The 72,089-nt window shown below is 30.4% G+C and overlaps 5 protein-coding genes across 7 annotated transcripts; 3 read left to right on the top strand and 2 right to left on the bottom strand.

Moving 5' to 3' along the window:
- Positions 1-7,954: 7,954 nt before the first annotated feature.
- LOC112795303 (zinc finger BED domain-containing protein RICESLEEPER 2) lies at positions 7,955-11,648 on the bottom strand. Its single transcript, XM_025837242.3, has 2 exons — positions 11,511-11,648; positions 7,955-10,303 (listed from the first exon to the last, which is right to left on the bottom strand). The coding sequence occupies exon 2, from the start codon at positions 10,292-10,294 to the stop codon at positions 8,306-8,308; it is 1,989 nt and encodes a 662-aa protein (XP_025693027.1). The 5' UTR covers positions 10,295-10,303; positions 11,511-11,648; the 3' UTR covers positions 7,955-8,305.
- An 89-nt stretch (positions 11,649-11,737) lies between these two features.
- On the top strand, positions 11,738-14,340 carry LOC112795310 (large ribosomal subunit protein uL14mz). Its single transcript, XM_025837250.3, has 3 exons — positions 11,738-11,942; positions 13,218-13,309; positions 13,788-14,340. The coding sequence occupies exons 1-3, from the start codon at positions 11,909-11,911 to the stop codon at positions 14,166-14,168; spliced, it is 507 nt and encodes a 168-aa protein (XP_025693035.1). The 5' UTR covers positions 11,738-11,908; the 3' UTR covers positions 14,169-14,340.
- Positions 14,341-21,508: 7,168 nt separating this feature from the next.
- On the top strand, positions 21,509-23,698 carry LOC112710311 (HVA22-like protein f). 2 transcript variants are annotated; one of them, XM_025763535.3, is made up of 5 exons: positions 21,509-21,653; positions 22,237-22,263; positions 22,459-22,581; positions 23,134-23,383; positions 23,492-23,698. In XM_025763535.3, exons 1-5 carry the CDS (start codon positions 21,607-21,609, stop codon positions 23,516-23,518), a joined length of 474 nt encoding a protein of 157 aa, XP_025619320.1. In that variant the 5' UTR covers positions 21,509-21,606; the 3' UTR covers positions 23,519-23,698. The 2 variants fall into 2 exon arrangements, with proteins under 2 accessions (XP_025619320.1, XP_025618613.1); XM_025762828.3 differs by having other exon boundaries at positions 21,513-21,653; positions 23,486-23,698.
- An 81-nt stretch (positions 23,699-23,779) lies between these two features.
- On the bottom strand, positions 23,780-33,793 carry LOC112800525 (uncharacterized). Of its 2 annotated transcripts, XM_029297400.2 has the most exons (4): positions 33,595-33,793; positions 32,022-33,426; positions 26,483-26,816; positions 23,780-26,404 (listed from the first exon to the last, which is right to left on the bottom strand). In XM_029297400.2, exons 1-4 carry the CDS (start codon positions 33,615-33,617, stop codon positions 23,979-23,981), a joined length of 4,188 nt encoding a protein of 1,395 aa, XP_029153233.1. In that variant the 5' UTR covers positions 33,618-33,793; the 3' UTR covers positions 23,780-23,978. The 2 variants fall into 2 exon arrangements, with proteins under 2 accessions (XP_029153233.1, XP_029153231.1); XM_029297398.2 differs by having other exon boundaries at positions 23,780-26,816.
- An 18,626-nt stretch (positions 33,794-52,419) lies between these two features.
- LOC112800614 (uncharacterized) lies at positions 52,420-55,755 on the top strand. The gene is made up of 4 exons (XM_025842993.1): positions 52,420-54,425; positions 54,504-54,815; positions 54,907-55,012; positions 55,081-55,755. Exons 1-4 carry the CDS (start codon positions 52,420-52,422, stop codon positions 55,753-55,755), a joined length of 3,099 nt encoding a protein of 1,032 aa, XP_025698778.1.
- The last annotated feature ends 16,334 nt before the right edge of the window (positions 55,756-72,089 follow it).

Genomic DNA, 72,089 nt, shown 5'->3' on the forward strand with positions numbered 1-72,089 from the left:
TTTGACCAAAAAAAATTATTAATATAATTTTTGCGCACATTATAAATCAAACAAAAATAATATGTAGTGTATGTTAAGTTAGTCTAATTATGAAGTAGAAATTCAGTTAGTTTTTTGAGTTAATTGATAATTTGGCGATTAAGTTGAGATTCAAGTGAAAATAGAAGAATAACTTTTATACTTAATTCTTAACTATCACACCAAGCTAAATTATATTAAATACAAAAAATATCAAATGATTTCAACCTTAAATTTTTTATAGAATAATCTCTAATAACTTTATTGTATAACATTATTCTTCTGAGGGTTACCTGAAACTGGTTTATTTTTGGGCCTGAACGTAAGGTCTAAACTCCTTTTGAGGCAATGTCTGACTTCTGCTGGTGTCGAGATGCCGCCATCCGAGTTCCTTGTGAGAAGGCAGGGGTGGTACCTGTAAGAAACTCCGATGCTTAAGTTAGCCAGAGTTTAAAGCAGGATTTTAGTAGATTGGGTTCTAAATATACCTGAGGGTGTCAGTGTATTTATAGTAGAATAGAAAATCACCTTTTAAAATAGTTCCACATTCAATGGTGGATACTGTTTTTTTTTTAGGAAAGTTATTGAGATTTCATTTTTAGATAAGTGAAAGATATTTTAGGAGTTAGTTACTTATTTAAATAAGTAAAGTTGGACTGCCGTCATCGCGCTCGACGTTAAATAAAATCGGGTAGATGTAGTTGTTAGATCTATTGAATGAACTTCTATTCATTTGGACCTAACTATATTTTTTGGATCAGGATATAAACACTTATTATTATTATTATTATTATTATTATTATTATTGTTATTATTATTATTGAGTGGCAATATATAATATATATTTATATTTTTTATGTAATTTTTTTTATATTATAAATACATATATAAAAATTTAATGAATAAATTTATTCTTATTTTTGTCTAAAAACATATAAAAATTATAGTTCAGTATTTTTGTACAATTGGTACATTTTTTATTGAATTCGAAATTGTGTGTAGCGTGGATAATTCAATAATATTTTAAAAAAAAACTATATTAGAGATCAAATAAATTTACTTTAACCTTAAAAAGTTAATTTGATTATAATATATATTAATATACTTTTTCTAGTAAATTCTTAAAAAATTTAGTGAATCACGTCGAAAAATAAATGGATCTGACAAAAAAATAGTTAGAATTGATTTATATATTAATTTTTTAAAGACTAAAATGTCAACTTTTAAAATTTTAGAAACTAATTTAAATAATTATTTTATCGAAAAATAAACTAAAGACTCCTTTATTTTTCAAAATAAGATCTTAAAAATATTTTTGTATTTTTTTAGAACTAAAATTATCTATTTTTAAAAATTTTAAAGACTAATTTAAATAATTATTCTAAAATTTAAATTTTTAATATTTATTTAAATAAACGAAAAAAATAATTATTTAACTATCCAAATTTTTAACATTATTGTATATCACTATATCCTACTGACCATACATCAGAAAGGGAAAATTGAATCCATGAAGTTTCTTATGTGGGGGCCACATTGTTACAACCTGGAAAGGGGTTTGATGATAATTAATAACCCTCTACGAAACTGCAATTATTCTTTGATATCTAACCCCTTATCATGGTGCCCGGATATTGGAATTAAAATAAGAACAAAAAGACTGCTAGAGGATCAGAATTTGTTATTTTTATTTAAAATATATTATTAATTTATTTGATTAACAAAATTAAATTAATTATTAAATAATAACAAAAATAATAAATTCTGATAACTTTCTAATATTTTTCTAAAAATGATGATATGAACTAACATTATATCAATCAATTTCAATAATATTACAGTAGATTATCAAATAAATTTATTATAAAACTTATTAAAAATAAGTTTTTGTTGAGTTTGCATCTCAATTTTTTTAATTAAAGAGTTTCAAATACTTTTATTTTTAAGAATTTTAAATATTTTTTTTGTTAAATATTAACTATAATATTAATTTTATTATGTTGGCTCCTAAGATATTTTCGTAAAATAATCAACATTCTTATCATTCTACAATTCATTGCATTTCACATGCAAACTCAAGTTGTTGAGATGGATAAATTAAATATTAATTAACAAATAATTATATTCATAATAAACTCTCAAGTAAAATTTAAAGAAATTGATGCGTGCATTAGTTTGGAGCTTATACGTTCTATATTTAATTATTTATAATCCAAGGTACCTTAGACATTAATATACTAATATAAGGATATGGTAATAATATTTTCATTAAAGATAATATTAATGGGAATATTATTAAGTGGACCATATCCTTTGACTTTTAATTTCATGTGTGGAACCAACATTATCTGATTCTTTGTATCCCAATCCAGAAAATAATAATATACCATGCTTGCAGTACTACTATATATGGCTTTGAATTGGGTGACTACTTTAATATGAATTCTTTGTGCAATCTCTCATGGTGTATGTGGATAGAATTATTGGAAAATTAGTTACATTATTAGATATATTCTAACTAATTTAAGTTATAAAATTCAACTAATGTTTATAGTTAAGCGAAATGCACTCACAATATCAAGTTTCAATTAGCTACGTTAAATTAATAACTACATTTGTTAATAACTTCCTAATCAAGTAATAACAAAGTCGAAAGCAATACTTATTATGTGGCTAAAATTCTGGTGGCGCAAAAACCATGCTGTTTAAGGCTTGGGATGCAATTTTATTTTGGAATTTGCTAAGACAATAGTTTTTGTGAACAATATGAATAATGAGTTCTAAAATTGATCTAATAAAATAAAAATACACTACATCCTTAAATTATTTATCTAAATTTTAATATTAAAATAATTATTTATACACTTAATAAATTGAAGATTTAATATATCAATTATTTACATTTTTTAATATTTTTATTATTTCTTTATATTTTTTATTTTATTATTGAGAGCGAATGTCGGTTAATATTTCAAGGAATCGGAGACATTAGTTTGACTTTGATAGATAAGATATCCACTTAATATTAAAAAATTTTGATAGTTACATTTGTTTCTACTAAAAAATTAATTATTATATATTAGACACACATAAAAAAAATCATTTTATTTTTACTCATAAAAAAATATTTTTTTTATATTTATGCAAATCTAAAATATGCATATACATATACGTGTGCGTGTGCATGACTGCACATGTATAAATAAATATTGTTATAAAAGTAAATTTTTTTATAATTTGAGTTTAAACTTGAGTAAATAGGTAATTAAAAAAGTGATTTGTCACTGCTTTAATTAATTTTATGATCGAATTTCCAATTAAAATATCTTAGTTAGAGATTATATCTCTGTTTTATTTTTTTAATACTTCGTAACTTTTTTTTTTTTTTTTTTACCAAACACCAAAATCTTAATTAAAATGCTAATTCGTTGTACGTGAACATTTACAGTTGTTACCAACAATTCAAAACCCTAATTAAGATGCTACTAGGCAAGGGACCACAACTAGCTATAGCCTGATGATGTTTATACTTTCTACTAAAAACTAACGTGGTAGAAAGTGACAACAACCATACAATGCAATAACAGGTTCTTCAAATGGCAAATTAATTAACCTCTAAAATTACACCGTCCTCATATATGAGATCTTCAATTCAATTGAAACAATATGGCAGATGAAAAATTCGGGTAATTTTTTATTTTGGTGGATATAAAATGGATGATATATTTTAATATTATAATTTTGAGTGTTTTTAAAATTGTCTAAGGTATATAAATTATTAAATTCGATTTTTGTATCTCAAATTTTTTAATTTATTTAAAGTAGAAATTGAAAGGTTTAACTTTTGTATCCATTTTAAAAAATTCTATTTTTGTACCCTAAATTAAACAGTTCCATATTTGAGATTATCATCTCAACAATCCATAATCAAAAAAAAAAAAAAATCATTATCAACTCAATATAAAAAATAAAAAGTGAAAATTTTCTTGTAAGAAGAAATTAAAGGTTAGTATATTTTATTTTCGATATTTTTAGAGTTTTATAAAAAAAATAAAAAGCTAAAATAACAAAATTATATTTTCTGATTTCACTTATGATTTTTATTTATTCTTTACAAATTCTAAAAATTAAAAGATAAAATGATTAAAAATAGAAAAAAAAAACAAATTCACCCTAATTCTTTTATTTTTTTTGGGTCTAATAAAAAAAAATATTCTTACTTCAAAGTCCAAGTATGAAAATAGAGAAGTTGAGCTGACTTCAAAATATTGACCCGGTCAACCCTTAATTAGTCCATACCAATTTTTCTTTTCTAACATGGCAAAAGAAATTAATGACTTTGATATTGGATTGAACATATCGATTATTTATATCGTTTTCTACATTTCCCACAAAAGTAATAAAGGAATTCTTATTCTCTAATCTCTTTAGAATTGTTAATTTCCATTCTAATTACTTACCTGATCAAACACGCCAAACTTTACTCTCCCATTTTCATTTTAATCCTGTATTAAGCATCATCTAAAAATAGCAGCAAATTGAACTTACCAAATCATTGTATGTTTGTTCCACAAAAAATTAACTATATGTTCATTGAAGTCAGAGTAAATAAAAAGCACATAACTTGCATTGTACAAATCAACATTATTATTCGAAAACCCAACTTTTATCTTTCTTCTTCTTCTTCTTTTTTTGTTTCTTTTTTTTCTTTTTATTTATTTATTTATTTATATTATCATCTGGTCCTTCGTGAAAAAGTAATGAGTTCCCCCACCCCACCAAATAATTTTCCTTTTTCTCAGAATATTTAGTGCTAACAATGATGACTAAAACTCTTTACATTAAAGACTTTCCAAAAAAAAAAAAAGCATAGGTAAAAACAATAGGTTTTCTGCCCTTATTTATTTCAGGTTCCAACTTTTACCTTCATATGTTTTAGGAAATAAAAGTTGATATATAAGAATATGGAGACAAGAAACGAAATACAATTCATCCGCAGTTTTATCAAGTGTCCCATTTATGATTTAATATTTTAAAATATTGATCCTATTTACATACTATATCTAAATAGCATTATTTTTACCCCATATTTTTACCCTTAATAGTAATGTAACTTTAAGAAAGCAACTTAGTATAATATTAATATTTGAAGATTTTCTCTTTTTTTTTAAGGACGATGAGAGTATCTTAAAGTAAATTAGAATAATATTAATATTTGAAGATTTTCTCTTTTTTTTTAGGTCGATGAGAGTAATATTCTCTAACTATACAATTTTATACCAGAATTTCTATTTTTCTTAACTTGTGTGTTCTTTGTTTGAATTGTGAAATAAAAGAGGAGTGATAGGCCAGTAATCAATGATGATTTTAATGGTGTGAGATCTCATCTAATGGTTAGGAATTACTCACTTTTTTTTATTAGTTACATGCTGACCAGAATTTAATAAAATTGATGCCCCGTAAATTTTTTCGAAACAAAATGTTAAGAATTAAGCCGAGCAGTGAGAGAACGGAAGCGGAATAATAAACAAAATTTGGCACAGAAAAATTACAGAAATTATTTTTAATATGAAAGTGGAAGTGGTATTTTATTTGAATATTAACATTTGAAGTGTATTACATTATTGTGGAAATACTCAACACGTTCTCTACGTGTTTCAACATGCTCCCTACGTGTTGGTTGGAATGTTACCACGTGTCCAACACGCCCCCCACTTGTTACAATACGCCCTCACGTGTTGACTTCTCACCTACAAAATTCACCAATCTGTAATTACACCCAATAATCCCATTTCTAACAAAAACATCAATATTTTTTCATATAAAAAAATTAGTCAAAAAATTAAACGTGATTTAACTTAAAAGCCTACTAGGAGTGTTCATGGGTCGGATAAAACCGGGTTTGATGTGACCCAAACCTAACCCGAAAGATATACCGGACCTATTTGTTAGATCCGATGAAACCTACACATTTTTGGGCCACGATTATACCGGATAAAAATCGGACCGTTAACATTACCTTCTTGTAAGCTAGCATGTGAAAATATCCAAATTTCCAAGACTCCAACTATTATTTGACATGGTAAAATTCACTTAGAAAAATATAACAAGAACCAATCATTTCCTAAAATTAAAGTATAACCACAATTAATACTAATATTGTCTAATAACACCAAATATTTAAATCAATACAAATAACACAATATTATGCATTTTAAACATAAAACATTAACTTATAGTCTTATAATGACTAATAACACAAAATATTAAAGTTTACAATACTTAAATTCCACATAAGAATAGCCATTATCCATCACTAATAACACAAAATATTAATTGTGTATAATGACCGGGCTACCGGGTCGAGCTCAGGTGACCCGAACAATGGCATGGACCCGACTCAAAATAATGACCGGATATATTTTTAAGACATTTATCTGACCCTAAACTCAATAAAATTATACCAAATTAGCCCCTAAAAAATTCGGGGCCAAAGCGAATCTTTAACCAGACCGGATCATAAACATGCCTAATGCCTGCGAACAAAAGACCTCAAACAAATATTTTATTATGAAATATGTTAAAAATATAAATAGGTGACAAGTGACAGCCCCATCTAAACCAAAATCTCTATTGAGATATTAAAGAACTGACCAAACACTCAAACAAACCCAAATTCCAAAATTTAACTTTTTACATTCACATCTAAATCCATCATGCATATTCAAATTTCTTAATCATTTGTTCAAACTTTGAACAAATTTGATCAATCTTTCTTCAAAATTATACTAGTGTAAACAACCACAATTTGGCCATCATGCATCAAGAATTGATTTTGATTATCCTCACAATCTCCACCTCAAAATTAATTTGTTAATAGCTTCAAATTTGACTTCACAAAACTCTACCAGAAACAAAAACTTCATATAAAATTAACCATATTGGTTAATACTTAATACTTAAAATCATCTCCAAAAATGTCATCATCCTGAATCCTTCAAATATCTTCAAAACAAATTTGCCCCAAAACTCAACATTGAACTCTGATGCCACTTGTTAAAAATTTAAGCATAGTAGTGAGAGAGCAGAGGCAAAATAAACAAAATTTGACACATTAGCATGGTTGGATAAAGCCTCCGTCCACGCACAAAGACTACCAACAAATATTTTACTATGAAATATGTCAAAAATACAAATAGGTAATAACTCCATCTAAACCAAAACCTCTACCGAGATACGAAAGAGATGACCGAACAGGCGAACACTCAAACAAACCTAAATTTCAAATTTCAACTTCTTGCATTCACATCCAAAACCACCATGCATGTTCAAACTTCTTAACCATTTACTCAAACTTTGAACAAATTTTATCAATCTTTCTTCAAAATTATACTAGTGTAAGTAGCACCAATTTGATTACTATACATCAAGAAGTGATTTGATTTTCCTCGCACAAAAGGAGTGTACCCTTTTTAATTATGATCGCTATTTCCAAGCAAGAGAGAACCTCATGCAGTTGTGCCTATTTGATTCCTATATTCGAATTCCCCAGTCTATAAGTGACTATGTTAATTGCTATAACCTTTTAGAAATGAGATCTTGTAAATATGATACAAGTCCTAAATTTATTTTAAGAGTACAAGACTTTTTCCTTTTTCACTTTAATTGTTAGCATATACAATTCTAAGTATAATTCAACAATTTAATTAAAAGAAAAGAAAAGATAGAATAGTTGCCTGTGCCATATCAGAACATTTAGAATAGAATACACTACAATTTATAATCACAAAAAAATTTAACAGACAATTATGATCAGAAACAAATAAACTGCCCATAAAAGATTGGGTTAGTTGGATAAACCTATCTATTTTGGATAGTTCGTCAGATAATTTTGTCGGATCCTAAATTCAAGCCTCATTTCCAAACAAAAAACAAATTCAACAAAAGGCATTCCAATACTCCAATGCATAAAACTCCCACCTCAATCCATCTGGAAAGGGTAGATATACATAGCCCTATCTTAGCAAGCAAATAGGTTAAGTTTCTTCTAAAAGGGACACGAGGTTTCAACAAACCAGAGGCACAGATTGCTAAAATAGTAAACAAAAATAATGTAAGCTAAATCATAAAAATCAACTTGCTTAAGTTGAATACGGCGGCGGACTAAACAAAAACCTGATATAGGATGAGGAGAATCAAAATGGGGAGTTAGAAGATCTAACTTACAATGGGGATACTTAAAGAGGGGATTTGGCATGTACATTTTTGAATGCAGGGAAAAGCAATTCTAATTTTCCAGTTCACTTTGTATCCAATCTTGTGAACAAACCAAAGCCTGGACTGTAGCAGGATTAAGCGAGCTCCAATCACGATCAAGGACTCTTCCGCTGTTGTTATATGCCAATTCTGGCACAACCTTCGACATTGGAATTCCCAGTATGTTTCGCGCCAACATGGATAAGACTGGATACCGGGGAGTGTGAACTTTCCACCAATTTAATATGTTGAATTCAACATTACGCGGAAAGAGTGGCTCTTCTAAGTACTTCTCTAGATCCGATTTTACACCTTCGCCCTGAGAAGTTTCATGGAGAAATTTGTCGAACCCCATCAGTCTATCCCGGGAGTCCTTAGTGGAACTTGGTAAGCAAAGTGTCCCACTGCCAACCTGCCAGGCCAAACCTTGATCATGAGAAGCTAATGGGGAGCCTATTGAATGTTCATCGTATAGAGCCTTCACACCCTCAAAGACCTCTTCGATGCGACCGGGAGACATGCTACCATAGATTTGTGGGTAGTAATAATCTAACAACTTCATCTTAAATCTAGGGTCTAACATGGCTGCTACTGCCAACCCTAAGCTACATTTCTCCCAATATTCATCAAACTTGCTTCTCAGTCTCAATGCCAAAGAACTGATACATTCATCCGAGTTCTTGCACCATTCATTCAAATTCAACTTAACATCACAGAGTTCAGGAAAATATATATTCGCTGTTGGAAACTTGCTCCTAGTGAAAATTTCAATGACATCAACAAAAAGCTTCAAGTAGCTATTAACTGTGCTGATCCTCTCCCACTCTACATCAGATAAACAGATTCTGTAGGATGTGTCATTTTCTTGCAGAAGAATGAAAACATCCTTGAATTCTAAGGCAGCTTCAAGCATTGAATAAGTCGTATTCCATTGCAAGGGATTATCTAGAAACAAGCACTTTTGACTCAGGATCCCAACTTCTTTAGCCATCTCGTTAAACTTTGCCTGCACAGTTTGTGAACTTTTAGTATAGCGAACAATTTCTCGAATCTTTTCCGCTATTTCACTCACAGCTCCCAAAGCATGTTGAGCCATGATATTAAGAACATTTATAACACACCGTATATCAAATAGTTGCCCATTACAGTAAAGAAACCTGTTTTGTGAAAGCCTCTCACTGATTCTAATCGCAATGTTATCAGAAGTAGAACAACTATCCAGTATCAAGGAGAACAACTTGCGGTCAATATCCCAATCCATCAGACAAGTCATGACAGCTTCTGAAAGCATGTCTTCAGTGTGAAAACGATCAACCCTTATAAAATTTAATATCTTCTTTCTTAACTGCCATGATTCATCAATGTAATTCGCTGTCAAACACAAATACTCAGCATTCCCGCCAGCAGTCCACTCATCAACGCTAAGGCTGATTTTCCCAGGTAGTTTGTCTAACATCTCATTCATCTTTTTTCTCTCTTTCTCATATATCTCAATACAATCAGCCTCAACCCTATTCAATGTCACAAGCTCAAACAACGGCTGTAGATTCTTTACAAAAACTCTGAAACCAACATGCTCCACCATATCCAATGGATACCCATGTAGGATGATCATGCGAGCAAGATCAAATCTACTCCGTCTTTGATCAAAGGTACTAGTTCCAGCATTGACAGATTCATCTTTCAACTGTGTCTGCTCAAATTTAATATTCACAAGGCTAAGGGTTTCATCTCTGTTCTGATCTTGACCCAAATTGAAATTTGCAATTGCAAGAGTCCCTTCCTTTCTCTTCTCTCTTGAAGTAATGAATTGTGCTACGCCATGATTAGATCTTCTCTGACACCTGATCAAATGGTTCCTTAGATGTGATGTCCCACTGGAACTTGACCCGCTCAATTTCTTTTTACAATGCCTACAGATAGCTACACAGGTATCTCCTTTTTTTATCCTATCAAAATCATTCCATACAACAGATTTCAGCCTACTAGATTTGACAATGACAGCATCTGACATATCCATCGCATGAACCTGGCAAAAAGGCAGCGCGTTAAATTCAAGTCAAACATTTTCCATTTCGGAGTGTAAAATATAATGAACAGGATAGCGTATTGGCACAATCCAGTCTGTGTAAACGCACGTGTGCTCAAACTGACAAAACCGCAATGAATATGATAGCTTATTAGCATATACGAATTATTATTTATGTTAAAATAAATAAATCAATATATTATTTTAACTCTACTATAAAGTATATATAATTTGAAATTGAATAAAACACGAAAATAAGATAATGCACATTCTACATTTCCAAAAGGAAATAGTGATGAAATGGATATGTTCATGTATCTTTGACTTCTACGTTATTATAAAGAGATAATCAAATATGGAAAGGAATGAATACAAAAAGTAATTCATTCATCAGCTTCTACAAAATATTGATAATAATACTGGAACTCAAGAATAGGATATTCGAATTTGCATTTCCCATAAGTATATGTAACTGAAACTCAAAAGCAAGCTTTAAGAGAACCTCTCTCCACTCAAAGTTAAATACGGGGATATTAAATTTTAATTTAGTTCCAAACTGATAGGAGCCAGTTGAAAAACAAGATTTATATGCGGAAAAATAGACAATTAATTACTTGTCTTCGCAGTTCGTAACACTATCCAATTGTCGCACAAAAGGAATAACTTACTATACTATTCAATAAGCCTAGGTAGTTGTTAATGTAACAACTCTTTCTTTCCAATGGTTAATACTGGCCAAGGAGGAACCCATTGGAATAATACCGCAACACTCTGTATTTTCTCGCCCTAATTTCAGTCCACTAGCTCAATGATATCATAAACTCTTATTCAGTGATTATATATTAAAATTTAAAGTTTCCTCAAAAACTAAGAAATGTCATAAATTTTCCAAACTCTCTATATGTATATACGATAAACTTTTTCTCTTTAATATTCTCAGCTCCAAAGAATATTTAAAAGAAATACAAAATTGAAAATTAAAGGCAGCTAAACCTAAAACAACACTGCAGTTTTCAAAATAAACATAACTGATAATACAAAAGCACACCAAAAAAAAAAAATCTGAAGTTTCGCAGGCGTTCAGTGACATGCAATTCTCTTATACATGCTTCGAAAATCAAACATCGATCAAAAATTTTTTTCTTCTACAATCAAACAATGCTACAATTTTCAATAACAGATAAGAATCTTGTGAGGCATGTCGTACCTTGTGGCGGGAAAATCGATGTCCCTGTGATTGAAATTTTGTTGTGCCCTCCGAAAACCCTAATGCAAAATGAGGAAAGCAGAAAAATAAAAGAAGATAACAGCAGCTCCGCTTCTCGGTTTTAGTTAAGAGTTGAAACGCAGCGTTTCAGTGTAATGTACCAATTTATATATTTAATTCTCAAAAATTAAAATAGTAAATAAATAAATCCTTTTCTTTTGTTCTTTGGGCTTCAGCACCTTCATTTACCCCAAAAAAAATAAAAATAGTAAATAAATCATAAAATAAAACGACGTCGTTTTGACGAAGGGTTTCGTTAAACCCTTTTCTTCGTCGGAGATCTACACTCTCTGCAGTGAAGTATTCAGTATTCAACTGTGAAGAATAGAATTTCGAAGATGGCTGCAAGCTTCGCTTCCAGGTGCTCTCGTGGTAAGGTTAACTGTTTCGTTTACAGTAACTCACTTGATTCTTCTTTTTCTTTCGTTTTTGCTTGAATTTTCTTAATCATGTTATGTTTCGTTCTATGAGCTTCAAATGATTGTTTTTATTATTTAGATTCATCATTCATGTCTGAGATAGAGCGCTGAAATTTCGTGTATCACAGAAAAAATTGAATTTTTTCCCAACTGTTAAGTTGCAACTATGTATTAGTTTCCACTTCAAGTTGCTTAATTTTACGGTATGCAGTTTAGCTTATTAGAAGGAATGGAATGACAAATTCATATATGCTGCCTTTTAGCTATGAATCTTGAAACTTGTGACAAGTCACAGGATACTATTCTATTATTCTTGAACTTGATGCTTAGGCATAGGGCTTCTATGGTTTTAGAGTTAGAGTACGATCTTTCAAATTTATATAGTTGTTGCTGTTATGATGTTGTGTGTTTCAAAATACTGCTGGCTCAACTATTAGTTTTCTTGGCTTAATGCATTATTCTTGTTGGTTTACATCGGTTGCTGCTAGTAGCTCATCACTATTCGACTAATCTCTGAGCTCATGACAACTGTTTTCATTTGTTTCAACATTATCGTTTCTTAGCAATTGATTTTAGCTTAGTTGTAACCTCCATTTGCAGGATTTTGGTAGGTTTAGTAGTATACATATGGTTATTATGGTTATATACATGAGATGAATATCATTGAGATAGTGAAAGATACTTGACGAGGATTTAGCCTCTGAGGTATCTGGTAGGCCTTCACATTCGAAAGAATGGAACCTGTGTTTCATTTACTAATGAAATTATTTAGTCATTGAACGTCGTTTTCATTATGATTTATGAATGGAGTGGCTTGTAGTTGATTCGTACTGGTTCATTTCTTTGGTAACCAACCAAAAGTGAGTCATGAGAAGGATAATATGCTTCTATGGGGAAAAAAAAGCTTGCAATTTATCAGGGAAGCGTGCAGTTATTATGGACACTTTATAGTTTCATATTGTATAATGATTTTTATTTCTTAAAACATGAACTCCTGCCAATTTTGTATATTTGCAATAATCTTTTCTTCTTCAACAACTGCATTTTGTATATTTGCAATAATCTTTCTAACTTCTTCTTGATATATGTTGAGCTCACATCCATGCCACTGCTATAATCCCCTATCGATTTCCTTTTGCAATTGAAGCATGGACTGAATATATTCAATGATGATGTATTTATTTTCACCTCGTCATCTTTTCTGTTCCATGCATAAAAACCAAACTAGTGAGTCGTTCTCTGTTCGGTGGATTAAGCAACAACTCCCCTGGTTTATTTACCACATCACATGAGATGACATGCAGCAATTCCTTTTCTCAGGTTAGTATATATGAACTTGGCTTCTAGAGAACAAAATAGTAATGGTAATTTTTCCTTGTACTGCAAAAGTACCAGATATGGATTGGTGACTAAATTTGTTTAGTGACAAGATATGCATGTTATTATGAGTAATAAGGGCCTGTTTGATTTCTTTTTTCAATCTCTATTTTCATTTTTAGTGTATTTTGTTTTTAAAATTTTGCGAAAGAAAAGTGAAAATAGGAAATGAAATCAGAAAATAAGATTCTATTGTTTTCTTCTTTTTATTCATGAACTGAAGACACTAAAAATGAAAACATAGACCAAACAAGGAAAGAAGAATCCACTTCAACCGATATGCCCTTAGGCACGGCCATACATAACATAGAAATCACACTCAGAAAGGGTGGACAATTAGCTAGAGCAGCAGGCTTAACCCGTCCTATAGTATTCGATATGCATCCTTGCTTACCAAAAAACGCATCCCAATTCCTTGCAGCTGCAGCAACAGCGCACCTTCATACAAATGAGGACCGTTCTCAAGGTCGCAGACAACTCGGGGGCTAAAAAGGTCATGTGTATACAGGCTCTGAAAGGTAAGAAAGGAGCGAGATTAGGCGACACAATAGTAGCATCCGTGAAGGAAGCACATCCTAATGGAAAAGTGAAGAAAGGAAAAGTAGTATATGGTGTGGTTGTGCGTGCGGCAATGCAAAGGGGGCGATGCGACGGCAGTGAGGTCAAGTTTGACGACAATGCTGTGGTGCTTGTTGACAAGCAAGGCCAGCCTATTGGGACCAGAGTTTTTGGACCTGTCCCTCATGAGCTGAGGCAGAAGAAGCATGTCAAGATTCTTACCTTGGCAGGACATATTGCTTAAAGGAAAAAAGGGTTATCCTTCAAATTTTTGTTATGATTCTTACTTTTATCATTCATATAATTTGTATCTTTTTGTGTAAGGTTAAGGTTAGGATTTCATTAATCAATCTATGAGGAGAAAAACAGACAGATGTATTGAAAATTTTCGAATCAAATAATAAGATGTTTTTATATGGTTGCTTTTTCGGTTATATGATTTGTTGACAGCACAGTATAAATATATCTAGAAGGAACTTTATCTCATTATCTAATCTAATATCTAATACTAAAACCATACTATAATTTAAGCTTTGTAATTCATGGTTGTCATCCATTCCGCATGCAAAAACATGTATTCACATGATGTACATTGAATTTATATTGATTTCAACCTTGAGTCAAAACTAATTTTAATATCTATTTAAAAAAAAATGTCATTTAAATTCACCAACCAAAATCACATTGATAACTTACTAAAAATTACTCAATTAAACATAACATGTTTTGACCAAAGAAGAAAAAGAAAAAACCGTACCATGATTAGATATTAATATTACATTGCTGTGTTTGGACACTTTTGGTAGGCATACAATTTTTTATTTTTCATTTTTCAGCTTTTAACATTGCAAAACATTGTGAAAGTTTACAAACTAAAATAAATGTGGATTTAGACAATTATAAAAATTCAAAATAGCATTTCTATATTCTTCGCCGATCATAAACCCCTATGTATAGCAACGTCATTCCCTCTATAGCTATGTATATCAATATTAAGATTATGAAAATTGCTCCATGTATACTAAAATTTAATCACTAAATTAATCATTATGTATTTCTATGTATTTATACATATTGATTATATATTTTTTCAACTAAATAATCAATTACAAAAATAATTAAACCTGTCATAGTAGAATAAATAAATTTCAATAAAAAATAATCAAACTTGTTTAGTTGTATGTAGTATAAATAAATATTTTTTATAAGATACAAAATACATAATTCTATAGAATTTTTAATTGCATTAAACATGATTATATATATATATATACCTTACCCATATAGCACGCAATTCCTCAATGGGGTGTTGTACTTGTGCATATATGATTCTTTACCTAGCTAATTCAATTTATTTAAAAACAATCAATATTGTTAAATTGAGATATCGCTCCAAGATGAATGCGATATTTAATTTATAAACTTACTTAACTAGAACAGTTAATAGTATACATAGAGATGATTTTAAGACCCAGATCAATTGGATGCGGACTTCAAGATATATTTTATTGGTTCGAATTTGTTACTTTTATTCGAAATTATTTTCATGTCGTCTTCTTGTTATGTTGTGTCACCCGACTTGCTCCGACCCAAAGATATTTTTTTTATAATAAAAAATATATTTTAGAATGAAATTAATAATGTCATATTATATTTTTTATATTTTAATTAATATTTTTTTATATTATACGGTATTATTTTTTTAAAATAATTTATTTTAGTATAAATATAATATAATATTTATTAAATTTAATTTTTAAAAATAAAATTTTATTATTTTAATATATAAAAATTACAACTTTGTATATACTAATTTTATATTTGATTAACCCGGTTTAACACAATTTATTTTACCGGATCAAAATGAAAGAATTTTGCAACAGTAACTTTGATCGTAGAAGAATAGAAAGAAAGAAGGGAAAATCGAAAAACTAAAGAATAGAAAATATTGAATTTAGTTTCAGTAAAACAAATGAGTCATCCTCTCAATAGAGTTTTCCTCTTTACTTATATAGCCCTCTTAAAATCAAGACTAGTTCTCTAATTATCATAATTAATCATCCTTAATCTCAATATTCCCCTCTCCCCTCTTAAACTCGAGCTTAGCCTTGGGACAATTCACAGTTTGAACCTCAGTCTTTCAAATGTGGAGGCTGTCAAAGGTTTAGTAAGAAGATCAGCAACCTGGTCTGTCCCTGGAATACGCATAACCTGTAACTGTTTTTTATTTATCTTGTCCCTGATTAATTGTACTTCAAGCTGGAAATGTTTAATCTTGTCATGTAACACATGATTTGCCATTAACAAAACAGTGCTTAAGTTGTCACAATATATTGTTGGAGCAGTTTGAAGCTTGACATCCAATTCTTCTAACAAATGCTTGAACCATTGTACCTCAGCTTCACAAGCTGCTACACTCTTAAATTCTGCTTCTGCAGAAGAACAACTTATAGTTGGTTGTTTCCTGCACATCCAAGAAATTAAGTTAGCCCAAAAATACACACAATACCCTGACACCGACTTTCTATCTTCTAGATCAGCAGCCCAATCTGAGTCTGCAAATTCATATAATCTCATATCATCGCTTATGTGCAGGACTAAACCATGATGCTGCGTGCCTCTCAAATATCTTAACACCCGCTTTGCTGGCTTCCAATGAGCCAAGAGGGGAGAATACATAAATTGGCTAATTTTTGCCATAGTAAAAGAGATATCTGGTCTTGTGATGCATAAATATTATAGAGATCCTACAACAGTTCGATAAAGTTTTGGATCTTCAAAACTCTCTGAACTTTCCGACAACAATTGTAACGAAGAAACCACAAGGATTAGCATAGAGCTAGCTTGAGCCATCCCCAATTTTGACAATAAATTTGTAATATATTTGATTTGTGAGAGATACAAAGTTCCATTTCAATTTTGTAAATCTCAATCCCCCAAAAAATAGCTTAAGTCACTTAAATCTTTTAATAAGAAAATAATGTCCAATTTCTTAATCATGTCAGCCACACAATGTGAATTATTGACAGTAATTATAATGTCATCCACATAACAAAGAATATAAATAATTGAATTGGTATATTTTTTGATAAATAAAGAATTATCAGACTTGGCATTATTGAAACCAAAAAAGTGCAAAGTGGTGCTTAACTTAATGAACCACTCTCTAGGAGCTTGTTTCAAGCGGTAGAGAGATTTATTCAACTTACAAATATGTGTGTTAGACTTTTCTTCAAAGCAATCGACTGTGATATGTAGATTATTTGATGTAAATCCCCATTCAAAAAGGCATTGTTGAAATTAAATTGCCTTATCACCCAATTTCGAGAAAAAGTTAAGCTTAAGATTAGTCTAATTGTTGTAGGTCTAATTATCAGACTAAAAACTTGTTCAAAGTCAAAACCTTCTTCTTAGTGAAAGCCTTGAGCCACTAACCTAGCTTTATACTTGTGAATGGATCCATTAGGGTGTCTTTTAACGGTAAAAACTCATTTGCAACCTATAATTTTTGCATTTTCTGGCTTAGGCACTAAAGACCAAGTATTAGTTCTTTGTAGAGTTTGAAACTCTTCTATCATCGCCTCTTTCCAACAAGGAATAATGATGGCAACATGAGATGTTTTAGGAGGTTGTTCATCACTAGTTTTGGACCGAATAAAAGAAAAAAATACTTTTGGTTTAGACGAACTTGTTTTAGACCTTATCATCATAGCATGAGTATTGTGAGGAGTAATTGGTTGTGAATGGTTTGATGTTGTAGAGGGTTGAGTGTTAAAGGATTCTATAGGTGGAAGAACAATGTCTATACCAGAAGTGGGTTGCATTGGGCCTTGTGGCTGTGTTGGAGTAGGATTGTGGCTAGAACCAAAAGCATCCGTTAATTTATAGCTTGGATAGTCATTAGTTGTGACAAAAGAACACCTTTAATTGTATGTGAACTAAGTAGAGTGTCTTATTCATTTAAGGTGCATGAATTTTGATGAGTGACTGAAGTGACATGTGAAACAATAGTAGAAATAGGGTACTTTGAAAAATAAAAAGGACTATATGCATCCTTCTTAGTTTAGTCAAGCTCATTAATAACAGATTTAGAGGGAAATAAGTCAGAATAAGAAAACTGAGATTCATCAAATTTAATATTTCTAGTGATATATATTCGTCAATTGAGTGATAGACATTTATAGCCTTTGTAATTAGGGGCATATCCAAAAAACACACACTTATGAGATCTATAGTCTAATTTATTCTGATTAAAAGGTATAAGAAGAGGAAAACATGCGCTACCAAAGATTTTGAGAGATTGATAATCAGGTTTCTGTTTAAATAAGACCTCAAAAGGTGATTTTTTTTGACAAAATAGGAGTGGGTAACCTATTTTCAAATAAGTAGCTGTAATAACAGTTTCATCCCAGAAAATTTTTGGCATTTGAGCAGTGGATAACATGGCTAAACTCATTTCTATTAAGTGTCGATGTTTTCTCTCAGCTCTTCTATTTTGTTGGGGGATATATGGACATGAAAAACGATGTTGAATACCTTCTTGTGCAAGATATGTAGAGAAAGCTTTGGAAGTGTACTCACTTCCATTATCTAACTGTAAAGCCTTTAATTTGCAATTAGTTTGGTTTTCTATAAAATTTTTATATTGAATGAAAGCTGTAAAAACTTGAGATTTATGAGAAAGTAAAAAAGTACATGTATATATGGAGAATGCATCAATAAATGTAACATAATACTTGTAACCAAGATGAGAAATAATGGGAAAGGATCCCCAAACATCCGTATAAACTAATTGTAATGGTGAAGTGTAAACAGTTAAAGAATCACTATATAGAATAGAATGCATTTTAGCTTGAACACAATTTTTACAAAGACTAAACTTCTTATTATCAACACTGCTATCAAAGAGAATGTTACATTGTGATAGAACAAGATGTACAATTATTTTGGTGGCAGTGTGTCGTAATCTCTTATGCCACAAATCAAAAGAAGGAAGAGATATAGAGAAAGCTTTTGGACATGAATCTATTTGTGAATAATAAGGGACAACAATATTAGAAAACTGATATAAGACTCCTTGTCTAAAACCTTGTAGTAGAACCTTCTTGGTGAACTGACATTTAACAAGACAATAAACGGCATAAAATTCAAAATAAACAAAGTTATCCTCAGCAAATTTAGATACAGAAATCATATTCTTGGTTATATGAGTACAGTAAATTAACTTTTGTAGAGAAAACCATCTTTTAGAAGATAAAAAATACAAAAAAGAGTGTCCAATATTAGATATAGAAATACATGTTCCATTACCTATTTGCACTTGTTCTGGCCTGTGTATTCAAATAATGCAATCAAGTTAGATTGAGAAGAGGTTACATGATGAGATGCACCTGTATCGAGATACCAAGCTGGATCAAAGACAGTAGATGGTGCAGCAAAGAATGCAGCAGGGTTGTGAAAGGTATTTGTAGGTGGAGGAGGAGTGATTGCAATAGAATTCACTTGGGTTGAAGTGGAAGTAGTTGATGAAAGAGAGTTGTAGTTGTTCATTCGAGTGTTTTGATTTTGTGATGGTGGGAGAATCTGTTGATCAAATCTATGAAAATAGTGCCAAGCAATGTGTCCAAATCGGCCACATTTACTTGGCATTAAGGTCGTGGTTGTTAATAAAAAGACTTGCCACCTCTAAAAGGTCGACCTCCACCTCTCCCCCTTCCTCTCATCGGATTGCCTCTCACAGTATTTGACATAGAAGGAAAAGAACTTTGAGCAAAATTAGCTTGTATAAGAACATTATCTGGTTTTCTGAACTTATTCATCATGTCATCATGAGTCAATACTAGAGTTTGCACTTCACAAAGACTACATTTTAGGTTTCACATTGATTGTGATTAAAAGACTTCGATACTCTTCATTTAAATTCTCAAGAATAGCCTTTACATGTTTCTCTGTCGAAAGAGGGTAACCTAAGGCTGCTAAAGAATCACGAAGGCTTTTAATTTTTGAGATATAATCTTAAGCAGACATACCATGTTTTTTGACCAATTTGAGTTATGCTTTGAGTTGTTTAACCCTATACTTGATGGATTTCTCGAAATATTCTTCGATCTTTTTCCAAATTTCATAAGTAAAGATGCACCCAACCATTTTACTTTTGAAATCAGAATCCATAGATGCAAGCATCCATGAGCTGAGATTATAGTCGTTCTACCTTCATTGTTTGAATTGTTGAGATTCAATCCCAACTTGCTGACTTGCCATGGAATCAAATTGAGGAGGAATTCGTGTTGGATGGAGATGATCTTCAAGATCTTGTCCTCGAATTGTAAAAAAAGCTTGCTGTTACCAAGTCTTGTGATTATTTTCACCAAGTTTATCACTAATCGGGTGAAAGGATTTTTGATTGAAGAAATTTGGAAAAAAATTGTTGATAACAGAAGAGGAGAAAAGAGTGTTATTGGAATTGAAATTGGTAGAATCTTCATTAGGAGAAGCCATGAATCAAACACCTGTGACTCTTGATACCATGAAAGGAATTTCGCAGCAGTAGCTTTGATCGCAGAAAAATAAAAGGAAAGAAGAGGTAATTGAAAAATTAAAAAATAAAAAATATTGAATTTAGTTTCAGTAAAACAAATGAGCCATCCTCTCAATAGAATTTTCCCTCTATACTTATATAACTTTCTTAAAATTAAAATTAGTTCTCTAATTATCATAATTAATTATCCTTAATCTCAACACAAAATAGATTCGATATCTTTTTAGAACTAAGTCCAAATCTAATTAAATCTGGTCAGGCCAGTCGCCCATGAACACCCACTTGGAATTGGGTATGGAATTGGCATTAGAATTAAAACTTGCCTGATTTTCTAGTTTCAATCTTTTATACTTGAAATGATGAAATTTAATTCTTTTACATGTAAAGAATTGAAAAGTAACTAAAATAAAATTGTATTTCAATTATTTTTCAAATAGAAGTCATGTGAATTACACGGTCTGTTCAAAATTATATAAGTCTTGCGAAAAATGGTCATTTTGCCATTGTTAAAATCAATAATTATATTACGTATATACAAAAAATTAATTATCAATTAACTATTGCGTATAAAAATATTATCTTATTATAAAAAAGTTTTATTAGTGTAAGTGAATATATAAAAATATATAATATGTATAAATATATATATAATTAAATATATAATACCTGATTTTTAGTATGAGTGAATAACTTTGTAAAACGGATTATTGTAAAAAAAAAATATTTCGCTTTTGGAAGAAGAGATAAGATAAGGAATAATATACATAATCTCTTGAATATATATACCATTAAAGATTTCAAAAGTCCACATGCAAATCCCAATCTTTCTAACATAAAATAAATATATAATATATATAGGCACCTACGTGCCCTAACCCTTTCTATTGCTTTGCTTACATATCCATTAAGCTTTTATATGGTTCTTAATTAATTTCTTCCCATTAGAGAAAAGAAGACTTTTGTGTCGTCTCATAAACATTCTTTGCTTCCTTCATCAACCAACTTGCACTTCAATATAAATAGATACCCGATAAACTACTTGAACCAATTAGTGAAAAGCTGCATAGTATAACTCATTATTATTCAATCTAACTTAGCTTCCATAAAAGATCCTTTGAATTATTGAATAACACATCTTCATATCATGGGCGCTCTTGGAACAGTTGTAAGAAATTTCTACACAATAGCAGGGTAAATATGTAAATATATGCATATATCTTTGTTATTCTCATATATCTACCAACTTTCATTATATTTCATTTTTTTAGAATCACTACTTCTAATAAATTTGGTGAAAACTCAAGTACAGTTGACTTCACGTGAAGTTGGTACCTGAAAGCTATTAGATGATTTGAATGAATTGACTAAATTTTTATCTAACGACTCTCAAATATCAGTTTCACATAAAGTCGACTTCACCTAAGTTTTTACCAATAAATAGATAGGGCAAAGAAAATTGCCCAATAAATTAATATGGTAAAGGAAGATTATTATAAAAGAAAATTATTATAGACAAAGCCATATATGTATGGTTTATTTATGATAGAGAGCATATACATATATATGGAATTTTCCATATATATATATATATATATATATATAGTCAATGCTTAGGTTTTGTTTTGTTCTTTTTTATTTAATTATTTGTATTGTTTAGCTTACAACGATAATCCTTTGCGATACGAAATATAATTCCACAAACTTTTGTATATGTAGTTTGATGGTTAAATAATTACATATATAAGTTTTTAATTTTGTTTTTCATTTTTGACAGGCCTGGAGTGATGCTTCTTTATCCCTTGTAAGCTAGTAGCTAGTTGCCAATTCTTAATTAACTTTATGATTTTATGACTAATATATAAATAATATTATTTTTGCTCTACGTTCATATTCATTCCTTCTTATATATAGAAGTTTGAAAGTAGTGCAACAATATTTATTTTTGGGGTGTGTCAATATAATGACATATTTTGTATGAGTAAATATAATATTACAGATACGCATCAATAAGGGCGATTGAGAGTCCTTCAACCTTAGATGATCATCAATGGCTAACTTACTGGGTTTTATACTCCTTCGTCGAACTCTTTGAGCTTTCATGTTATAATATTCTAGCATGGTACGTAGATATATGTATATTATATGATAAGGAATTTACATAAAAATACATGCATGTACATATACATATATATAATATTTGAGTATTAAAAGTAGTGGATTGATAGAATACCATATTCTAACCTTTTCAAAATAATAATTGATTATTTGATAAATTAAAATTGAGGTATTAAAAATGTTATTTGCACATGAAAATCAATTACCAAAATTAATCACGATGTATTTATATATAAATACATATATAATTTAATTTATTTTTAATATTTATTCATTCTACATTGATAGTTGAATTTAATGTTGATTTTGGTGTAAATTGATAAATACATCTTGATGCAGTCATATCTAAATACATTAATTTTTTAATGTGCCAACTTATTAAAAGTAATAGTATACATAGTGATATTATTTCTTTTTCCTTGGCGTCCATGATTAATGTCCATTTTTTACGTACAAATATCATCATTAATTATACCAAAACCAAGTTGAAAATTGAAATACCAAATAGATTTCTATATGTGGCTAATAATAATTGAACATTTATTATATTATATAGGTTTCCCATATGGCCATACATGAAGCTTGTGTTTTGCATTTGGCTGGTACTGCCAATGTTCAATGGTGCTGCTTTTATATATGAGAATTATGTGAGGCAATATGTGAAGATAGTAAGCTATGGAAGTTACAAGGATTCAGATCAAGACAAGAGGAAGGACCTTCAAATGTTGAGCATTGATGCAAAAAAATCTGTTGAACGCTACATAGAGAGATATGGTCCTGATGCATTTGAGAAAGTTGTCAAAGCTGTATGCTATCAACAACTCTAATTAAGTACATATGTTTGCTTCATTATAAAGCTTATCTATATTTCATCTTTTAATAATATTTTCCCATTTCTTTATTCGAAGTTGCAGGCTGAGAAAGAAGCTTGGAGGCACTGAAGATTGATTTAATAACCAAGTTGATATCTTATTAGGATTTTATAAACGTTGTGTAATCATTGCTTTCGTTGCATGTGTTATTATGCACAAAAATATTATGTAATCCTTAACTATACTTTGTTTAAATTGCAACAATCTTGAGGTTGATACTTTAAATTATATTATATATAGCTTCCACAATACTATACTTTTCACGATAGAATATATTATGATTGGTATAAAATAAAGATAACAAATTAAAAATAAAGGTAAACATAAAAATGAGACGAACCAACATGGAATTCGCAAAATAAGATAAATTGTTGTCTTTGCAATAAAAGCTAACATGAAGGAATAATACTTTGAATGAAGATGAATATCTAAATATAGAACTGATAAATAATGTTTCATTGGATATACTATAATGAAAAAAAAAAGGAAAAAGAAAAAGAACCTGATGCCATAAAATGTTGAATTAGGCCTAAAACCTATGCAATTTTGTAAGTCTCCTCCGAAGTTCAAGATCTCTATCACAGTCAGTTGTCGCAGTATTTGGAATGGCAGAAGAATTCATTGTTCTTGTGTAGTTCTGATCCATGTTCTGAGAAGGTCTTAGAATGGAATTAGCACCAACATGACTTGCAGGGTTCAGATTCTGAGTTTGATTCTGTCTTGAGTATAATGCACCATTCAATTGGGAACCAAGTTCAACAGCTCCTGCATTTCTTTGCAACCCTGCACTTGAGCTTCCTCCGGTCGAACTGATCATGCGGCCAAATGGGTTTCCTTGCACTGCTATATTTTGTAACTTGTTAGGCCTTATAAGATCAATGAAATTAGAAGCTGGTCTTTTCCTGGCATTTGTGTATGGATGATGATTATGGTCATGGGTAGTAGTCATGATACCATTCGGATTCACTCTGTCAGCGACCTGAGGTATGTTTATAAATCCACTATTTACTGCAGAGTGTGGTGATTTGTTAAGGGGAGTAACTGGAATATATGGAGGTTGAGCAACCATTGGTGGTGGACAAGGATCAGGAGGATACCGAAATTCTGCTGAATGGTTCCCGGCCGGTGTAGTGAAATTGTTTTCCCGTGTATCTTGAGGAAAGCTTCTAGTAGCAGAGGTCCCTGGAAGCCTTTCTGTTGGACCTAACAACCATGGTGGGAAAGTTGTAAAAGTAGCACTTTGCCTCTGAAACAACGATGTTTTTGCCGGTTCTTCAACACCTTGGTGCATTAAAGGAAATTCGGACGCTGAACTCGAAGCATGATGATGGTGCTTATTCCTGTCATTCAGCTCAAGTTGGGGTAAAGGAGTATGCTGAGGAGATGGTAGTACTTGAGACTTAAAGCTGATGTGTGATTTTAGTTTGGCACCAGACGTAGATTGCCACTGCAAATTAGAACTAGAAATATTTTTGTTGAGTCCAAGGTTTCCTTGTTGGCATACATGATTACTTTGAAGAAATCCAGAGCCTGTACCAGTCATCAAAACAGTGCCTTGTAATGATGGGTTACTTTGAATTAACACATTCTCAGGTGGTGTTTGTGATGAATGTGAACCAGAAGCCCGATCCAGCTTAGAGCATCTTCCCAATAAAGAATTGTCCGTAGCAGCATGATGCTCAGGATAATGCCTCCTTCTGGATTCTTCACCTCTCACAAATGTTTGTTTCTCTTTGTTGCTCCCACCAATTAGAACATCTTTACCCATCAATCTCATTGTTGGTTGGCGGGAAGGTCCAGCACTCGGTGCAATAGGTCCTGAACTTTCTTTTGGATAAATCATTCCATTTCCCATGTAGTTAGGCGTCTTGTCACGTTCGACGGGATAGGATCTGGCAAGATTCAAACCTGGATCAAGCAGCTGAACCAAGTGACCGGAACTCCTACTATCAGAATTTTGCTGGAAGATGTTTGTTCGGCTACTTCCATGTAACTCTGTAACACCTAACCTGGCTGGATAATGTGGAAATGGATTTAGCCTATCTTGAACCGTCTTCTGAACCACATTCCTGGCACCAATGCTTGAATGTTGTTGGCTATTTTGATGGGAAGTTTCCTTCATAGGTGCATTAAAGTAACCTTTTAATATGCATGATTTATCCGGTTGTTGATTCATCACTGCTTTTCCGCTGATGGAATTGGAACTGAAATTGATCAGCTCACCGTGAGAATTGAGTGGCAAACCAATAAAGTTCTGGTCCATGAGATTTTCTCTTGCATTTGCTTTTCCCTGGCCAAGAAACTGGTTCGAGTTATCAGACATATCTGCATTAAAGATGCTAAACGATGGTCTGCTACTTAAAGCTTTGCCATTATTACCATTGTCGCCATAATTATGCGGTTGAAATTCAGGCCTCTCATTTGCTTTGTTAAACGAAGTAGAATACGAGGATGAAGGCCCCAAAAATGTCCTTGTATTTGAATTCGAGTTAGAGTTCAAGTTCGTAGTGGCGGATTTAATAGTCCTATCCTCCATATGATCCACGAATTTTCTAGTGGAAATGAAAGCTTCAGATTCAGGCACTTGCGTATTTACACCAGAAACCTGTCCTGTTTGAACTGCAGGAAGAGATCTAGGAGCGAAAGCATATGGAGAACAATGCAGTGGAGTTGTGTTGCCTCTATCAGACTTGTCATGGAATGCCACGTTGGATGGTGATGATTGACCCTTCTCTGAAATGTGCTTTGATTTCTCTTGATTGGTACATGGCTGCAAGAAATTCTGTGCTGCAACTTGACCAAGAACATTGCAAAACTGTTTACTTTCAGCAATAGGGCAAACCTCCTTGCCTTTGTCTTTGTTAATGGCATTATTGTCATCATTTTTTTTGGCCTCCGAATTCCGAGTTGCCTCAGCCTCACTTTCAGAGCAATGCTCATTTGCAAATGAAGACTCTGATGCATCCGAAGCCAAGTTAGTAGCAGTTTCATCAAATGAGCTTCTATCTTTTGGGCCAAGTGTATAATCCTTACCAGAGAATCTCACATGCTTGTCTGAAGTTGGCACTTGAATATCACAGTGGCTTTCTTCTTCGGTACCTTCTTGAACATTGCAACCACCACTTGAAGTATTTCGAGAGATATGTTTGTGATTCTTGAGTATGCCACGAATGGGAGAGACTGCTTTTTGTAGCTTTTCAACTGAGTCACAACTTACTTGTTCCTTCTTTTCTTCTGGTAATATCTTCAAATCCAATTTCTTTTCATGGGTAAGAGAAGCATCAATGACATCAACTTCAACATCTACTCCTTTTTGTTTTGTGGATCTTGTTGCTGATCTTTGCACCTTGCTCTTAGATGCATCTTCCTGAGACTCGAAGAAAACTAACTTAAACAATAACCATAACAACAATAATTGCATAATATATATTAACAACTGAATAATGCAGAAAAATGATGTGATAGCTAGCTAGTGAAGGTCTCTCAACTCTAACAAGAATTGCAAACGGATGGAAAAGGAGAGGAAAAGCTTAGGTGACTCAATGGAACTAAATTTTATATAACGAATAGGACTTAAAAAAGAAAATACTCTACGCAAAAGGTTTGTCGGGGAAGACTTGTGAGCATGCTTTGATAGAAATTTTAGTCATTCTCCTGTATTTTATTTATTTTGTCATGTAAGTTGTAGAAAGTATTTGTTTGGAAAGGTAATTTTAAATTTTTATATATATAAGTTACAAGAATTTTATATTTAAAATAGTGTTCAAACTTAAAAACTAGATGATAAATAACTCATAGGATACTATAGAAATAGATTTGTGCAACAAATTAAACAACTAATTACCACCACCTTTTAGATGAGTAAAGTACAGGCCCTAAGACACATTTTGTTATTCATCTACTTCCCATCTTTCTTTGAAATATAAACTCTCCTGTCCTATTCTAGCAATTCGATCTTCTCATTATTATTATTTTGTTCTTTGAAGATCAAAATATTCTTTATTTACTAAAACTTATATAAATGAATTTCTATATAAAAAAGAACGTGACTAATAATAGTATACTAAGAGAATATATATTACTAACTATAATTTGTCATAATTATTTAAAAAAACGTATTTTATCTGCAATTGATTTTATAATATTCATATATAATATTTTTAGTAAAATAAGGGAAGAGCAATGCTAGGGCCAGCAATTTTTGTGATTGTTAGCCATCAAATAGCCATCAATGATGATTTGATGGTGTGAGATTGGTGTGAAATTTCATCCAATGGCTCACATTTCTCTGCTGGTTACATGCTGGCCAAAATTCACTAAAATTGCTGGCCCCCTAGACTTTTTCTTCAATCTTTACATGTTCATTATTTTACTTCCTAGAAAAAAAAGCTATCCTTAATTAAGTAATAGTTATATATGTTATTGAAATATTTATAATATAAAAAATGAATAATAATAATAATAATAATAATAATAATAATAATAATAATAATAATATGATTTTCTTTTGAATTTTATGTAAAAGAATAAATATTAACAACAACAACTATATGATGATTATTTTTCAGAAAAAAATTGATATATATATTAAACTGAACTATTCTTATTCCCTTATGAAAAAGTCTAGGGGCCAGCAATTTTAGTGAATTTTGGCCAGCATGTAACTAGCAGATTCTACTATTCTAGTTTGTTTTTATTTTTCTTATTTGATACGGGAGTATCGGACGGAGTAGGTTTTAAAAATACAAGAAAGCAAAGTGTAATTAAAATGTGTGTCAAGAGAGAGGGGATATATATTTTACTTTTGGGAGAGGATAGAGACCTCTCTATAAGAAATAATAATGAAGTATTTATATATTTAATCAATAAAGAGATAGTTTTGCTGATTTTACTGATGAAAGAGAATTGATTAATTAATTTTATAAATATAAACAAAAATAAAGAAATAAATAATAATAGATGTAATAATACTAATAATAATAACACGTAAATATATATACGTTATAAGACAATTTTTCTTGTCGAGAAAAAGAAATTTAATATATTTTTTGTTTAGACAATTATAATATCTAAAATATTTTAACTCATTACGACGATACATAATGAGAACTAAAATATTTTATTTAACTTTCTCATCATTTAGATGTTATAACCTTTTTATTTATTTAATTAAGTAATATACATCTCTATTAGTATTTTAATTAACGCATATTAAAACCAAAGGATATATCAGATCTCTCTTTATTTAAGTATTATTTCTTCATTATTGGAGTTAATTGTTATCATTATTCTCTTTTCTTGAAAAAACTGATAACCCGGACTAGTTAACCTCTTTTTTTTTTTAATGTCCTGAAGCGTTTTTTTTTTCAAAATAAAATATGAAAGATTTACCCTAAAAGACAATTTGTACTAGCTTCAATCTTATCAACTTGTTATGTTTATAGGAGTATATATGTATCATGTATGCACCTACAAACATGAAAATAAAACAATTATGATAAAGTCATTCTGAATTTCATAAATTACAATTATTAAATATAAAGTGAAAACTCAGGTGCAGTCGACTTCACATGAAGTTAATACTTGAGAGTCGTTAGATGATTTAACTGATTTGTCTAAATTTTCATCTAATAATTCTAAAATATCAACTTCATGTAAAGTCGACTTCCTCTGAGTTTTCACCTAAATGTAAACTTTTCCCATCGATTCTTAGTTAAAGTTTTAGAATAAAGGAATTCGTCAATATTAGAAAAAGTTTCCAACTATAAATTAACCCAAAAACAAAAAATTGAAAAGAGAAAGGTATCTTTTAAAGAAACGGAGCAAAAGCAATTCCTTAACAAACAAATTACTGGGATATTAAAGCAATACTAAAGAATTTTACTAAACATCCATTGAAAAAGGCCTACTAAAGAGAGAGGATCATAGGGCAAATGCATGAATAGGATGCATAAAGAATACTTTAGCCCGTGAAAAATTTGAGGCCTTTTATCTACGAAACACTACATACATATCATGCACTACCTCTATATAGAAACTGTGTAATAATAATGATTCCTATTTCCTAGCCAAATCGAAACAAAAACATTATAATCATCATCAGACAAAGTTGGAATATAAAGCATTAAGGGAGATTAGCCTAGTGACATCCAGAAAACTAAGATTTGAGTAGAGACATTCTCCTAACGTAAGACCAGTAATAATATATTTTTTTTCCCTTTTAAAGGCATGCTCAAAAGTAGTTCAGTTGACATTGGTTAAATTATGGATGAAAAAAATGGGAATATATAATGAATTAAATATTATCAAAGTTGGTGTTTAAATAGTCACCAAAATTTTGACTATGTACTTAACACTCTTGTTGAACCAATAAAACCTATCCATGGAATTTCACAATTTTAATGTGATTAAATTGATTTTGGAGTACGGTCCGCTCTAGGAAAAAAAGATACCACTAACCAACATCTACAATATTGTGTGCAACCTTCACAATCAGCTCCTTAAAGTTACATATTTGACAACTTTTACTCATTGGTTTGGTTGCATCTAAAAAACAACGCTAGTTTAAAATAAAATGGTTACTATAAGTAACCAATAATTTTTTTGAACAACATGAACAACTATTAATTAAATTAAAATACACTATATTTTTAAATTATTTATCTAAATCTTAATATTAAAATAATCATCTGTACACCTAGTGAAATAAGCATCTGATATATCTATTATTTATATTATTTAGTATTTTCATTGTCTACCTATATTTTTTCAAAGAAAAAATATAGATAACCAACAACATTTTTCAATAATGTGTGAACAATGTGAATTAATAGAATTAAAAGAGTAAATTAATCTTAAATTTAATTAATAACATTAAATTAGGGTATAGTATATTTTTATTTAATTAGTGGTTATTTATGTTATTCAAAATGGTCATAGTTTATCTACCACTTCCACTTTTCCAAAATAAAATTCACAAAATACAAACTAACTTCCTTTTGACTAAGCGACACATATACTATAAGAGCAAATTAACCCACCATAGACTAAAACAGTTTCAGAATAAAATCAGACAAGTTTCTCATTCACGTATTATTATCACACATAACACCAAATTAGAATCATTATATACATAAAAGTGTAGATATATCCAACACTAGCATCAGTACCTCCCTCACGAGTGCATAAAATAATACACTTTAGAGTAGAACTCCACCTCCATAATGATCTAATATCACTCCACTAAGACTATAACCAAAATCCACCCAACTATAAGGAGAATTACTAGCCATTAACTCATTTTGTTTGAGATAGTGCACTTACTAATTTATGATTCACCTTTGAAATTATACAAGTTTTTATTTCAACAGTGTCTAAATGTTGAAGTCGTATAAATCATCAATACAGTTCAGTATATATCCCAAACGAAATGGATATGATCTCCCAATTCCTAATAGGTGGCTACTCCAATGAAGATTTAATGATTATCATCATGTGAAGATACATCATTTTGACCATTGGATGATAGATTGTAGGGCTTGATTTGATTTGAAGTAAAAGTGTTACTTTTATTTAAAATGTTGCTAAATAAATAAGTTACACTTTTTGAACAAGGATCATCATGAGAAGATGTTTTTGCCATCTTCATGGGAGTAGTTGCCTTCCTAATATACCCCAAACAAATTCAAGCACCTAATAAGTTGTATGTTAACCTCTATCTGCTAGAGTTAGGTCAGAAAAGCAAGGCCAGCCATAAGATAATGAAATTATATGAATGTTTATCTATATATATACACCATGCCCATGATGATGGCCCCATGTATGATAATTACCCTTTTCAAATTATTTGCTAATAGTGACGGGGCAGAAAGAACCCATCATCATCAGACTCAGTTACCTTCTTCCACCTCTTAACACATGACCCATGAGTGGCCCCTTCTATATAGCTATCATATATACCTGTCCTTCCTAAACAACTTCCAGCTGGATCAACATCCCAGCACCACACCATCAGCCCCCCTTCTCTTTTCCATTTTCTTCTGAATTCTTTCTACCTATTAAGACCTTTACCTCATATATATACATTGTATTTCTTAATTACTTTTGTATGGCATGCCAAATTCTCTATTTCATATATCAAATTCTCTCTATTTAATAACAAATTACGTACTCCGAACTAAATGCATGTCCTTTAATTTCCCGTGTACCCAACTCTCTAATAAGAAATAACCATGTTTTATCTTGTTTTTCTTTTCCTGAATTTTAGTTCAGACATAAACTCACACTATGATAGTCATCAATCCAATTTAATCTTCCACATATAACAAAAGTGATGCTATCTCTGTTACCTAGAGCTTCTGTTACCAAGAGACAAGCAACACATACAACACCAAGAAGCTAAGATATAATTTAAAGCTAATATTTTATGTTTTAAATTCCATTAATCGCATCGTTGGTTGCCTCCGATCCATTAAGCTCAAATTAAAATCAAGGAACTAGCATGCATAATAACGATAAAATCCTATTATTTCATGTAATGTAAACCATATATATGTACATACACGTAGCGTACCTTCGTTGCAGCGAACTCGTCGTTGAACAAATTCTTCTTATTCTTCCTTTTCTTTTTCTTCGGCTTCTTCATTTTCACCATCTTACTCTTAGTGCTCAGAGGTACAAGGCAAACGCGCTTTTGAACCTTGCTTTTCTTCTTCACCATTATCTTCTTCTTTTTCTTCATTGGGTTCTTCTTTGTATTCTTCTTTCTCTTACCTGCGCCACGTTCCATGTTATCTTCTTCTTCATCTACTGTAGCATCCACTGGTGCGTCACAGTTTCCAGTGTCGATTTGCGGCGCCACGTTGAGAATCTCAGTGAGGGAACGCTTCTTTTGCGTTTTAGGCTTGAGATTCGACCCCAGCTTCTTCCTTATCTGCCACCGCTCTTCCCTCATCGCTTGCGCGAGGCAACCGTCGATGTGCGCGTTCGCCGCAGTCACCGTCGCCGCCTTGAAAACCCTACAAACGGGACAAACCATCTCCAATTTCTCCTCCTCCTCCTCCGGTGAAGACAACGAATCCTCCGACACGGTATTCGTTTTTCCTCCTTCCGATCTCATTGATTGGCTGCCGCCACCAGTGGTTCCTTTGGATCTCAGCTCCTCGAGCCGCCGTGAAAGCCACCGGAACTTCTCGACCGTGACGGATACGTCCTCTCCGAACGGCCAGAACTTCATCTCCGTCTCGATTTCGGGTCGCTCATTCTCCAGCTCCTCCTCTTCCTCCTCCTCCATTAGATTCTCTTCTTGCTCTAGCTTTTCCTCTTCGTCTTCAACATTGAAAATCTCGGCGATGTAGCGCTTCTTCTTTGGCGCTTTTGACTTTGACTTCAATTTCGACATCTTCATCTGTCGCCGCCGCCGATCCTCCCTCAGGCATCCGTCCATGTGCACGTTCACCGCCGTCAGAGTCGCCGCTTTGAAATCGCCGCACACCGGGCAAACCATCTCCAATTTCTCCTCCTCTTCCTCATCCAACTTCTCCGATTCTCTCTCGCCGTCGTCTCCTTGACATGCCGTCTCCACCACCGCCGGATTCTCCAATTTCTCCACCTCCTCCTCCTCCGGCAACTTTTCCGATTTCTCCGATTCCCTCTTGCCGTTGTCGCCATGAGATACCGCGTCATCCACCGCCTGAATCTCCAATTTCTCCGCCTCTCCTTCTTCCTCCTGCGACGGTGACTTTTCTGAGCTTTTCGATTCTCTCGAAGCTGCAGCATCCGACGGAGGATTTTCATTTTCCTGTTCTCCGGAGGCGATGCGGTTGGATCTGAGCTCAGAGTCGTCGTAGTGGTCAGTGGTCCAGTTGGGAACAGTCATCGGCGGAAGCCATGAGCGTACTTGCTCTGCGGTTGCGTCGCTGGTCGGGAAGGGCCAGCACTGGAAGACGTCGCGCGACCTCATGATAAAGGCATAGCCCCTGCGAAGCACCGAATCAAAACCCACACAACAAAACCAGAAGAAAGAGACAAGAGTTAGTTACAGTCATAACAGTCACCCTACTCACTCATAAACCCAGCTAAAACCAAAATAAAATAAAACAAAACAAATGAGAAAATTAAAAGGAAGATGAAGCGTAGATAAATGCCTTATTGAGAATGCTCGAGACATGATCCAGTGAGAAAGAGACTATGAAGCTGAAGAAGAAGAAGAAGAAGAAGAAGAAGAAGTGGTGGTGGTGATAGAAGATCAGAAGAAAAAGACATGAAGGAAGAGAGAGAGAAATGGTTTTGGATTAGAGAGAGAGAGCTAGCTGCCGCTGTGTGAGTAAAGTCGTCAAGTAATGCGAATATTTCAACTGTACAACTAATTTCATATTTATACATTTAACTTAATTATTTAATAAAATTATTCCTCCGGGAATTATTTTATAATATTAGTTTTTAATTACTTCTAATTATAGTCAAATTTATCTATAATATGCATTTTAAGTAACTAATAAATGATAACGAATAATGTTAGGGAGATAATAGTATAAAATTATTTTATTTAACATAATTTTTATAATTTTATATATAATATCTATAAGTATATATTTATTATATTTAAAATTATTTATTTATTTCAGTAATAATTAAAAAATATAAAATAAAAAATGAATAAATTAAAAAAAGTCATAGTTGCCTTTGATTCTCAATGTCTGGATGACCCCAAACATTTTCGTTTTCTTCGTTGTTCTTTCTCTTTAGACAATAGAAAGGTGAGAAGCAGAAATTCAAAATAGTGTGTTTAAATGAAAGTTTTATTTTTATTTTACTTTTTCTATTATATAATATTATGTTTGTGCTTATTTCTTAAATAATTTATGGATAAAAAGGACATATATATATATAAAAGAAAGTGTGTGCATTCGGTCGTCACAGAAAGTCACTTCTTTTGTAACTCTCACCAAGCCACAGACATGCACACTTAGTATCTACAGATAGATTTTTTTAAATAGAATAAAATAAATAATTAATATATTTTATTGAGTTCAACTTTTTTTGGCTTAATTTTATGCATATATAATTAAATGTTTTTAAGTAAAAAGAAAAATAAATGTAAAAAGTTAATTATTTTTTTCTCTTGTATTTGCAGAGTAATATTTAATTGACTATGTTACGTCTATACTAAAATTAGTCATTAAAATCAGCCATCAATATAAAATACAGGTTAAAATATAAATACATATTATAAATAAATTAAATCACATATGTATTTATATATAACGATATTAGTGGCTAATTTTAGTGGCCAATTTTAATATACAAATAGTATTTTTTATATTTAAAAAAGTAGAATTTACAATAATAATTTGTAGAAATGAAAATCTAATTAACAATTTGTTTTTCATTAGATTTTTTTATCAAGTATGATTATTTTAGCTTTAAAGAATTTATATATTAAGATTTAAATTTTTTATGCAATAATAAGTTTCAAAAGTGATTTATGTGTACGAAAAAACCAAATTAATGAATATTATATATATATGTTCATTCATATTTTTTTAATTCAATATTCAATTGTTAAAATAATCAAATTTTTTTACACGTATTGTCAAATAAATTGGTATTGTTAATTTTTTTTGTATAAACATAATATGATTGAATAAATTTAATTAAAAATTAATTTTTAAATTATACGTTATGTATTTATATTTGTGTATACACATTGATTTTTTTTTTTCAAATAGCCACTAGAATAACAAACAAATAGTTAAGCTTGTTTACATTAGTATAATAAAAAATAATTTTACAAAAAGTCAAATATGTACTTATATAATGTTGCTAATTAGTGGTTATTTTTTTGTATATACTTAATATAATTATTATTTTTATATATAAAATATTTAAAATGTTAAAACATAAACAAATTTCCTTCTAACATAGTCAACAATAAAATCTAGATTTTAAAGTTCATGATTGTAATTAAGATTTTTCTAGCAAAAAATTAATTTATTTAAGATATAAATTGTGGTTTTCTTTTCTTACAAAGATATACACGCTTATAAATAAATTAGATTGGTATAGTGATTAATTTACTAGTCTGTTTAAATAAATATACATGCTTACAAAATTTTTTATTTTTAAATTAAAAATAAGATTCGAACACAAGACCTCTAAATAAAGATAAAAAAATTATGTCATTTAAATTATAACTCATGAATATACACGCTTACAAGTTATTACAACTGTATCTTATATTCTGATTGTCATTTATACTTTTTTAGTAAATGAATAAATTTAATTTATGTAAAGATTCTTCCCATTTAATTATAAATAGTTTGAAGATTTTGAAATACTAATTAAGAATGTTGTTGATTACACAAAATAAGCGCAAGATACTTTTCCAAAAATAATATAAATTTAGTCAATACTTGATACAAATGTAATTATTAAGGTCTTTCTCTTCATTACTTTGTATGAAAAAAAAATATTTATTTCTTCAATGTAATTAATCCTTTCCTATATAAAATTTTCTCAAATGATAAATAAACTAAGGCAAAAAGAATTTCCTATAAAAGAATTAAAAATAGAGAGGGAAAATAAATAAAATAATCAAACAATAATAACAGCGCTTACTAGAAATGCAATAAGATTTTTGTTCTATTTATAAATATTTTTAAATAATTTATATAATAATTAAAAATGTTATGATACTTTACCCAAAAAGATGTTTTAGCATATGATAAATATAAGAGATTTTTAAATAAATTAAATTCATTATTTATTGATATATGTAATTTTAAGACTATTAATTTGTTATATTTTAATATTTTTTTATTGTTGCTACAAAATAAAATTTGCACATATATATATATATATATATATATTATTTACAATATAAAGGAAATAAAATAGTATAATTTTTTAATTATCTCATTTACAAACAAATATTAAAAATATTAACAAGTTATATATATGTATATTTATCAAACGAGGAAAAGTAAGAGCATTATTGAAAAATTAGATAAGACGTGGCCAAATCACTAGTTCTTAAGGGAAAAAATGTTTCTCTCTGTTTATCATTAAGATAATATTCATAATAATAAACTAACAAAGCTAAAATATCATTCTTTTTATTTCACCGATTAAATAATAATACGTTATGTCCTAAGTTTAACATTTATCAAACTAGTCAATAATAATACATTTAATGTAAACGCTTTTCTTTATTTATATTTATATATTTTCGTATTTAAAAAGTTCATAATAGTTATATTTTATGTAAACTATATACACCAAAGCATAAGCAATTTAAAGATAAAATGTATAATATCATTTTTTATATGATCATGAAATATTTTATAAGTGTTTATAATTTTTGCATTTAATATAATGTATAATAAAATGTATAATATAATATTATTTCGTTAATGTAATATTACGTAATTTAATATATATATAAAACTATTTTATACTGAGTGTATAAAAATTAAATTTTAACATAATTACATATTTATGTATAAATATTAATTTTTTTAAAAATATTGTTAGAAATTAGAATGATCTAAAATGCACAAATGGTAGTGCATGAATCAATATGGTAGCAAAATGAGTCGTAAAAATAAAAATAAAAAGATAGAAAAGCAATAATAAAACCCAAAAGAGGGGCTAAATTAAATTAAAATAAATACAAATTTTATTTAAAGTAGTACAAGAAACCGAATTGTATTTGTGAGCATTAAGAAGCACCAAAAGCAGACAAGGCACACTTTGTGACAGAAAAAGCTTGTTGCTATCATGATCCATTCACCGTTGATCATTATATACAATGAATTTTGGTGGCCGTGTGTATATATATATAACCCGTTTTTCTTTTTTATATTGGATTAACAACTACGTTTTTTTTTAATTGTGGACTGTGATATTTTTTTAAAATATGAAACAATTTAATTTAGGGTCTAAAAATTAGACCATCCGATCCATTTTTTGAGTGCAAAAATTAATTTTTTTTATATTTTTATATTTAAACTGACGCAGAAGTAAGTAAAATTAGTAGGTTAATTATATTAGTTAATTATAATAAAGGAATACAAGTCTCATATTATTTAGGATAGTGAATTTTATGTTATGTATTAGTCTCATATAGATCAAGTTATGAAGGCTTTTTATTCTCTTACTAATATAAATAACTCATGTACCTTTTATTTATGAAATAGAGTTGAAGTTGATTTAAATATAAAATAAAGTATGTGTTTATTTTCAACCAAAATAAATTTATAGCTATTTTTACCATAGTAGAATTGTTAACCTCGTCAAGATTGGTGACCCAAACAATATCCTAACGTCATAAACCCACTGATTTGTATTTAAAAAGTTTTAAAAAAAAATACACAAATTAAAAGATCTGATTTATAAATTATAAACTGCAAAAATTAAAAAAAATACAAAAAACACAAATCCTCCGATTTTATATTAAAAAATTTTTGAAAATCCCATGCAAAATAATCAGAGTCCAATTACTTATTCCCATACCAAAAAAAAAAAAACTAAATACAAAGCCAATATTATTAAATTACACAAAAGCCTCATCTATAATAAAAAATTTTAGTCTATATATACTTCTATATATTGTATTCAAATTATGATTAATAAATATATTTTGGTCTATAAAGTTAATTTTATTAATTTACTCATTCATGTTAATTTTACTTTAAATAAATTAAATTATTATATTTAAAAATTATTTCTAATTAAAAATTTTTGTTTTTAATTTATTTTAAACTATTATGATATTTTTTGCCTAGGATAATTAATCTTTATTTGAAACAACATTTAATAAAGGTTGTCTTAATTAGATAAACAAAAATAATATTTTTGATGAATTGTCTTTGAATAGGACAAAGATAATAAAATTTTTTGCAATCCATAAAAATAATTATCTTTAATATCTAAAATTATATTTACAAAATGTTGCAATATAAAAAAATTAAGACAATATTTTAAATGAAAATACATTTTATAAGAGTTGTCAAAAAATTTAACAAATAACATTTATAAAAAATTGTTTAAAATTGTTCATAATTAAAAATTAAAAAAAATTAATCATATTCCCAATTTTTTTTCTCTCCAAATAACTTTAAAAGAAAGAAATAAATTCCATAAAAAAAAAGAAACATATATTAATTTCACAATAACTATTATGTTGTTTTATAAAATTAGAAGGAAAGTAGTATGCATATATTAGCCACATACAACATGTTATTATTATTATTATTATTATTATTATTATTATTATTATTATTATTATTATTATTATTATTATTATTATTATTATTATTATTATTATTGTGCCAAATAATTAAAGCCGATATTTCAAAGAATTATTCTATCTAGCTGGGTACTATAGCTGTATTAGTACAAACACAATCAAAATCACTAGTATAATGTCTCACATACAGTCCCCGAATAATGTTAAGAATAGTATACTTATGTGAGGTCACTAGCTTATATTATATTTTATATCAAATATTATTACTGTTATAAGTGCATTATATTTTATTTATTTATATTTTTTGATAAGTCTAGATTATTGGATTCATATATTATGTGACAACCAAAAAATGCAGATGCCAAGTACCTAAGATGAGCATTATTATTTATGAATAAACAAACAAAATACGCAGCAAGGCGTTTAATTTGAGTTTTGATTCAACCTCCTATCATATATATATACAGTGTCACATGCATATCCTCAAATCTTGCATGCTAATATATATATTAAATTTGATGTTTTACACAGTTATATATTTAATTATATATCTATTGTATTTATTTAAACGATCATATATATATATATATATATATATATATATATATATATATATATATATATATATATATATATATTATTAAAGATAAGGAAATTTGAATTCGTAATTTTTTATGTGAGTATAGAAAGACTATATTATTTAAATTATAATTTGTTGGTCGATTATTTATATATTAAATAAAAATAATTTTTTATTAACTTGTTAGTTGATATTACATGTCTACATAATTTTTTTTAATTTTTATTTTATACCTAACTATTCAAATCGAATCAATTTATTTTTAATAGTTTGATTTAGTTTGAATATACCATTTATTTTTTTTTATATGGAGGAGAGGATTGAGTGATACAACACTATGGAGAAGAGGGATGCTTTCCATATATGTGGTATCAGTAGTGTTTTAGTAGAAATCGGAGGGTCCATTTTGAGTTCAGAAAAAAAAAAAACTTTAGTCGGAGGTCCGTTTTGATTTAAAACACACAAAAAAAACAAAACAAAACTAATCGGTCCGACTTGTAATTTTGAAAATAAAAAAATTTTTAATGTTAAAATTGGACCGTCTGATTTTTATTTTAACAAATGAAAAAAATAATAAATACAAATCGGACTCTCCGATTTGGGGTTTATTTTTTTCTTCAAGTAAATCGGACCCTCCGAATTGTAGTTTATTTTTTTCATCAAACAAATCGGACCGTCCGATATAAAAAAGAACACCTAATCTTCTAATAACAATGTATTGCACATATATTTAATCAATATAAAAAAAATTAACCTGAATATACATACAAAAAAATATAAAACTGAATTAGTTATAATTTAATTAATTTAATTCTCATTTTACTTAAAATTCGAACTAATCTGACCGTAAAGATAGTCATGCGATAATAATAATAATAATAATAATAATAATAATAATAATAATAATAATAATAATAATAATAATATGAAGAGACAAGATGCCCTACTTTAACATCATCATATCACTTAACAACTTTTGAACTTTAACCTTTTTTTATTTGAAGGGGACTACATTTTTGGGTCAACTAAGGAATTGTGCAACTTTTTTTTTTACCTATATATGCTTGGTGCTTTATGATGGGGAATATATAATACTATTTATGTATTTTTATTTATAGTAGTTTAATATACATGAATAATTTAACATGCATGAATACTATACTTTCTTTTTTTGAAATAATTTAACATAAATGTATACCTTATTAACAAGCCTCTTTATGCTATAGCCTTTTTGAGATTGAGGCGAAATTAAAATTTCATTTAGATTAAATGATTAATTAAGTATTATTGAATGTTATTAGATCTCTTAATAATATAAAAGATCTAACTCTCTTCTCCAATGCAATCTCAAAAATAAAAAATAGTTAGTATTACACACTTAATAATAATAAAATTATTACAAGTTTATATTTATCTATAATACAGTTTAAAGGTTTAATTATTTATCAGTTTCTATAATTTTATCGAATTTTTAATTAAATTTTTATATTTTTTATTTTTTAATTGAGTCTCTATATTATATTAAATTTTGTAATTAAATTTTTATTGTGACAAAAATATTAGAATTAACAAAATATTCTGTTAAACAAAATGAATATACCTAACGTATATTTGACTAAATACTACTATAGAATATTTTGTTATTTCTGTCGTTTTTGTTAGGATAGAGACCTAGTTATAAAATCTGATATGATATAAGAACTTAATTATATATATAGAAACTTACTTAAAAATTTAATGAAATTATAGAGACTAACAGAATAATTAAATTTAGTTTATATATATATATATATATATATATATATATATATATATATATATATATATATATATATAAAAGTTCGAGAAATTTCTTATTTTTTTCGATGGTTTTATTAAGAATTTAAGATTGAATTAAGATTTTTCAATTCTCTAACATGATATTGCAGTCTATTCAATTTAGAATTAAATTAAGATCTCTGAATTTTAATATGATATTAGAATTTATTTAATTTAGTCTAATTGATCGATACCATCTACTTAATTCAGTCTAATTGACCATTATTTACAAATGTTCATTTCCAAGCGTGCGAAAATCTTGGTCACCATGGTGTTGAAGTGGCTTTTGACATTAAAGAAAGATTTAACAACTCTAAAGTCGTGTTTGGATTAATGATAATCCTATTCGGCAATGCTGACGAGCGAAGGTAGCTGTTGGCAAGTTTACCTATCCAAAGAGAAATGCATTATTAATTTTTTAAGGTGAAAACTCACGAATAATTGTATTTATGTAAAGTTATTAGTTAAAAATTATTAAATAATAATTTAATTAAATTTATTAAATTATTTAATAATTTTTAAATATTAATTTTATATAAAAATAATTATACGTTAATTTTCACATCATTTTGTTATTGTTGTATAAATAAAAAGGGCGAAAAACTACATCATGCATTGAAATATAACCCAATGGGCAATGGTAGCAATCAGATAAAAGTGACCACAAAATGTATCTACTTGTATATATTGGTTAAATAAAATTTAAAAGTTTTTTATTTTTTATTTTGTTAAGCATTGATGTGTTAGATTAAATTCTAATTATAATATAAATTTAAATAATGATTTGACAAGATATTTCATTACTTAAATATTTAATTGACATATCAGCATTTAATAGAATAAAATTAATAATTAAAAAAGATTAAATTAAAATAGATAATTTTTTATTTTTATTGTCAAAAAAAATTATAAAGACTAAAACTAAAAAATAAATATTTTTTAAGAACTTAATACTAAGTCAATTACTTAGGTTATGATACTTTATATATATGACCAAATAAATATTTATCATTTACGAAATTATTTTATTAGCACATAAGTAATGGGCAATTAAAAGAGGGTAACTATAGTAGTAACCAATATGATAAAATATATTTAAATAAAAAATTCAGTGAATTAAAATTAGTGTCTGTGTAAGCTCACATCGGTTAGAGAAGAAAACAAAATATATTTTATAAAGATGTGGATATTTCTCTTTAACATAACACGTTTTGACGAGTAAGTGTAAAAAGATTTTGGCTAACATTTACCAAAACGAATAATATATCGTATGTATTAACGGATGGTCTGAACTGTTACCGTCACTTGCACCTATTATTTTTTGTATTTCTACTATATATATATATAGAGATTAAAACTAGCTAGTAATGCACCTATTTATTGTTTGTTTGGGTGGTGATAATTTGAGGGGTTAACATCAGAAGTTAAATAAACATAAATGCATTGTGGTCATAGAAAACGACAAGCATCCCACAAGGGAGACCCACACCACTATGAACATCTCTGCCAACTATGATAATGACCCCATTCTCTCTCTCTCTCTCTCAAAAGGTTAAAGTGTCATATGTCATACAGTCATATCTTTTTTTTTTTTACTAATTCAAATTCTTTTCAATTTTTTCAATGTAAAAAAAATATTGAATAGCATATGAGGCCTAATTTTTTTTATATAGAAGAAAATTATGTATAATTCATCCTAATGCATAATTAATTGATGTGTTTTTTTTATATGGATTAAATTTTTTTTTTAATTTTAAATAACAAATCAGATTTTCAGATTTTAAGAAATAAAAAAATTTGAAGGTCATATTTCATAATATATAAATTGAAAGATTTGATTTGTTTTGAAATAAAAAATTTTCTGCTGTAAAGCAAATCGAAAAATCCAATTTAAACATTTAAAAATTTTTTAATATTAAAATAGAAAAAACTCAGATCTAATCTTTAGATTGGAGTATTTAAAAAAAATTAGTCACAAATTTGAGTTAAATTTATACTTTTCACATGAAAAAAAAAAACACATTATTTAAAAATACCATTAGAAATCTAATAAAAAAATAAAAAGCGGCATATTAATATATAGTAATAATTTTGGAATTTTGTCAAAAGTAAAATTTCAGGAAAATCTTCTTAAATAAATGTATGTACAAATGTTCGATTTAATAATTTAAAAAAAATTAAGAAATCAACTATAATATAAATTAATTTAATTAATTTTTTATTTTTTATTTTAAAATATAAACATTAAAGTAGTAAGAAGTTATTATTATTTTTTTGTAATAAATTTATTTTTCAATTAATTAACTCTAATCGGTTACATTCTTTGTTGGTTTCTAATATATTCGAATAATTTATCACAAATTTATTCAAACTTAATAGATAATACATAAATCTTCGACACATTTATAGAGAAAATAACTAATAGAGCAGATACAAGTGGTGTGATTAAACCGAAATAAAATTTACATTTGTTATCTTTTTAAAATTAAATTATAATTTTTTTAAAAATTATTTAAGTATTTATGAAAAAATTAAAAAATAATTTTTTTATAATAAATTTTTTATCACATTTTTTTAAATAAATACTGTTAGAACTAAAAAAACTAAATATAAAATAGGGCAAATCACTTAAATAAGTCAAGGGGAGCAAAAAATTACACAAATCAGCCAAATTAAAAACTGGTTCATGAATCAACCAAGAGACCTTTCTGTATAGTTCAAATCAACCTAATTCAAACTATAATTACATGTAATTTGAATCACACTTATTCAAACTACACACACGCACACACCCACCAATTCGAATCAATCTGATTTGAATTACACACAGAGTAATTCTTGTAATTCGAATAAGAGCGATTCGAATTAAACCCAAGCACGCGTTCCTAAGTAATTTGAATCTGGCTGATTCGAATTACTCATTTTTTGCCTCTAGTAGTAATTCGAATTTGGTTGTTTTGAATTACACTTGCTTCGGCTATAAAATGAGTTCGAACCAACCTCATTCGAACCACTTTTTCATTATCATACCCTACCAAATCCAAGAGAAAATGACCCAGATTTGCTCCAACAAAGGCTCGAGCAGGATATTCAGCCCATGGGGGATAATCTTGACAGACTATATCGTTTGGATAGAGTTGTGCTCATATAGCCGGGGTCATCAACGACGAGGTTAGTACGTAATATTTTTTTTAAAAGTAGGATTAAGTAACTTATTCGTTTGTTTATATACGTTATGTTAGTGGTTTTTGATGGTAAGTGACTGGTAAAGTTTGTATGTGACCGATTTCTTATGTTTTGTTAGTGACAATGTATGTGGTTTTGTTAGTGGTTTTGTCATGGTTTATCTTAGTGGTTTCGTTAGTGGTTTTGCAAGTGATTTTGTTAGTAGTTTTGTTAGTGGTTTTGCAAGTGGTTTATGTTATTCGTTTTGCAAGTGCTTTATTTTATTGGTTTTGGCCTCTATACACTTCACCAGATGTTGACTGAATTGTTGTCTGGTTCCTAACTGGGCCTTTGCCTCTCCCACCTTGCGAACGAATAGTTCTGCCAACCTCTTGTAAGTAGCCTTCACCAGCGAGTACACCGGGAGATTCCTGACAGTATGTTAGAGTTCCCATCCTGTGCAATCACGACGAGCAATGTACCTTCATACTTGCCATACAGATGGGTGCCGTCAATACTCACCAAGGACTTTCAATGCCGAAATGCCTCAATACATGGTGGAAACGTCCAGAACAGTCGGTGAAAATAAGCTTGCGAGTCGTCGACCTGGCCCCCAACTCAAACAGGACTCGTCCTAAGGACTGCAACAGTACCAGACATCGTCAACTGAAATCCTAACACCCACCGCGGGAGCTCATTGTACGACTCATCCAATCACCATAGATGTGGGAAACGGCCTTCTACTTCGCCAACCAAACCTTCCTATACGTCAGCCTGAACCAAAGTGTGCCGCCGTCGCATTCAGGAGCACCTTGATGCTGACGGATGCATCAGCTCTAACCATTGGCATGATGAATGCCAAGATCACATGATAATCCAGACTCCTGTGGTCGCTAGAGATGGACGTCGCGAGACACGTATGTGGTCCGTTGTACCGTTTTACCTCCCAGATACCCTTGCGCTGCCGGAGACTTAGCCTAATCAACCATATGCACCCATTTCCAAACTCAGAACTCTTCCCAACATACCGGCGATAGTTAGACTCCACCACCTTGTACTGTACCCCGCATCGGATGCTATACATCTTTACACTTAACACGGCCTCATCTTTATCCTGAAACTACTAACCAACCTGAAACTCTGTCAGACCTGCAGACCCCTGGTCATCTCTAGCACCAAATCCAGTAGGCTCCCCAGGAACCCCTTCTTGTCTCATGGCATCTAAGTCCAAAGATGAAAAGTGTGGAGGGTACTGCTGTATGCCAGAGCTAGAACCACCTCCAGTCCCAGCTGGCTCACTCGCTCCAATATCATCGCCACTGTTATCAGCAATGATATCCGGCTCCACATCATCATCGTCAACATTATCCAGCAATGCATCGTCCAGACTAGCCGGTGCGGCACACTATAAAGAAGTCAGCATAATATCCCCTATTCCAACCTCTCCGCCTCCACTACAGTTGAGATCAACAGCGAACGACGGGGAGGGGACAGGCTCGACTGGAGGTTCATTCACAGGGACGGACGAAGATGTACCAACAGGTCTGGAGTTAGAACCGGCTACTGTGCCTATAGTGTGGGTATTCCTGTTCAAACCTCCCGAGTTGGATACCACATCAACCAACTTCGCCAACAGCTCAGGTGTCCTAACCTCGGGAAACTGCCGACGACAATGAAACATGATCTGTAAGTCCTCATCACTCTCGATCGTGAAACAATCATACTTCACGATTTCTTGCAGCACTGAGATCGGAATGTGATAGAATAACTTCTTAATCCGTTTCACGCCTTGCAGACCAAGTCTCTGTAGTATAGAATTCACAAGGTCATCATAGCTCGTCGTAGGCCTCATAAAAATACTGAGAGGATCCTTATCGGTGAATTTCACACCAGATCGTGTTTTCCTCTTAATCGATCCTCTGTGATGAAACAACACTACAAAACTCTCCTCACTGGCCATTTTCTCACTCTAATGAGATCAACTCACATCCACACCATATTTATACACGTCTGCCCCTGTATAATTCGAACCAGTGTAATTCAAATTATAGCTTGTGTAATTCGAATCAGCCAGATTCAAATTACTTAGGAATGCGTGCTTGGGTGTAATTCGAATCACCCTGATTCGAATTACTGTGTGTGTAATTCGAATCAGGTTGATTCGAATTAGTGGGTGTGTGCATGTGTGTAGTTCGAATCAGTATGATTCAAATTACATGTAAATAGAATTCGAATTAAGTTGATTCAAACTATATAGAAACATGGACTGATTGATTCATGAACCAGTTTTTTATTTGCCTGATTTGTGTAATTTTTTTCTCTCCTTAACTTATTTAAGTGATTTGTCCTATAAAATAATTTATTTATAAATTATTTTTAATATAAATATTTATTATTTAACCTATTTTAAAAAAAATTAATTAAATTATTTATCCAAACTGAATCTAAAAATATAAGAATAAATATTTCAACATACATGACCAATAATAAATAAGAAATATATTTAAAAAATGTAATTCCATCCCTGTAATAAACTTTTTCTAATAATATATATATTATTAACGATTTTTGTTCCTATATAAAATCTTTCTTCCCACTTACTTTCGCATATGAATTTATGTCTTGATAGCGACATTTGTTGTTCGTGTCTTAATAGCACTTTTTGGTAATTAATTGATCCAAGCCAAAAAATAAATTAATTAATAAATAGGTGCAATTGTTTAATTTGTTGTCTCTCAAATTAAAACACATTTTCATGGAATAAGAACCGCATGAATATGAATAACCCTTTGATCAAATGTAACTAGTTTTAGCTCAAATAATGTTGTGATATGTGGATTGATAAACTAATAATTAATAGTGGTTTTTTAACACCCATAAGTATATATGCACGTGTATCTTGAATTGTTTAAACATTATATATTTTATTAGAGTTAATAGTTAAATTAATTTTAATTAAAAGACATGGTTTATTTTTTAATTATTTTTTATTCAGTCATTCAATTAATAATTTTTGTAAATAATTAATGACATAGAATATTAATTCATATTATACATAACAATTAATATATCTAATTATTAGATGTTGAATAAATATATTTATACAAATTTATCAATTTAATGTCATTAGATTATATTATGATCAAGATTTATATAACTAGAAAAATAAACTAAATGATATACTTTTATAGATATATTTGTATAGTGTCTAATTAGATATATCAAATGTCATATATGCTATTGATTAATATTTTATATTATTAATTATTGACAAAAAATATTAATTAAGTGACGAAAGAATAAAAATAATTAATTTATAATATTTAAAAATTAATTTAATTCATTAAATTTTTTATAAAAAAAAGTTAAAAAATAATTTATTTTTTAAAAATTAATTTGAGTATTAATCCTATCTTAGGGCTATTTTGATGAGATCGTATTCTTCCCTTATATTTACTTGTCTATTTTCTCAATTTTAGATTTAATAGACTTTTGTTTTATCACAATGATGATTGAATAATGGCTACTATTAGAGACGGAGTTACATACTCAAACGGGGTCGACAACCCTTTAATTTTAATTTTTAACATATAAATTATATGTAAATTTTAATTTAACTCTTTTTAAAATTTTATTTTAATATTATTTTATTGTATAAATATTTTTAGTCCCTCAAATATTTTATTTAACTCCGCCCTGGCTACTATATATTGAGTATACAAATTAAACTACATTAATCACAACTAAAAATTCTATATTTGTATAATTAAGTAGTAGAAAAAGGTAGCCTTTTTTGTCTTTATCTTGATCCAATCAAACAATTTTCAAGCCCTATTTTTAAAAAGTTTGAAAAAAAATTCTGATCCAACAGATGCTATCACTACCGCAGAGGCGGAGAGTAGCGGCAGGGGGTTGGCGGCCGTTACCATAATCGCCGCTAATCAAGAAGGATCCTGGCAGAGATGTGTGGCGGTCAGGTAAAAGCCACAAAACTCCCCTGGATAGCGGCTGGGGAGTGAACACCGCTGCTAAATTAGGAAGTATATCTTCGGGCTTACTCGTTTCACTTCCTGGTGCGAACAAAGCGGGAGAAGAGGCGCCAAACAAAACCACCCCACCCGGCGACTTCTTCAATAAACGCCACTAGGTGAGTTTCAAATCAGTGTTCCAATTCCACTTTTATTTTACAACTCGAAATTACTTCCCTCCAATTCTGCAGAAACCCGCGAGTTGAGTTTGGTAGCGCGCCAACCAAGAACGGGAGCACAGCCGAGAAATATCAAGGAAGAACCCACCCAGGTGAGGATTTTATCATGATTCAACTTGTCAATTCCCCCTTTTCATGTTACAACCGTTAATCGAGAACCCCAATTTTGCAGAAACCCCCAATTTTTCAAGCTTTCCCCTATCATCCACAATTCCTGAAGCTCATACCCTCCCCTGTCGAGTTGCGCAGCTGCCTTCACGACCAGTCCCCTGGCATTGGTTAGTCCTGACACTCTGATCTTTTCTTATTGATTTCTTTGTTGGTTAGAATTTTGTAAAAATATTTATCTATATCTGTCTTTAACTGGGGTTAATTGCCGCTGTTCATAGACTGGAATTTGAAGGTACCCCTTTTTTTGATTTAATGGGTGCTCTGTATTGAAAGTGATAGTTAGAGTATAAGGCTTTAACAAAGGCTCATTATCAATGTTAGAGGGTTGAGTTTCTTTGGTTTGCATCTCTCTTGCATCTACTTCCTGTTTTTTTAATTACCCAAGAATGTGTTTCTTTGGTTTGCATCTCCCTTGCACAGGAGAAATTGAGAAACTTTGCACGCACTAATCTGAAAAATTTGTTTGTTAATAAATTTATCATGTAAAGTACAAGACATTAGTAACTGCTGTTTCATAGCTGTTTGTGTTCTTTGCCACTTCCCATTGGTTCAGCTCTGTTATCATTTTCCCTTGTTTTTTATGACAAAAGCTTGATATTTATCATCTGTGTATTGTTTATAATAGTATTCTGAGTCAGGTTGGTTGTTGTGTGTTGGGGTGTGTGTTTGCACAGTTGGGCTTGTTGGTTTTGGCTTAGTTTCCTTTATCTTCATTATGATTCTTCTATTCTCGTCTCCCAAATCTGTCATTTTCATGCCTATTTGAGTGTTTTAAAAAAGTAACTTTTGTCTTTATTTTCATTCTATTTTTTACTTCTTTGTTTTACAACACTTGAGTTGTACATTGTATCCTCTTTCAATTTCATACTTTTTTATTTAAATGCTTTGCTTCCTTTTGATGTTTTGGTGATACATTGCATGTAGATCTGGGATTTTAGTTTTCATATTCAGACATGGAGTGCTTAAAGTTTGTGTCTTTCCCCTATTCTTCAAATGAGCTAGTTTTTCACTTTCCACATGTGTAGAGAGTAATGGCTAAAACTTGAAAGGGACCATTGCCACTTCATTGAGCTTCACTTAAGTTATACTATTCTCAGGAAAAAAAATAAAATAAAATGATAAAATAAAAGGAGCACAATTTAATCCTGAACATTAATGAGTTTGGAATTATGGTTGTTAGCAATTCTGTACATCATAGCACACTCAATCATTTCTAGTTATAATATGCTTTCGTTGACCGCATCATGGGCTTAGAAGATTACATTAAGTGGGATGCTAATGTAGTTGTCATTGTAGTTTATTGATGGTCCACGGAGGGTTCAAGTGCTCCTTGGTGCTTTGGAGAAAAAGGGAGGACTTGTCATTAAAGAAAATTTTGAAAAAAGGTGGAAGATAGTTTTCCGTTAATGATAGTTTACTTATTATGTTGGTGCAAGGTTTTATTATGTTTAGTGTGTTCCATTTATTTCTATTTTGTTTGGTGGTAGTGGAGTTAGTTTACATGGAGTTTCTTTGAAGGGATTATATGTAGCTTTGTTTGTTTGTTGGGTTTTTTATTTTCTGTTGAATACCATTGTCATTTGCTTCAAAGTGCAATCAAATCCGTCTCTTTCATTCTTATAAATTAAAATCCTTATTGGCTTTATTTCTTTCTCAGATTACTATTGCCTCCCTATCGACTTTGATTCTTATAAACCAAATTGCATTGCATGTGTAAAAAACACTACTTTTTGTTCAGTTCTTCACATCACGTTCCCATTTTGGTTCATGCAATCTTGCTCTCTTAGCCTGCCTATATTCATTGATCACTCATTATTAATTCATATCAGCATTACTACGGCCTGAAGCAAATCTAATTATAACATGCTTATCTAATGAGAGAGATTACTTTTTACCATTTACGAACTGTTGAGGAACAAAAGATATACAAGAATCTCCAATATCTAATTTTGAATCACAATGCCGAGGTGTTAATGACGTGTTGCTTACTAATTCTTGTGCTGCTGTCATTGTGGTGTTATTCTTCTCCTCACCAATTTGGTTCATTTCAAGATAATAGCTGCTGTTATTATGCTACTATGCTTACCGTGACAATGGACTGATTGGTCATGATTCTCTTGATGTCATTCATGCTTATCTAATGCTGAATTGGTATTTGCATTTTTCAGTCCATTATTTTTTTTGACTTACTCTTCCTGAGCTATTTTTTTATTCTTATTTTATGTTCTTTTTCAGTCCCTAACTAATGCATTTTTAATTTTGACATTGCTAGCTTTTTGTATGCATCATCATCATCGTGTTCACTTTAATTTTGCAATTTATTTCAATATAATTAAGCCATATTATTGCGGGGCAAACACATTTTCTGCGAGGAGTGTGTGTTAGAATGGTTGGTTCATGCTTATATTCCTTATTTAGATATTCTGTTGTTTTTTAGCATTAATTTATAGCCTTTTTTTGTTAGTCTTGTTAATAGTTGCTTTAATAGTTGCTGATCTAGTTATTTGTGTTAGGGAAATTATCCTGGTCATTTTGACGCTGAATGCTCCCATTTTAGTATCTTTATGCTTATTATACTATTGCTTATTTGCTATTGCTATTAGACTACTTCTTATGGTGCTGATTTCTTATCTATGGTGTTCATATATTAAGTGCACAACTATGCTTCTGCTGCCATTATGGTTTTACACTTCTCTTAACCAATTTTTTGTGCAATTCATGCTAAGTCATGCTGTTTGGTTGCTACTATACTTACTATGACACTGGACTAATTGGTCATGATTCTCTTGATGTCATTCATGCTACTCTAGTTCTAAATTGCTATTTGATTTTTTCAGACCCTTTTCTTGTGTGTCACTCTTTTTGAGCTGCTCGTGTTGTTATTATTTTTTTATGTTCTTTTTCGCTGAACCAATTATTTGTACCTCTATGGTAGACGACAAGATAGAGAAACTATACTCAAATATTTTGCATAAACATACCTACGAAATTTATGTCTACAATTTCAAGATTTTATTCTCTATCCATTAGGACTGTTTAGTTATATTTATTTTTTATTATTTTTTACATCTAACTTTCAGTCCTATTTTCTTTTTCTTTTTTTAAGGAAGCTTTTATTTTCTTTTCACTTTTTGGACTTGGAACCAGCAATTCTTTCACCCAGTAATTATTTAGAAAGCACAGAATTTTGCAATGAGTAAGCCTCCTCCCCAATACCTATCGTGTGCTACATGTTACCTGGGAAGCAAGTAACCTTTATAAATTTATTTCCGTTTTGAGTTATTCCGTCGCTCTTTACATGGTTTTACTTGTAATATATTATCAAGTTTATTACGTATGGCACTCTCCCATCTCATAATTGTGATAAACTGTTGTTGGTTCTCTTGACACACTCCCCATTTTTTCTTTTATTTTATTACAAGTGCTATGTATTTTGATACTATTTTTTTATTTATTTCTGCTATTTCATTCATTTAGACATTGATAAGAGTTGGATTACAAAGCCTAGAGGGAGTGTAGAATATAAGGATGGTCTAAATAGATTCCTTGATTTCGCATTTGCCAATGCATCATCCGATGGGATGATACATTGCCCATGCCCTTTGTGTGGGTTCCGGTGCTACCAAACTAGAGAGGACGCGTACGATCACCTTCTGATGAAACCCTTTCCCCCTAACTATACCTTTTGGTTACATCACGGTGAGAAGATCGTAGACGAGGGATCCAGCGCTAGGGAAGAACTAGAACCAAATGTAAATTTAGGAGATCAAATGCGGGACATGGTCCAGGACGCATTCAACTTCACGGGACTGCAAAGTGAAGATGAAGACTCGATGAATGGGCATGTCGGAGACGTTGCGGAGGGGTTGCCGTACTTATCTGATGAACCTAGCTGCGAGGCTCGTGCCTTTCACGACTTGCTTGAGGACGGCGAGCAGGTATTATATCCGGGATGCTCAAAATTCTCGAAGCTGTCTTTCTTGGTTAGGCTGTACCATATAAAGTGCATGTGCGGAGTGAGCGACAAGGCTTTCGGATTGATTCTAGAGCTACTGGGGGATGCCTTTGAGCATGCAAGGATTCCGAAGACCTTGCACGATGCCAAGAGGATCATAAGGAAGCTCGGCATTGGGTACAAGAAGATAGATGCATGTCCAAATGACTGCATGCTATACCAGGGTACAGACCAAGACTTGTCTAGATGCAAACGGTGTGGGGCATCTAGGTGGAAGCAAAAGACCAGGAAGAATTCTTTAGTCAGAATCAACACCGTTGTCAAGAAGAATGGGAAACCTCTACCGGCGAAGATTCTCCGTTACTTTCCTTTAATTCCACGGTTGCAGCGATTATTCATGTCCAGCAAGACATCCGTTGACATGTTGTGGCACAAGAGAGGAACCAACTCTGACGGTTTCTTGAGGCATCCCAGGGACGGCGAGGGTTGGAAAGCATTTGACAGGAGATATACTAACTTTTCTGGCGATCCGCGCAATGTTCGCTTAGCCCTGGCTAGTGATGGCTTCAATCCTTATGGAAACCTCAGTTCAAAATATTCAATATGGCCAGTGATTCTTATACCGTACAACCTACCCCCATGGATTTGCATGAAACAAACCAACTTTATTCTCTCTATGATTATTCCTGGTCCTAAAATGCCTGGCAATGACATAGATGTCTATCTACAGCCCCTGATCGATGAGCTGAAGGAGTTGTGGGCTGGTGTTGATACCTACGACGTGAGTGAGAAGAAAATGTTCAAGATGCGAGCTGCACTGATGTGGACTATCAGTGATTTTCCTGGCTTGGGCAATTTATCTGGTTGGAATACTTACGGCGGGAGAGCTTGCCCCACGTGTAATTTGGATGCCGAGGCTATGCGACTCACCTTCAGTCAGAAATGGTGTTATATGGGTCATCGTCGCTTCTTGAATCGCGATCACAAATATAGACAGGACCGGAGTAGATTTGATGGCAAGGTAGATGATAGATCCCCACCTACCAAATTGACTGGTAGGGATGTCTTGAGACAATTGGAGGGTGTTCCTGTCTCACAAGGCAAGGTGCAAGCAGTTGCTGGTAAAAGAAGGCGTGGACAGCAGACCGTGGTGCAAGACGAGTCTCCATGGAAAAAGAGGAGTGTATTCTTTGATTTGCCGTACTGGGAGAACAACGAGTTACGTCACAACCTTGATGTGATGCACATAGAGAAGAATGTATGCGACAACATTGTTTTCACCATGTTGAACGAAAGCGGTAAGTCCAAAGACCACCTAAAAGCTCGAAAAGATCTCCAATTGATGGGCATCCGGCAGGATATGTGGCCAATTGAAGGTGGAAAGTATCTTGCTGCAGTCTTTACTATGCGGAATCCAGAGAAGGATGTCTTTCTTAGGACAATCAAGAATGTGGTCTTTCCAGACGGGTACTCTAGCAACATCTCTCGCTGTGTTGATTTAAAACAGCGCAAGTTATTCGGCTTGAAGAGTCATGACTGCCATATCCTAATGGAACATCTACTTCCAATTGCGTCAAAACACGTGTTGCCCACCCCAGTGTCTGCCGTCGTGGCTGAGTTATCAGCCTTTTTCCGAGCAATATGCAGTAAATCCATTGATCCTCAACAACTTCCTCTCCTTCAGGATCGTGTGGTCCATACTTTGTGCCACATGGAGATGATATTTCCACCTTCCTTCTTCACAGTTATGGTTCATCTAACGGTGCATTCGGTCGAGGAGGTCCGTATTGGTGGCCCAGTGCATTACCGATGGATGTACCCAATTGAGAGGTAAAGATCTACTTAAGTTTTCTCGACCTCTATAACTAGGATTGTTATCACCTATTAATTTATGTTATTTACTCGAAGGTACCTAGGTCGTCTCAAGCAGTACGTGCGTAACAGGGCACAACCAGAAGGATCGATTGCAGAGGGCTACTTATCCGAGGAGATTCTCACGTTCTGTTCAAGATACTTAGATAATGTCGAGACTAGGATCAACCGACCGACGCGCGTTGACGACCGACCGAGCGATGCTCCAGAGAGCGAGATTGCCGACATGATCCCAGAGGTTGGAAAGTCGGTCGGGGCAGCTTCATATTTTACTCTAACAGCAACCGAACAGCTTCAAGCACATCGTCATGTACTGGTGAATTGCAGTGCTGTAGAGAAATTCTTGGAGTAAGTACAACAGCCTAAGTTCTAAAATTATACAGTTAGCCAATTTGGGTATTGATAGAAATGAACTTGAACAAACTTTGTCTATGCACAGTGAGTACAGAGCCTTCACAAAGAGAAAGCTGCGAGGTAAAACAAGGTCGCAGTCTCACATAGATACTGTTGTGCACAGAGAATTTTCGAACTGGTTCAGGCATAAGGTAATCTATAATATCTCAGGATCCTACAACCCTTTGATGCCTTCTTGTCTCTAATGGTTCAATGTCAGGTCCAATTTGGAAGCACGGATCATTCGAACGAGTTACAGTGGCTCGCCTGCGGTCCCCGTGCTCAGGCCAGTCGCTATCAGGCTTACAACGTCAATGGATTTAAATTCAGGACCATGTCGAGGGAGGAAGGGATGAAAACACAGAATAGTGGGGTCTATGTCACTTCGGATACTAGAAGTTATGCAAGTAAACGGGATGCCAATGTTGCTGTTGGCGGTGTCTCGTATTACGAGAGATTAGTAGACATCATCGAGCTAAATTACAGCGGTCAATTCACTGTAGTATTGTTCAAGTGCCTTTGGGCGGACACTACGTCGGGCAGAGGCATCCGGCAAGACGTTTTGGGCCACACCTGTGTCAATTTTGCCAATCCTATCCACACCGGTGATCGAGAAGACGATGAGCCGTATATCTTGGCATCTGAGGCGCGTCTTGTGTTCTACGTGGAGGATGAGGTGGAGAACGGATGGAGTGTAGTGGTTCATGTGAAGCCAAGAGATTTGTTTGACATGGGCGAAGATTATGAACATTGTGAGGTCGACCTTCATCCACAATCCTGTTTGAGTAGCCTCCCTGAATTTGATGTCGAAGGCCTGCGGTTGACGAGAGACGGCGATTTAGAAGAGTCCACCATCGAAAGGGTTGAAGATTGTGAAGAGGCCGCCGAATCCTAAAATGCTATTCTCCATCATGCATGTAGTTCATAAGGGATTATAATTACCTTGTAATATATTGCCACATCCAGAATTATAATTACCTCGCTATTTCGTTTTTTTTTTTCTTTACTGTTTACTAATATACCCTTTTTCACATAAATTAAAAAATTCAAAAACATAACATTTTGAATTTGTCAATTTATTTTATTTGAATTTTGGTTATTCACAAATCTTATTAAAATTATCCCAAATTTGAGTTCAAAATGTTATGATTTGTTTTTTTAATTTATTTGGTTTTGGAAAATATAAATGATTAAATTTAAACAACTGAATAAATAAAACAAAAGCCTATTTTTTATTGAGAAGTTATGTTTAAATTAAATATAATTTTAAAATTATAAACATTTTTTAAATGTCGTATTACTATTTGATGTTTCATTATAATAAGTTTATGAATATTATTTTTTTATACATAAATATTATACATAACATATTTTTTTTGGTTCGTTTGATTTTAGGTATCTGATTATATATATACACATCTTGACAACAGCATACTATATTTTATGTATAAAATATAAACATAATTTATGTATAATAAGACATTAAATATTATATTTTAAGACATTGAATTATCATATTTTTATTTTTTATCAAAATAATACAGAAATATTAATAAAAATATATTTTATTTTTTAAATGTTTTATTATTTCTATATTTATTTTATTTTTAAATTTTTTATATTTAATTTATCATTAAATAAAATATAAAAATATTAATTTTTATAATTATACTTTTTGTGTCTTATTTTATTTTATTTTTAAAATCAAACACATTGGCTGAGTTTATATATTCTCTTGTGTTATTTTCTATGGCTTTACTACACTTTCCCTCAAGTCTCTTGTTTCTCGATTTATTTCTTCCCTTTCTCTCTCATCTTTACTTGGTTAGTTCTCATCCATATCCTTCACCAATCACCACCCCTTCATCATCATCAAAGTCTTACCATATTATTAGTTCGTTGGTGGTGGAATTCATGAATGTCTTCTTCTTTGAAAGCGATGCGAGATCGAATATAGAAATCCATGCAAAGAATTGCTAATTAATGAACCACTATTTAGGTTTTCACACATAAATAGTCACAGTACAACTCTACGAAATGCAGAAATAATACTTATTTGACACTTATGTGATATACGTATTTCTATATTTAATTGTATTTTAATAAAAAATATATAATATTTTTTAAATATATTTAAATATTATTATGTATTAATCATGTTTAGCTTTATTTTTATTTATATTATTAAAATAAATTTAAAAATAACATATATATTATTATTTATTAACATAAAAAGTTATCTTACATACTTTATATAATTAAAAATATTAAAAAATTAAAATATATAATTTATTTTTAATAAAAATAAAATATTAAAATATATTATAATTTATTTAAAAAATAATTTATATTTTATATATATATTGTATTTTATGTCTTATAAAAAAATTAAATTATATATCTGTATGTCTCGTATTGTATCGTATTTTATGTCCATATCGATCATTCATATATAGATACAAATTTATATATATAATATTTAAATCTCTGATATTATTGGTAATAATATTCTCCAGTATTTATTCATGGTTTTTATGAAATATTTAATATAAAATATTTTGTGCTACCTTCTGGTTTAATAATAATGATAATAATAATAAGTTATTTGAAATATTTATAACAGACCCACAGACATACCTAAGAAAAGTTAAATTTTTATATTATATGAACGTATTGTCGTTATCAAAGAGACACTGTTTTTTATGTACATACTCTCAAATAATAGTTGATATGATGAAATGTTCTATTCAAATTTGTTTTTTACAAATAAAAAACAAAAACAGAAAATTGAAACAAAAAGTAAAGTCTAAATTTCATTTTTGGATAGAAATATATATTAATATTAAGATTATATCAAACTCAACTCAAAGACTTTTGGACATATCATATAACCCATGAACAGGATCAATCTGCTCAAATAATAATTATTGTACACAACATTATTAATTATATATGACTGATGGGATTATATTGTTATTGATATTACCAAATCAGGTTTGAGACTGATAGTGACTGAAGTTACTCACAAGCAGCTTTCTCTGTTCCTCTAAAAATAATTCACTCAACTGTCTCATACTTTGCCTATTTGAGTTATTAAAACAAAAATATTTTTAACTCAATATAGTAATATATACATTATTATTATTATTATTATTATTATTATTATTATTATTATTATTATTATTATTATTATTATTATTATTATTATTATTATTATTATTATTATTATTATTATTATTATCTACCCTTTAGATCATGCATATATATGAAAGAGTATCATTTTCAAACTTTTATCTTTAAATGATTTAATATATATAATTTAGTTTCTAAAATATTTTCAACTTTAATGTTTTAGAAATGTTATTTTGAACTACCATTGAGAATTATCTATACTAAATAGTTATTGACCAAATAAAAAAGGTCACCACAGAAAAAATTGATAACTCATTAAAATGTTTACAAGTCTCTAGTTTAAAAAAATTAATAACTTCGATCTAAAACTTATTAAAACCAAAGAATTACAAAGGAATACACACTATATATATAATTGATCTAAAACAATATTATTGGTTAAATTTTATTGTCTAAATATCATTAAAATTAATGCTTTTGTCCATAGAAAATTCAATAACTTATATATCCATATAAATATAATATTAGTTAACTTCTCTTAAAGAAACATTTATGAGAGATCAGTGTAAGCGTGTAAATTTAATTTCACAGTCTCAACAATTAAAAGTAATTAGTATTTTAGTTTGCCATTGATTTTCTAAGGATAAAAATATTATAACCGAATATTTTATCACTAAAATAAAAATACTTTTAGTATAAATTTTTAGTGACAATAATATAATAGTCACTGTATATCTTATTTAACTTATATTCTAATGACAATTATGTATTTACTGTTATTACCATATGTTATAATAAAAATTATATATTTTTTATGATTATTAAAAATAGAGTAAATGTCTTTTTCGGTCTCTAACCATTTGTTCGATAAACTTTCCACCCCTTAAGAAATCTAAAAACCCAAATCGATTCCTATCTACTTTGAAATATGTACATTCCAGTCCCTATTAACTTTGAGTAAATGACTTTCCGGTCCTTGGTAATGTCATTTTCGGTCCCTAACTAGGGATTGGAACGTACATATATCAAAGTAGATAGGGACCGATTTGGGTTTTTAAATTTCTTAAGGAGTAGTGAAAAGTCCATCGGACAAATAATTAGGAACCGGAAAGGACATTTACTCTTAAAAATATATTATCGATAATTATATAATTACTAGCGACAAAGTACAAAATAATTAATGTGTAATTGCAGGTAAATATATTAGCAATTTTTTATTTTTATTAAAAATAAAATAAATAATTACTAAAAGTGAATTTTTAATAGTATTTTATATATATTGTTGAGTTTGAAAAACTAATATTAAAAATTTAAAATGATGAACAAATATTATTAAAGAATTATTAAGTGTTTACATAATTGTGTTATGGTTGCATGCATGAAAATAATTTTTGGAAACATGACCTAAATGATCCACACACTTTGGATCACCAAAGTTAAGCTAAGCCCAATCACAAGCCCATAAACCAAGTATGAGCAATTAAAGAAATAAATCCAAGAGACCATAAGCCTGATACAGTTACTCCCACCTTTAGTTACTTGAGTCCCAAATTCATTTCAATTAATTTCATTAAAATTTTTGCCCGAAAGCCAAAAATTCCTCTCTTCTCTCTCCTCTCTCTTCACTTCGATCATATCACTCACTTAGCAAGAAAGAAAGAAAGAAAGAAAAGAAAAGTGCAAAGACTATAAAGTTTTGAAGGACAAAAAGCCTGTTGCCAAAACGAAGCAAGAAGAAAGGGCTACAACTAAGAAGCTAGTCACACACGGTCAGACCATATAAAAGACATCTTCCTTCTTTTGTGTTACACAAAGGAACCAAGAAGAAAGTCACAAGGTCATAAGCACGGAACTAGCAACAATGGAGAATGTGAAGTCAACTTAGTTCAAAAGCTCGTCAACGCTCAAAATCAAAACTTGGAGCCAAAGCAAGGCTCTACGATCAAGATTGAAGAAATCTGAAGAAAAAGGATGAGAGAGAATAGGTGAGTTGCATGCAACAGATTCGAATTTCTTTCTCTTCTCTGATGAAGCCACTGCTAGTCTCTGATGTTGGAGAAGAAGACAGTGTTAGGGTTGAATGTGATTCAACCTTGGAAACTTCACTCTTCTATATTAAGGTGAACGGTCAAGGGTTGAAAGCAAGAAGAGTAAGTAAAAAGCACAGAGTTCACTCTCATAGCTACCCAAGCTGTTAGAGTTCTTCTCCTTCATGTAGGTCATTTAGTATTTTCTTTTTCTTAGTTTAGTCTATCTGGGTCTCACTGAAAAAGGTAAACATGGTGAGATTTGTAAGAAAAAGTTAATGAGAGGTAAAAGACAGTGAGTTAAACTGTGAGAAAAAGTCATAAGATGTCTCAGAGATTCTTTGTACATCTTTCTATTTTGTTTCATGATCCTGTGGGAATTTCCTTACAAGTTGGGTTAGCACTTTGCTGTTGAAAGTTAGGGTGAGTCCTAGTCAAGTTCAGGTTAGGATAGAATTTGAACTTGTTCTCTTGCAAGTTGGGTTAGCACTTTGCTGTTGAAAGCGAGATTGATGAGGTCTAGTCAAATTCAGATTCTGATTTTTTCCCAGATAGGATTGGATAGATCATAGAAAAAATTGATGAATGTAATCTTGTTGAAAGATAGTGAAATTCCGTCACTTTTGTGATGGAGACTGGATGTAGGCTTCATTACACTAAGTAGTTGAACCAGTATACATCTGGGTGTTACTCTTTCTTCTCTACTTTACTTCTGTTTCTGTTATTTAGGAGACAAAATGAAAACGTCTCTTAACTCAATACGAGACAAAATTAAAAATATCTCATAAGTTTCTTTGAAAACGCAAAAGTAATATTCAACAGAAAAGGAAGCTAAGATTCAACCTCCTCTTCTCTTAGCCACTGATAGCCATCAATTGGTATCAGAACTTGGTCTCAAAGAGATCAAGCTTTGTAGCTTGGAGGAAAGGTCCTGATGGCAAACAATAGTGGTTCCAATGTGGTGGCTTACACTCTGACAGAAGGACAATCTAGCAACAGACCTCCTTTCTTCAATGAAAAGAATTACAGCTAGTGAAAGGAGAGAATGAAGATCTTTGTTCAATAAGTAGATTACAACATCTGGAAGATCATCCTGAATGGCCCCAAGTCCCAACCAAAACAAGAGCAGATGGTGTAGTCACTCCTAAGATTGAGGCAGAATGGAATGAAGAAGATAAAAAGAAAATAGAACTCAACACCAAAGCTGTCAACTTGTTTAACTGTGCTATCAATTTCGAGAAATTCTGAAGTGTATCTAGATGCAAAACAGTAAAGAAAATATGGGACAAGCTTCAAGTCAAGGTACTACCCAAGTCAAGGCAGACCATAATAGACATGTTAAGCAAAGAGTACGAAATGTTCTCTATGAAAAAATGAGAAACGATTGATGAAATGTTTGAAAGATTCAACGTCATCATCAATGGCTTGGATGCTATGGGGATCACTCACCCTGAACCTGTGTTAGTAAGGAAAGTTCTGAGAAGTCTCACTAAAGACTAGGAAACCAAGGCTATAGTTATAGCTGAGAGCAGTGGCATTGATCAAATGACATATGATAATCTGAAAGGAAAGTTACTTGCTTTCGAAACCACTTATTTAAAAAATGACACAAAAAAGAAAGGAATTGCTCTCAAATCATTCACTAAGTCCCTGAATGATGAATCCAGTGATAATTTATCTGATGATGAATTTGTTCTTTTTGCTAAGAAATTTAGGAAAATAATGAAGCTGAAAAAACGAAGCAAAGAAGTCAGAAAGCCAAAAAGAGATATGCAGAAAACACTAATGCGTTAGTTGAAATGATGAAGAATTTTGAACAAACACATAAGCAGGAGATGCAGTAGTAGGAAGTAGAATCCTCTGTTAATGGAGAGGATATGCAGTTAATGTGATGCCTTATATGGACGAGGTCCATAATGAATACAGGTACTCTCTTATTTTGATCCTTATTATGATTATTTTAGCTTAGAACACAAGGGGAGTTGCGAACAAGGCTACAGTTTGCGCTCTTAAAGAGTTTAATAATGCTTATAAACCTGTTTTGGTGTGTTTATATGAAACAAGATGTAGTGGGAATAAGGCAGTAGAGATTATCAAATTCCTGGGCTTTAAACACTCGATGATGGAAGAGGCAGTGTATTTAGTGGTGGAATATGAATTCTTTTGAATAATAATAATAATTTTAGCATCAATTTAATTGAGTCTTGCATGCAATGTATTCACATAAAAAGTTACTTTGAAAAATCAAAGGAGTTAGATTTTTACAGCAGTGTATGCTAGTCCGTAGAAAAGGTTGAAAAAGAAATTATGGATGAAATTGATCAGTTTTAGTATCTCTATCAGAGACCCATGGATGCTCATGGGTGATTTCAATGACATTTCTATCTTGGATTTGTAGGGTCAAAATATACTTGGAGGGGTTGCTAGATCTTGGATTTGTGGGGTCAAAATATACTTAGAGGGGTGTTGTGCATGATGGAAGGGATAGAATTTTTAAGTGACTAGATAGAGCTATGGCTAATGTCGAATGGAGAATTGAGTATCTTGAAGCCATGATCAACATGTTGCCTTGATTAAACTTAGACCATCATCTCCTGTTGGCGAAACTTATGCCATTGCGGACAGTGTTGGGTATTAAACCTTTCCATTATGAGTATAGGTGGGAGACACACCTATAGTTTGAGCAATGTGTGAAGGAATCATAGAATAATGAGGTGCCTTTACCAAAATCTCTTGAGGCTTTATTAGAAAGCTTATCAAAGTGAAATAAAGACATATTTGAAAATGTTTTTAGAATAAAAAGTAGAGTGCTTAACAAATTGGGAGGAATTCAACGAGCCTCTTCTTATGGCACAAACATTTACTTGGAGAATCTTAAAAAAGAATCAACTATCGAGCTAGAACAGATAATGGAGCAAGAGAAAATTCTTTGGCTTCACAAATCTCGGCAAGAATGGATAGCTGATGGGGATTGCAATACTAAATTTTATCACATGAAGACACTTAATAGAAGAAGGAGGAATCAGATTATTAAATTAGGAAGAGAAGATGGGCAATGGTGTGACAATACAGAAGAGCTCAATGGTGGTGAAATTCTACAAAGCATTATACTCACAGGATATGGAGGACAAGGAGGATCTTGTGATGGAGATCACATATCCAATGTTAGAAGACAATCACTCGCTCATGAATACAAAACCTACGTATGAAAAAATCAAGCAAGCTTTGTTTCACATTGGTTCATTGAAAGCATCGGGGGAGGATGGATACCTTTCAATATTCTTTAAAGAACACTGGTTGATTGTTCATGAGGCCTTTTGTGCTCATATTTGGATGATGTGGATGAATCATGAGTCTATACAAGAGGTTAATAATACCCTTATTGCACTCATACTGAAAGTACAACACCCATAATTTATTAATCAGTTCAGGCCTATTGCACTTTGTAACGTTATCTACAAGTGTTTATAAAAAATCATAGTAAACTAGGTTAAGCCAGCCTTGACTAATAGAATAGTTCCAAATTATTTCAATTTTATTTCGGAAAGAACCATTCAAGATAATATAATTATTGCAAGGGAGATGGTGCATGATATGAGAAGAATGAGAGGAAGAAAGAAATTCATGTCAATCAAGATTGATTTTGAAAAGGCATATAATCGTATAAGATGGGACTTCATACACAAATGTCTTGTTGAATCTAGCATCTCAGATCACATGTGCAAGCTGACAATGAAAAATATAACAACAGTCTCTCATAAAATTTTGTGGAATGGTTACAAGATGGAGAGTTGCAAACTGAGCCTTGGAATTTCTGGATGGAGACCCAATATCACCATATATCTTCGTCATCTCCATGGATAAACTATCACAACTTATTGAAGAAAAAGTAAGCAAAGAAATATAGAAACCTATGATTGCGGGTAGGGATGGACTGGTGATATCCCATCTTTTTTTCGCTGATGATTTGCTCCTGTTCTCTGGGGCATTAGAGGAAGACGTTGACATTATTATGGAGACTTTAGAAGAATTTAAAAAAGCATCGAATTTCAAGGTCAGTGTTTCAAAGACATCTATTTTCTCTCTAAATCTGTGGATAATAGTATAAAGCAAGCTATCCTAAGGAGAAGTAGCTTCAAAGACGCTTTGAGGTTGGGAAGATATCTGAGATTTATGATAACCAACACTCGTAAAAGAAAGGACCAATTCAAGAATACCATAAAAGGGTGGCTGAAAAACTGAAAGGGTGGAAGGCAAAATGCCTTTCATTAGCCGATAGAATAACACTTGCTAAAGCTGTGATTACTCTAGTAGTGAATTTTGATATGATGAACACTCAGATACCCAAGAATATCTGTAATGAGATTGAAAACTGCAAAAGAGGTTTATTTGGGAGGAAGTTGATGGACAAAAAGTACATACTGTGAGTTAAAAAATTCTCTATATGCCAAAAGAAGCAGAAGATATGAGATTAAAGAGACTCAGTGTCATGAATGATTTATTTCTATTGAATTTGCGATGGAAGATGTTAACAGATCAAGAAACTCTTTGGGTGAAAATGTTGAGGAGTAAATATGGAAGAAACAATGATCTGATACATTATATAAAAGCTTGCTCGACAGATTCCAGTTTATTGAAGGAATTAACAAAATTACAAGAAAGATTTGGTGAACATGTATCCATATCAGTTGGAAATAGTAGAAACACATATTTTTGGAAGGATCAATGGCTTAAGGGTGTGAGGTGTTTGATGAATGAACTAAACACTAATATAGAAGATATTGAGATGGATTTAAAAGTGGTGCAAGTTGTCAATGAAGTTGGGGAATGAGATATTAACTTTTTACAATATAACCTCCAACAGAATATTATTGACATAATTAGAGCTAATATCCCACCAAATGAGAAACTTGGAGAAGACATTTTTAGAGATGAAATCTTACATCGGATGGAGTATTTACTATGGCAAGTGCATATAAATCTATAGCTAATTGCGAGGAGGACAAAGATCAAATATGAAAATTTTTGTGGGAATGGAGAGGGCCACAACAAATCAAGTGCTTCTTTTGGATGGTTATCCACCAGAAATTAATGATGGTATAGCAAAAAAAAAGAATCTTTGGAATAAATGATGATTGCCATATGTGTGAAGGGACACCCAAAAATATGATACATGTTCTTAGAGATTGTCCACTTGTTTTGAGAACTTGGGCAAGACTAATTGATCTTGCTCACCTAGATCATTTCTTTAGAGCTCATTTCAACATCTGAATTAAATGGAATTTAACATCTTATTTAAAAACTAAAACTTTGAATTGGTCTTCTTTGTTCATAATCATATGTTGGTGGTTATAGTATTGGCGTAACAATGAGCTAATCATTATGGAATATGTGAGAAAATTCACAATGCTTTCCAAAAAAATTATGAAAAAAGCACAATAAGATAGAAGAAAGAAATTCACATAGCTTGGCAAAAATCTCCAAAGAAATGGGTAAAACTAAATTTTGATGGGGCAACTAGTGATAATCCGGATAATGCGGGATGCAGTGGACTGCTTAGAAACGATTGTGGAAGATGGATTGCGGAGTATAATGCAAATGTTGGTTTCTACAGCACGTTTACTGTAGAATTATAGGGCGTTTATTACGATTTAAAAGTAACATAGAATCTAGAGTTAAGGAAGATTACTATTGAGATTGATTCAAAGCCAATTTTTGAAACACTGACAAAGAAAACTGATTTAGTGAATCATCCAAAAACTTTGGCCAGAGAAATTGATAAACTCATAAAGAGGAGTTAGAGGATAAGATTCAGGCATATATATATATATATATATATATATATATATATATATATAGGGAAAGCAATAGCGAAATTTTTTTTTGGCAAAACAAAGTATTAACAACCAACCTTTTTTTTGGCAAAACAGTGTATTAACAACCAACTTGATTTTTATTTTGCACACCAACTTAATAGTAGGCTAAGATTAATCTTAGATAATGATAGAAAGTGTAATTATCCCATAAAATCTCCATGATATAAGAATTTCTGTTTTGAGCGTTAAACTCCAATAAAATACCAAAAAAAAGACTATTACCAAATTCTTTAAAAGATGATCTTTATGCACTCATTTTTATAAAAGAATTATGATTTTTATTTTTTTTTCATCTCTCTCTTCTTCTAATTCTTTACTTGATTGCATTGTCATTAATTTTGATATTTTTTATTAAAATTCTTTTTCATAAATATTCTACCATAACTTTTTCATCATTACATTATAAATTGAGTTGAGACTCTAATTTTTAAATTTTTATTGTTTTTGCTTTTGAATCATTTAAATCTTATACGCTTCTCTTTTTTTTGTTTGGAGATTTTTTTTATTTTTTTGTTACGCTTTTCCTTTTTATTGGGTGAGTACATGCTCTCCTAATGTTTGTGTGTGCTTTTATTTTTCTTAACTTAATTTTACTTCTCTCCTTTTTCTAAATTGTTTTTTTCACTTATAACAAATTTTGTTGTTTTTCCCTTTGAAGGTTCATCAAAAGTATATACATTATTTTGTCATTTAATTACGAGTAACTATCTAAATTAATCTTTAAAAATTTTGAAAACAGATATTATTGTACTATAATTTTTTGTATTTTTTAAATAAAAATAATAATAAATTTATTTATTAGATTTTTACGTATATATTTATAATATAAAAAATATATATAGTCACTCGATAATAATAATAATAATAATAATAATAATAATAATAATAATAATAATAATAATAATAATAATAATAATAATAATTGAATAAAAATAAAAATAAATTTATTTATTAGATTCTTACGTAAATATTTATAATATAAAAAGTATATATAGTCACTCGATGATGATAATAATAATAATAATAATAATAATAATAATAATAATAATAATAATAATAATAATAATAATAATAATAATAATAATAATAATAATAATAATAATAATAATAATAATAATAATAATAATAATAATAATAATAATAATAATATTTAATTATTCTGTCGGTCCTTATAGTTTTGTAAAATTTTCAATTAAGTTCCTGTACTTTTTTTCTTTTTAATTGAGTTCTTGCACTAATTTTTTTTTCAATTAAGTCCTTCTTAGTAGTAATTGGCTTAATTTTATAGGGACCCAACTAAAAAAAAGAATTGGTATAGGAACCTAAATAAAAGGAAAAAAAAAGTGTAGGGACCCAATTTAAACAAAAATTGGTGCAAGGACTCAATTAAAAGAAAAAAAAGTATAGAGACCTAATTGAAAATTTTGCGAAACTATAAGGACCAACAGAGTAATTAAACATGTCCTATTAGAGATTATTTTATAAAAAATTCAAGGTTGAAATTATTTGATATTTTTGTATTTAATATATTCAAAACATGTCCTATTTTAAAAAATATGTTTGTATTAAAAGAAAATGTTTTAATTTGGATTTTAAAACATCATTATTCACCTTACTTTTGTTTCTAACGAAAAGAGTGTATTAATATGCTAGTGTTATCGGCCACATGCATAAAGCTAAGTTAATAATAATAAAGGTCGACATATAATAAAATTAAAATGGACGGAAGACTGTTATGTCTGGCAGAGAAAAATGTTGGGGATTGATCTGTGTATTAATTTTTGGGGGGTTGATAAACCACTATTTTATGGTATATTTTGGATTGAATTGAGTGGAATTTGTCACTTATTCTCACACTTATCCATATAAATTGCATGTTTTTAAGTTTCCTTCCTAATTTCGTGCTATGATTGAAAACATGCTTTTTTGACCTTAAAATTGCTAATTTTTAATCCTCTTTTATTACCATCGATGCCGTGATACGTGCGTTAAGTGATTTCAGATTTTCTAGGGCAGGAATGGCTTAGAGGATGGAAAGGAAGCATGCAGAAGTGGAAGGAACACAAGAAATTGAAGTTTTGAGAAGTTGGCCTTGAGTACACGCGTGGATGACGCGTACGCGTGACCAGTAATTCTTTCGGCGACGCGTACGCGTGACGAGCGTCACGTGCCTCAGTTACGAGAAAACGCTGGGGTCGATTTTTGGGCTGTTATTGGCCTAGTTTCAAGCCCAAAAATAAAGATTAGAGGCTGCAGGGTGGGACGGATAAGGGGATCCATCATTCACTCTTCATTCATTCACACTCTAGGTTTAGGGTTTCTTCTTCCAATTTCTCCTTAGGTTTAGGTTTCAATCTTATTTTAATTTAGTTTTCTCTTACTTTTATTTGTTCTAGCACTTTAATTATCTACTTCTCTTATTGATTCCTTTATTTTGCTAATTTAGTTTATGAGTTTATGTGTTACTCTCAATTTTCATTAATGCAATTTATGTTTCATGTTTCTTATTATTCAATTGCTTTGCTATTGTTATTTCTTTGCTTTGGTTAGTCTAATAATTTCCTATGTCTTGTTAATTTTTTATGTTTTTATTCTATGTTTTTATTCTATGCCTTCCAAGTGTTTGATAAAATGCTTGGGTGGATTTTAATTTAGATTTTTATGTTCTTGACTTAGATTGATTAATTAGAGACTCTTGAGTTATCAAAAATTTTTTGTTGATTGGTGATTGAAAGTTGTTAGTTGGCTTGAGCCTCACTAAATCTAGTCTTTGATTAGGACTTGTGAACTTAAGTCGATTTTGCTCGCTTGACTTTTCTTCATTTGTTAAAGGATAATTAAGTAAAAGCAATTTACATTTACTATCACAAGTGACGATGATAATGAGGATATGACTTCTAATTCTCTTTCCTTGCTAAGAGCTTTCTTAGTTATTAGTTTATTTTCTTACCATTTTACTTTCTTGTTTTTTTATTATAAAACCAAAAAAATACTATTCCATAGCCAATAATAAACTACACTTCCTTGCAATTCCTTGAGAGACAATCCGAGGTTTAAAACTTTAGTAAATTTTATTGGGTTTGCTTAAGTGACAACAATCTAAACTTGGTTGAGGCTGAATTGTCGGTTTAGAACTATACTTGCAACGCGATATTTTTGTGAAAATTTTTACCGACATTTTTCCTTCGTCAAGTTTTTGGCGCCGTTGCTGGGAAATTACAAATGTGTGCCATTTATGGTTATTGTTAATATTGTGAATATATTTGCCTTTTTGCTTTTTTGTTAGTTTTTGCTAGTTTTAGGACTTTGTTTACTCATTTCTTATTAGTTCTTGTTTTTATTTTCTCTTTTCATTATGAATTCTCACCTCTTTGACTATAAGTTTGTTTCAAATTATGTTGCTAACTACAATAAGAACATGAATCAAGAATGGGACAATTAAAGGTGGGAGGAGCCTCAAGCTTATGGACAACCTCCATGGCAACAAACCTCTTCAATGTACTACGAGCAAGAGCCATTCAAAATGTTTGCTTTTAAAATCTTTGGAGATTGATTTGGGTAATTACTTTGCTGAAAAATAAATTGGGGACTTATTTATCTGTTGGAGTAAAACTTTGATATTAATTTTTTTTAGGATTAAAATGTCCGCTTTTAAAATTTTTAAAGACTGATTTGGATAATTAGTATTTAATTAATAAGAGTCAATTATAAATTAAAAAAAAATCTTTTAGTGAATTATTATTATATTATAGTTTTTACTCCATTGAAAACGATTGAAACCCTTTTCAGTCTTTTCCCAGTGAATAATTTGATGCTTCATGAATGATGTATGGGCGTGAGAACATGAATTGCCAACCCTTACCCCCTTTCAAGTTCCAAGGATGCTTTTTTAGATCTCTAACATGGAAAGAATTGATGCTTGGTGATTAAACGTTTCTGCCCTTAGATTCTTTTTTTGGAACAGCATTAAAAAATTCAATGGTGTTAGTAACTTCAGTCATTGTACTATGCTTATAATAATAATAATAATAATAATAATAATAATAATAATAATAATAATAATATTCTATCAAGATAAACAAAACACAAAAGAGATCGAGAATTGAATTTGATGCAACATATTAAAAATAAGATTATGATAATAAAATTATTTGATGGATATATATGCATATATACTGTGTTGGTATTTTCTTAGAAATTGGAGGATGAATTATATATTAATTTACCTTTTTCATGCATTATTATTATATAATAAGTCCAATTATACACATAATTAACATATGAAATAATTTTGTTGTGTATTTTATTCAAATATAAATATCATGATGTTTGAATTATTAAACTCTAATATATCTTTCTTCTCATATTGAGTATAAAATTTAAGAAATATTTGTATAATTTTAGAATATATTTAATGTGAGTTTCAAAAATTTATTTTTATCTGAAATTAATCTATAAATTGAGTTGCCTAAAAGTGTTTTTATTATTTTATGTGTACTAAAAATACATAAAATAGTCACAGAAAAAGATACATAAAATAGGCTTATAATAATATAATAATGTAATACAAAGAACATGTTATTCTATAATTTCAAGAGGATAGTGAGTAGTATAATGGTCATGATATATATGAAAAAAAAAAAAGCTGCTAATTTAAAGTAACAAATGAGTAGGAAAAGGATGTGCTTGTATATTCATCTCCCAAAATGGTGAAAAGCTATATATATATAGAGTTAGTTTGAGTTCACTGTTCCTTTATTCCCTATTCATCTCAACTATTGATGATATGATCTCTTTAGCTGTTTCTTTCTGTCTTTCTTCACTCTCTTCATCACATACTCACACTCACAATATTAATATAATTCAACACACAACCATTAAAAGATGTAATGAACAAAACAACAAACTCTACTAACAATATAATGTTAAATTAAATGAATTGATGACACCTATATATACAAGCAAGAAGAGAAGCAACATTTATTAATTTGATCTTCAATAATATATTATAAAAGGTTTAATAATTTGGATGATTATTCACTAATATAAAAAATAAAATTTTTGTGGGATAAATATTTTTACTGACGTAATATTATGTAATTAAATATATATATGTGTAAATCTATTTTATACTAAAGTGTATTAAAATTAAATTATTTCATTAATTTTTATAGTTTTACTAAAATTTAAAAATTTATAAATAGCTTTCTTCTAACAGTAAATTTTATGAATTTTTATTTATTTATCTCACATCACTAGTAAATATATCTCAACATATTTCATTAAATTAAATATTTGTAGAATAACAAAAATATAATTATAAATTTAAAATTCATATAAAAATCTATTAAAAATTTTTAAAATATAAAAAATTGGTTAAAAAATAAAATAAAATTACAAATACTAATAGAGTAATTATTTAATCTAAAAAATTTAATGGCATCCCACCACAGCAATAGCATTACTCTAATTAAATAGGCCGTACTGATGCCTGGTCTTAGTAGTAACATTACCTTGCAACTTATTGTACTATTAGCCACACTACTGTTGTGTTCATTTGTTTGTTAATTAGGTTCAGTTAGTGTCACTGTTTTACTTTATGTACCTACCTGCCTACATGAGAAATAATGAACTCTTTTTTTTGGTCACTTTACATGCTAGTTATTATGCTCAATGATAGTGTCTTCTTTATGTATATACGTCCTTCTTAGCTTGATTATACGTGAAAAAATTCAGTTTGATACTACTATATATAATAACTCCCTTTACAAGGTAAGGGAAAAACAATGCAATATAACTAAATATCAATTTGTTTGGGTTCAACTAGAGGACTATATAGTTGACTACTTCATGTGCATATATAAATATGCTAATATATATAATATAGTAGGATGTGTATGTTTTAATATGATATAGTTACTACCTAATTAACACCTGTTATCTATATCTATATTTCTGTACTATAAATAATGAAATATTTAATTATTTTATTAGTTTTTATAGTTTTATTAATTTTATAATTAATTTTTTGTATATTTTTTTAATTGGTTTAGTTTTTACATTGTTTTTAATTTTGTAATTAAATTATTTGTGTCAAAAAAATTAAAATTAACATAATATTTCTCTTAAAAAATATATATTCAAAAATTTAATTAGGTTTTTAATTGTGAGTATATTCAATTTATAAAAAAATA

The sequence above is a fragment of the Arachis hypogaea genome, chromosome 1 (genome assembly GCF_003086295.3).
Source record: "Arachis hypogaea cultivar Tifrunner chromosome 1, arahy.Tifrunner.gnm2.J5K5, whole genome shotgun sequence".
Taxonomy (NCBI): Eukaryota; Viridiplantae; Streptophyta; class Magnoliopsida; order Fabales; family Fabaceae; genus Arachis; species Arachis hypogaea.

What these genes read in the sequence shown, in the direction of transcription:
- LOC112800614 (XM_025842993.1), top strand. Translation starts at nt 52,420, where the DNA reads ATGGTCCAGGACGCATTCAACTTCACGGGACTGCAAAGTGAAGATGAA. An exon ending in GCTGTAGAGAAATTCTTGGA is followed by an intron (nt 54,816 to 54,906) that starts GTAAGTACAACA and finishes GTCTATGCACAG; the next exon opens with TGAGTACAGAGCCTTCACAA. An exon ending in CGAACTGGTTCAGGCATAAG is followed by an intron (nt 55,013 to 55,080) that starts GTAATCTATAAT and finishes GTTCAATGTCAG; the next exon opens with GTCCAATTTGGAAGCACGGA.
- LOC112795303 (XM_025837242.3), bottom strand. Translation starts at nt 10,294, where the DNA reads ATGGATATGTCAGATGCTGTCATTGTCAAATCTAGTAGGCTGAAATCT.
- LOC112795310 (XM_025837250.3), top strand. Translation starts at nt 11,909, where the DNA reads ATGGCTGCAAGCTTCGCTTCCAGGTGCTCTCGTG. An exon ending in CGCTTCCAGGTGCTCTCGTG is followed by an intron (nt 11,943 to 13,217) that starts GTAAGGTTAACT and finishes AAACCAAACTAG; the next exon opens with TGAGTCGTTCTCTGTTCGGT. An exon ending in GCAGCAATTCCTTTTCTCAG is followed by an intron (nt 13,310 to 13,787) that starts GTTAGTATATAT and finishes AATTCCTTGCAG; the next exon opens with CTGCAGCAACAGCGCACCTT.
- LOC112710311 (XM_025762828.3), top strand. Translation starts at nt 21,607, where the DNA reads ATGGGCGCTCTTGGAACAGTTGTAAGAAATTTCTACACAATAGCAGG. An exon ending in AATTTCTACACAATAGCAGG is followed by an intron (nt 21,654 to 22,236) that starts GTAAATATGTAA and finishes CATTTTTGACAG; the next exon opens with GCCTGGAGTGATGCTTCTTT. An exon ending in TTGAGAAAGTTGTCAAAGCT is followed by an intron (nt 23,384 to 23,485) that starts GTATGCTATCAA and finishes CTTTATTCGAAG; the next exon opens with TTGCAGGCTGAGAAAGAAGC.
- LOC112800525 (XM_029297398.2), bottom strand. Translation starts at nt 33,617, where the DNA reads ATGTCTCGAGCATTCTCAATAAG. An exon ending in TCTCGAGCATTCTCAATAAG is followed by an intron (nt 33,427 to 33,594) that starts GCATTTATCTAC and finishes GGTGCTTCGCAG; the next exon opens with GGGCTATGCCTTTATCATGA. An exon ending in ACGAGTTCGCTGCAACGAAG is followed by an intron (nt 26,817 to 32,021) that starts GTACGCTACGTG and finishes TTCGAGTCTCAG; the next exon opens with GAAGATGCATCTAAGAGCAA.